Below are 60,948 nucleotides of genomic sequence, written 5' to 3' on the forward strand. Positions count from 1 at the left end.
CAATTCATTAAGATGATTCAAACTCTATACTCTAACCCCTTGGCTAGAGTAACTACAGTGGGAATTATTTCAGACACTTTTTGTATTAAGAGGGGAACAAAACAGGGTTGCCCTCTCTCTCCTCTTTTGTTTAATCTATCAATAGAACCACTGGCTCAATTTATTAGACAATGTAAAAACATTACCCCAATTCAGTTAGGCTCATCTGTCCATTCTATCTCTTTATATGCTGATGACATACTTCTATTTCTATCAGATTTACAAAATTCACTACCCAATGCCCTCACAGCTTTAAATGAATTTGGAAGAATTTCTGGTTTCAAAATAAACTACTCTAAATCAGTTCTGATGCCCCTTAATCCAATTGGCCATAATGTTACTAATAATACTAATATAAAAATATCAACAAAAGTCAAATATTTAGGAATTGAGCTGAGCCCAACCTTACAACTCATACCTAAAATAAACTATATGTCAATTTACAGTAAGGTTGAGGCTGATATCCAGAGATGGATGCGCCTACCCTCATCACCACCCGCCAGAATTTCAACAATAAAAATGAATATCTTGCCCAGAATTAATTTCATAAGCTCCATGCTTCCCCTCCCTCCACCTCCAAACTATTGGAAAAAGTTAGACTCAATTTTAAACAAATTTGTTTGGAATGGAAAACGTCCCCGTGTAAAATGGTCCACTCTCCAAAAAAACAAAACAGAGGGTGGATGGGCCTGCCCTAACTTCAAATTATACCACTGGTCATTTATTCTGCTCTCAGTTGTGAAATGGTTCGAACCTGATATGCAATGTTCTTGGAAAGAAATAGAAAAAGACCTTATTTTTCCAACACGTCTGCAAGACTTTCTGTTCTCAGGCTTTAACCATAGGAAATGTATATTGCGCTATGGACCTATTTTATCCTATACCCTCCAAATTTTTAAAAAGGTAGAAACTTATTTTCCTTCCAGAACCACCTGGCATAATCATTCTCCTCTGTGGCACAATGTGAACCTACTTTCTGGTAGACAACCTTTTAATCAACCATCATGGGCCAATAAAGGTATTCTAACACTAAAAGACATAAATGGAGAAAAATCTATTTTAGATTTTCAAGAGCTGGTTAACAAATTTAATATATCTCCCAACACTCTTTTTATATATTTTAAAATAAGGGCAGCACTAAAGGCTCATAAGACACCATGGGGTAAGGATCTTCATACCCACCCAATTGTGAAATGGATATATAATGCTCCAAGAAAAGGAACTGTTTCCTATCTCTACTGCTGTCTTTCTAATATTAATGCACATAGTTTCTCAAAAGAAAGACTATGGCTATCTGATATGTCTCGACCCAATACAACTATCGATTGGGAAACTGTATGGCATAATACATTCCACGCTTCCACAAACCCTAATCACCAGTTTATTCATTTTAAAACTATCCACAGGGCATATTTAACCACACGTATACGACATATCATAGGTTTATCTCCAGATCCATATTGTAAGTTCTGTGAACCACAGCGTCCAGATACCTTTTTACATATGATGTGGGAATGTCCGGAGGTTCAAAAACTTTGGGATTCGGTACTGGACATTTTATTTAAAGTTACAAAAATTTGTTTCCCCAAAGACCCTATACTGTTACTATTGAATGATAACTCTCAATTTCCCTTAAATGCAAAGGTCCGTAAATTTTGGTTAGCTGCTTCAACTGCTACAAAGAAAATGTTGGTACAAAGGTGGAAACCTCCTCATGATCTCTCAGTTAAGCACTGGCTACATTCATTATTGGAAATACTATATCTGGAACTGTCATCAGCACGGATCAACCATGCCAAAGTGGACATTCTTACGGCATGGAAAATCTACATATGCAACGTCAAAGAAATCTTGGACACTTAACCCTCATCTGATGCTACGGATGACAACTTAATGGAAATTATCTAACAGATTGGTCTAAACTATAGTTATTCTGTGTTTCCTGATGTGCGTATAATGGGGTGGGGGGGTGGGAAATATATATGGGGTTATATCTGTTAAAAGTATTTTGTTATCTGATTGTAAAAATTGTATATTCTCACTATCGGAAATAAAAAAAACTGAATTACAAAAAAAAAAGAAAATAAAATGAATGAATGAATGAATGAATGAATAAATGAATGAATGAATGAATTTAATAAAAGTTAAACTGACCTGTTAACATGTCTGTCAGGAGCTGATCTACCTGATAATAAATTTTTTGCTTAATTTTTTTAACAGGTAAATCAATACATATATATATATATATATTTGTACAAAAAATGGTTCCAGTAGTAACGCTCCTTAAAGTTAAACTACATATTCACATTCCTCATCTGTCTACCGTTACATTATACTAATCACTGTTACATACAGTGGCCGAGAGTGCAAAGAGAGTAATAAAACACAGACAAAGAAGACAGCTTTGTCACTTTTTCTATGCTATTTGTGAGATTGTGTATGTTGTCAAACTGATGAAAATGTTTTCTCAATTTACTTTAACATTTTTGTGTTTATGTTTTTATAACTTGCAGCCGTTGTTAAATTTAAAAGTATTTTAAACATGGATGGACATCTAAATGGATATAGGGCACATATCTCAAAACATTATGAAATATTTACAGATAAATCAATTTTGAATTAAAATGTATATTTATCTTCAGACTTGCATCTCCCTGATCTTTTTAAAAGAACGGCCCCTCGTTTGCTCATCACTGTTTGACAAGTGTCTGGCAGTCAGTCAAAAATATACTTACATATAAAGATGTTCATCAGCTACACAGCACTTAGGTTAAACTTTGACCTCCTTTTCAGTTGATGTGGAAAACAAAAGCAAAAGAAAGAAAAAACAAAACGACTGAATACAAGTTGCATATCATGCCTGTACAAATCAAAATGTATTCATTTAGGGCTTAAATTGACTTGTTTGAGGATGAGTTAAGGTGTAAGGGATGGGTGAACGGTGTAAATATACATGTAATTCATAGCTATGATGTAAAGCTGAATTTTCAGCATCATTACTTAAGTCTTCAGTGTCACTTGATCTTTCAGAAATCTTTTTTAAAGATGTTGATTTAGTGCTTGAGGTTGAACTAATATAATGGTGATTATCAAATGGTGCTGATTTGCTGCTCAAGAAACATTTCTGATTGCTATCAATGCTAAAAACAGATGTGATGACAAATAATTTAGTGTAAACTTTTTTCTAAGATTTAATAAATCAATTAATCATAAAAAAATTAAACAAAATGAAAATAACAAATATTACTTCATTAGCAGCAAATCTGCATATTTATTAAGTTCTGAAGAATCATGTGATGTGAAATGTAATACCACTAACATGTTTCAATGTCAAAACTTTCTTAAAATAACTGCAATAAAGACAAGTAACAGATGCATAATATATAGACATGTAACATTTGCATAATGATGTGCAATGGAAATTCATATGAATTAATCCTCTGCTTAAAGTTACCTGTCTTTTCTGCATCTCTGTGATCAGCTCCCTTCAGAAATTTAGGAATCTTGTGTTATGTTTTCTGTAGCAGGGGGTTATTCTCTCACTCCTGAAACCACAGAACACTTTTTTACTTAACATTTGTTTAAGATAACGTTACTATGAAATATCAAAACACGATTGAACTTTTGATTCACGGTCCTTTACAGTACAATGCGTATTAGACTAACGTTACCTATGGAGTGCATTAAATAAAACATTGACAAAACCTCTCATCTACACATAAAGAATAAATAAAAGCCTAAACTTTAACAAATAAGTTTAACAAGAGCTAACATTAAGTAAGTTAACGTAATATTACCCCGACGCTAACGTTACCAGTGCTAATATGCTAACGGACTTTTACGAAGACTTACCACTCTTATATAACATAATATTCAACTGAATATTCATCAATTGCCAATAATAAAAGTGTGAGGAACAGTTTTATGTAGTATTTGCTTTGTTTTAGGGACTAAACTTACCTGAAAACTGTCAAAACGGCAGCTTGAGAGAAGTCGTGTTGTGTCTTTCAGGTGGTGTCGTGTAGCTTCGTTTCCCATAGCAACATCCCCTCCGCTCCAGTGTTGGAATGAGACGCGCGCGCGCACATCAAAGTCATGCAGTATTACATTTATAAACATGATCACTCCATAGACTATTTAAATAATAACCTTGTATTTTATATATTGAATTAAAAATGTATTTAGTAGTTTTATATACGCTATTATCTTTAAGACGAGCTTTATAGCCTACTAAACTGTTACAAAACAAACACTTATTTGTGCATCAGATTCACTGTCAAAAATAAATAACCAATAAATATAAATGCAAGTATATATAAAACAAAGATGTCACTCTGTAAAAAGGTGTTTATTTTAATTAAACAGCCGAACATGCAGAACATACTTGATTTTTACACTGGGAAAAATGTATTAGAAAAAGCCACAATAAAAAAAGCAAACAGCAGTTAACACCAGAAAAAAAACAACGTTTTCATTATTTAAGCATAACAACAAAACTTTTTATATTTTAATGAATTGAAATCATGTGTTGTAGGCATTTTGGTCAGTTTTACTGCATTAATGTAGACTATTTAAAGCTGGACCGACCGACGCAGTTCACATGATGCATGTCGCGTTTGTCTAATTTATTATGCACGCAAAAAATTACTTGTAAACCAAATATGTTGCCGGATTCCTTCATGGGCATGAGAGATAAAGTGCTTATGAAGTGCTTCGTCGGCCTCTGGTCGTTAACCGATGCAGAGCCGACGTTTGTTGAGCTGGAACAATAGAACACACGACCGAACGATCATGCGTATGTTTGGCCGACCATATACCGATGTTAGAATTAAAGGGGCCGACGTGTTGACCTTCGGCCGACGTCGGCCCAACGTATGTGTGCTGTCTGGGAAGTGTCCAAACACAGAGAAAAACTCCTGCTGAAGCGACTGATCTCCACACTGTTATAAAGATGGTGTTTATTAAAGAGGAGAGTGAAGATGTGAAGATTGAAGAAACATTCACAGTCAAACAGGAAGATCTGCAGGAACAAACAGGTTGGTTGGTTCAACTCAGTCATTTTATCCTCATTCAGATATATTTTAATAATAAGAATACTAAATTAAATCCATCTTGCAGCCCTGAGCACATAAGCACTTATTGAAAGACAGGAACGAGTTTCTTTTGTTACTTGTTCTCAGGTCTTTTGTCATTATTTTATGTATTATTAGTCTCCCATTTTCTCTACCTTCTTAAGGTTGTTGCTTTTTTTGTTCTCCTACTGTTTGTAAGGTGTCCTTGAGCACTAAAAACGTCCTTGAGCACTAATGTCGTTTTAAAATTATTATTGAACGAATCCTTATATTTGCGCGTCACTATACAAATTTATCAGGACTTTGATAAAATGAAAATGGAAAGGATTGGAAGGGAATTTGCTGTGCTCTATCATTGATAGGGAAAAGGAGACTCTTTGCTAGGTTTACTTTGTATCCAGAAACATTTCCAAATTCTGAGATTATTGTAAGAGCTTTTGGAATACATGTATCTGGATTTGACAGAAAAAGAAGATCATCCGCATATTATTATTAATATAGTCAGTCGTCGACTGAGGTGGGCCGGTCTAAGGCTTGAAATTCCAGAGCTAAAAAGGAGTCCCACTCCGGCCCTGTTCCCTGTCTGCTTTACACATTTTAGAAAATATTTTGTTGTAATTATGAATATATACAAATAAAAATTCCATTTACAGCTTTCAAATCTGTCTTATTAATATGACCAAAATTACTTTTATGATCAATTATGTAAGAAAGTCTGAAAACTGGACTGACACGGTTTCAATTTACTATAACTTCTATGTTAAGTGGCTTTGACACAATTTACATTGTAAAAACACTAGATAAAGATTAATTGAATTGAATCTGCTTAAATGTGTACACGTTAATGGACCAAACAAAATATGATCTGATTTATTTTACATTTACCATGCATCAAAATTGCAGTGTGTGTAGCCAATGTTTCCAGTGTCTTTTCACTTTTCAGATTTTGATGAGAGTTTTAAGACTTAATGAAAACATGTTTTATTTATTTCAGACCTAATTGAAAAGAATGAGAGGAAAGAGGAGGAACATCATGTCAAAATTGAGGAAAAAACTCATTTACAGACTGATGGTATTTTGAAAAGGGGAGACAAAAATAGTTTCACCTGCACTCAGTGTGGAAAGAGTTATGGAAGTAAAGACTATCTTAAGATTCACATGAGGATCCACACTGGAGAGAAACTATTCACATGCCCTCAGTGTGGGAAGAGTTTTGGAAGAAAAAGGGAACTTAAGATTCACAGGAGGATCCACACTGGAGAAAAACCATACACATGCACTCGGTGTGGGAAGAGTTTTAGCCAATCATCAAACTTAAATCAACACATGAGGATCCACACTGGAGAGAAACCATTCACATGCACTCAGTGTGGAAAGAGTTTTAACCGATCATCATCCCTTAATGAACACATGATGATTCATACCGGAGAGAAACCTTTCACATGCACTCAGTGTGGGAAGAGTTTTGGAAGAAATTTCGATCTTAAGATTCACATGATGATTCACACTGGAGAGAACCCATTCAGATGCACGCATTGTGGGAAGAGTTTTAGCCAATCATCATACCTTAATCAACACATGAGGATCCACACTAGAGAGAACCCATTCACATGCACTCAGTGTGGGAAGAGTTTCCACCGATCATCATCCCTTAATAATCACAAGACGATCCACACTAGAGAGAAACCCTTTACTTGCACCCAGTGTGGAAAAACCTTTAACAACTCATCACACCTTTATGAACACATGCGGATCCACACTGGAGAGAAACCATTCACATGCACTCAGTGTGGGAAGAATTTCAACCAATCATCAAACCTTAATCGACACATGAGGATCCACACTAGAGAGAAACCATTCACATGCACTCAGTGTGGGAAGAATTTCATCTGCTCATCATCCCTTAATCTACACATTATGAGCCACACTGGAGAGAAACTTGCACTTAAGCAGCGGTCACAATGGACTTTTTTCCCCATGGATTTCCATTCATACGCACGGGAATGTGTCAGACCGGAAACCAAGTTTGTGTGTCAAGTTTCGCAGTTCACTGCATTGCAAAGTTCAAGCTTGGTGAACTCTGACCTGCAAAATCGCATCACTTGACTGTGTGAGACCAATCAAAGATCAAAACATGACCTTTATGGACAGAAATGTAAAATATGGACCAATAGCTCGCTTTTTATGTCTAATAATCTTGTTTAATCCCGCCGCTTTCCACAGCGCCAAACAACAGAATTTTGCATGCTCAAACTCTAGTGTGACCGCAGCTGCGGTGTGGGATGAGTTTCAGCAACTCCTCAGACCTTAATAAAGACCCACGCTGGAGATAAACCATTAAATGCACTCCGTGTGGGAAGTTTCAACCGATTAGCAAACCTTAATGAACACATGAAGATCCACACTGGTGTGAAAGAGTATATGTGCTTGAGTGTGAGAAGACTTTTATTTCAAAATTTAAACTGCACCCGACGTTTCACACTGGAGAGACCGTACAAGTGTTCACACTGTGACAAGAGGTTTAATCAGTAACACATCTGAAAACACAAAAGAGTATTCACACTGGAGAGAAACCATACAGATCTGATGAGTGTCTACAGAATTGGACAAAAGTTGCACACATGACATGAATGCAGCAAAACATTTTCTCTGTGCACAATGTTTGAAAAGGCTGAGTGACAGTATACTGTTTTCCAACACTCCCACATTGCAGTAGGTGGGGTTGTAAATGTGTTGCGCTCCTCGCGTTTACCATAAACACAATGCTCGCGACTGAGAGAAGAACAGTTTCATAAACATCTGACAAACAGCATCTCAGCAGCTTAAAATCTCTCTTTGCAAGTGATTGTACAGGTGCGGATACATCTGTACTCCACTCTCCAGTGTATTCATGTAGCTAGTGTTGTTTTGGATGATGTTCTCTGTCTGTCTCCCTGAATGAGTAGCATCACTGGAAAGACACAAATAAATAAAGATGTATTATGAATATTTTATGATTTAGGCAGAGCGACAGGTATTAAGTTTTACAATATTAATACACTTTGATGATCCCAAGACTCCAGATTGGAGTATGTGGTAAATCCTGATTGGATGCCTGCATTACTCATCAATGGGTATATAAAAGTTGTTGTGCTAGGCTGCTAGCTAATCCAGGACGCTGTGGCTACTCAGGAGTCCTCCTGTCAAGACCTGCCATCTCATTAAATCTTTAACCTTAAAATTTTGTTTTGCATTGCTTGTATCATGTAGCTAAACTGTTGTTGTGATTATATCCTAAGTTCTTTATCTTCATTATTATCCCTAGACATTTGCTGGTTGCTTTGATTGATGGTTTTATGAGTTACATTTTATAATAAATAATTTGCATTCAGGCTATTTTGTTGGCTCATCTCTCTTTTATGCTGCGACTCAAACAAGCAGATCATAACACTTTGTGAAATGTGTCCGGTTGTATTTAAGATCTTGTCCTTTCAGTCATGACCATAGGTGAGAGTAGGAACCTTGATTGAGCGGTAAATTGAAAAAATTGCCTTTCATCTCAGCTCGTTCACCACAACAGACAATCACATCAACTGCATTACTGCTGCCACTGCACTGATCCATCTTTTAATCTCACATTCCATTCCTCATGAAAAAACGCAGATACTTAAGCTACATTTGAGTTAAGGACTTTCCTTCAAATTGGAGATGGCCACCTTTTTCCAGTCGAGCACCATAATCTCTGACATAGAGGTGCTGTTTCTTTCCCTGCCATGTCACACTCAGCAGTAAACAGCAGTGGTGGGAGTAACGAATTACAACTACTCATGTTACTGTAATTAAGTACATTTTTGGGGTAATTGTACTTCCATGGGTAGAATTTTAAGCCTTTACTTTTACTTGTACATGAGTACAAATTAAGCTGAGTAATCTACTTTGTAACTTTTAAAATCACAATTCGTTACAGAGTACTGTAAATAAATTAATATTTCAAGCACGCACTGACCAGCATTTCGGTAGCCAATAAAAAAGTTCATCTTAATGGACCAATGAAAAGCCTGGTATATTATTTGAACCGAAAAACAAGTTCAGGCTACTGCAGATTTACGTGAGCTGACCGTCATCATCATACAGTCACAAAGTTATCAATTGACATATGGAGATTTAAGACAGAAGAAATGAGGAAGAAAAAGCAGAGGATGAATGCCCATGGCCACACCCGGAGGAGCTGTTCACCTACAGGTACATAGGGAAGAAAGGGGACAGCTGTGCTGATGCAGTGTGAATAGCTATGTTATCATCTTAAATGCTAATTAAATGTATGCCCAAAACTAGAATATTGCATAAAAGACTATGCAAATAAAGCAGCGTTTCCATCCAACAAGTCAAAGAGAACAAAATCGCCACCTTCTGATTAACTGGAGACAAACATCAAAAGTAAAAACAGAATATGCATCGGTGGGAGCAGCTGCAGGAATATATTATCTTTATTTAATAAATGACTTGCGCCTCAGAAGGCAATCCTGACACGCAGTGAACGCGCGCTGGTGTTTGAAGTCGCGAGACACGGAGTGCAAACACTCTTGACAATTTTGGAGGTCATTAAAATATTAATATAATAACAATACTGAAATGGTTGAGGCGGTTTAAAATGACCAAAACAACACTTTAGATGTTTTACAATGTGCTTAGCCTGCTGTTTTGTCCATTCACACACATTTTCCAAAAATATGCGCATTATAGAGTTTCCATCAACCGTTTTTATGTGCATATCCAAAAAGCGCAGAAATAAGTGGATCAAACCTGCACTCTGCTGTGCCATCTGGCTTACACAGGGTTTCCGTGGGGTCTTAAAAGGTCTAAAATATAAACATCAAAATTTTAGGCCTTAAAAAGCCTTAAATTCGCTGTTCTAGGTCTTAAATATGTTTGCACAGGTCTTATTTTCCGATGTACATGTAACGCTACTCCTAATGCTCATTTAAATAATTTTTTGTTGTTGCTTGGTTTCGTGGTGGTGTAGTTCTTTATTTCACTAGTCTTAATGTAATTTGCGGTATTAAAACTACAAATAAGACCAGCATGCAATAGCTCAGTGCGCGCGGTATATGTGACGTCATTGCCAAGTTTGCGGAGGTTCACTTTGGAAGCGCGCAACATGATTTTGGGTGAAGAGTTCATGCGGAGCCACGTTTGATTTGAGTTGAATATGAGTCACTTTGAAGGGATTTTGTCTGAAACAGTACGACTGTACAGACATCTTAACGATCCGACCATGCGTGATCACCATTGAGATAACCTGGCCAATAATTCTTGGATAGAAATAGTAACAGCCGTGGAAAGGAAGTGTTTTGTTAAAAAGTTTGGAAAAACCTGGTTTTTGTACTGGTTTTTGTTGTAAAGTTTGTTACAACAAAAAAGAGGCCATGGCAAAAGTGGAGACCCAGGTGGTTTTAATATTACAGAATATGTTTTTCCACCATTTGTAGGTTTTACACTGATGTATATTTTTGAAGTTAAAACAATGTAACAAAAATTAACTAACAAATTAAGTCTTTGATAACTGGAAAAGAATATATGAACCTATCGGCTTACAGTATACTGATGCCCAATTTCTAGGCTTTATTGGTGATGATGGACAGGATTGTTGGACCATTATTGCCTTTTCAGCTCATAAGTAGAGGACAGAAACTAGCCAGACAATAATGTGTCAATTGTTGAGTGGGCAAAATAATTAAAAGTTTCTTTTGCTATTATTCTTGCCAGAATAAAAAATATAATTGTAGAGTAACTCATGTTCTGTTGTCATTGATATTTAACTTTAATAGGTAGAACTGTCTGAGATATAAACAAAAGTGAATGATGCATCAAAGTTTGATTTAAAAAATCTTGAATAGTTATAAAACTTTATAATCATTCATTAATTTTCTTTTTGACTTAGCTCCTTTATTAATTTGGGGTCACCACAGCGGAATGAACCGCCAATTCATCCAGCATATGTTTACACAGCGGATGCCCTTCCAGCTGCAACCTGTTCTCATTTACAACAACAGACAATTTAGCTTACCTAATTCACCTAAAATGCATGTGAGCATGAACATGCAAACTCCATAAAGAAATTCCAACTGACCCAGCCGAGGCTCGAACCAGTGACCTTTTTGCCTCGAGTTGAGAGCGCTTCCTACTGCGCCACCCCGTCACCCAACTTTGTAATCATAATAAATTATAAAAGTAATAAAAAATTATAATTTTAAAAATCTTGAACAATATTAATGATATAGTTCCGGAAACCTTCTACTTCTCTGTTCATCCATCTGACTTTACGGTGGGTTTCTTTTGACTGGCCCCTGATGTTTTAAAGAATATCACAATGACGAACGCGTCAAGTATTAAAGCCTCGTCCATTTCATGAGGTGCGCGCACAGTCAGTGGAGGGGTGCAATGTGGAGCCAGGCGAAAGTATAAATCAGCCTCAAAATGTTTGTTTCTTTGGGGTTTTTTTGTTTCTGCACTTCAATAGTGCATCTAACCTGTCTTCAGTACTGTTCAATGTAAATAATTTTATTTTACCAAAAATTTTGTGTTTTTGCATTTTCTATTGCGTGCTTTTGATATTGCAATATAGGTCTTAAATTTAATACTTTATGGTCTTAAAGAGGTCTTAAATTTGACATTATGATATCTGCAGAAACCCTGCTACAAGACTTCATTCTATAATCTGAAAAAAAAAACACATCATGGTAAGAAGACATATAACTTAATTTGTGTGATATTTAATTTATTAATAATATGTTTAGGCACTAGGCAGTGTTGTTCTGTGGTTTCTGACGGTTCAGTTTGTGAATTAGGTAATTATCAAAGTTTCTCCTTAATTTGCAAGTGTTTTTCTAATTAAATCATCTATTGATCGTACAGACAAGAGGCATCATTTGAAATGATAAAAAGTCGATTTTTATTTGTGCATATATCTGTTGTCTTAATACTCAAAATAGCAAAACATTGTTTTTGTAAAATAATCATGGTGCGCAGTGGGTATCGCTATCGCCTCAAAGCAAGAAGTTTGTTGGTTCAAGCCCCGGCTGAGTCAGTGTTTCTGTGTGGAGTTTGCATGTTCTCCCCATGTTGGCGTGGGTTTCCTCTATAGGTGCTCTATAATTATAATCTATAATTAATTCTGTTTACACGGTTTTAAAAGTGTTTATAGTATCTTTAAATGTGTTATGTAAAATGTGTTTTACTGCCTGGATCTTGTCTGACTCTGCATTTATGGATAATTCCACCAATCTCGCCAGCTAAAAAGTCATTTGTAATTTGAGTAGTTTTCATGAAGAGTAATTTGTACAATTACTTGTGTATTTTTTAACACCAGTACTTTTACTTATAATTGAGTACAATTTCAGCAATGTAACAGTACTTGTAATAGAGTACAATTTTTTTGTACTCTTACCACCTCTTATCTTTTTTCTATCTGTATCCCAAAATAATGGAATGTTCTTTTAAGAACTTGGAATTAATCACACTTTAGTTTTTAGTCCAGATAACTGACCATCGCCCATGTACTAGCAAAACCTTGTATCAGTTTTCTACAGACTAATTCAGAGAATGATTTCCTGTCAGGATCAATTACATGACCAGGGAGCTTTCTCGTGCCACAGACATTAATAAAATGAACTTCCATGCTGCTTGCAAGAGACCATTTGAACTTTGTCTACATTATATTGGTCATGGAATAAACTACTTAACGTTGCAATGACATTAAATAGTTAATAAAACATGACTCACCACACAGTGCAAGGCAACCAGTTAACTTTGAATTCTGCTTTTCCCTACACACACTGTCACAGTTGTGGATCTATCTGCTCCTTTATGATGTGTCTGCGTTGGTGTGACTGTTTATTTTATTTAGCATTATGTGTTACTAGCGTGTGTGGGTTTTGTCTCTGTGTTTGTGTGGGAGTTGCGTGTCTGTCAGTTGTTGTTTGTTTTCATGTCATCAGGTAAGCGGTCACATTATCGCACCGCTCAGCTGATAATCAGCGCCCCACAGGTGCAGCGTATCACTGCGCCTATAAATGTTCAGCGTTCCTGTCTCACCCTGTCAGTTTGTTTTTTTTTTTCCCCACGGTCTTCTGTTTCTGTCAGGCCCTCACATTAAAAACAGTTTTCTTGCATTTGGGATTCCACGTCTTCTGATCGTGACACACACATACACACACACACACACACACACACATACAAAGTAATAATTATTTTTGCTGTTTAAGCAATCACCAGAATAAGTCACTGAGACAAGCAAGAAGCCTAATTAAAGACATTTTGCCTCATTCATTCTTTCCCGTTATTTTATCAAATAGGAAGAACTTCTGCCTACTACATTTTCTGCAACCTAAATGAATAAAAGACAAGGAAACCTTATTAAGCAACAAATATCAAGCTTTGTAGTTGAATCTCCAGTTAATAGCTATCATTTTACTTGTGATGTGAACTGTGGTCCCACTTTGTCCTGGCTTATTGTCAAGCAAACTATACTGTGCTAGGTTTCCAAAAGCCCTCTTAGCCTAAAGGAGTAATTGCATGCCCATTTTCCACATGTTCATATGTTTCTTTATTAGGGTTTTAATTTAAAGTTTATAACATATTTTGGTTAAAAATTCTCAATAGAAGTGTAAAAAAAAAACATCCTGTTACCCAGTCAATATCAGCTCGGCAAAATATCAACTCATTTTACTGCAAGGTCCCTTAAAATGCAAATGAGCTGTGCTTGCCCTGCCCTACTCTGCCTGGTATAATGAGTACCAATGTTTACTTTAGCTGTGTTTGGCCACATTTAGTGATAAAACTTGCCAACGAGCACATTATTAGGAAAGGACGTTTGCAAAGATGCATAAAAAAAATACTAACTTTTGCTGTGGTTGAAGCTGTATCAGGAAGAATTCCCATGAACAGAGTCAGATAATACTTTTAAAGATTGAACAAATACCACTGAGTGGATTTTCTTTTGAAGGGTGGTTGTGTTCACAAACTGCCAACACACACTGATGTTCAAACAACATAAAGTTTGGTTTGCATCTAATGACTACTTTAAAATAGTGATTGACATTAACACTGCTCCTGAACACTGGCCACTTAAACAGTTAAACAAGTTAAGAACAACTTAATGTTTGTTGGCAATGACCTGATAACCCAGATAAATCCAATTTGCCTGAAGTCAAATTCATCTGAGATCAAATTCATTAATAGTGTGGATTAAGGTTTACCACTGAAAAACAAAACTTACCTTTTCTTCTCTTCTTCACACATGGCCCCTCCTGACTCAAAGACTGGGAGATGGTAGAAGCAGCAGGTAGAGGACAAGAAGGTGGAAGGGAAAGATCAGTGGTCATAGGAGATAGAGAAGAGACAGAGGTGGCAGAAGGGGCTGGTGTTGTCCTTTTCTTTTTTTCTGTGTCGCAAAGACTTGGCAAAAGCATGGCAGTGGAGGTGGAGGAGGAGAAGAGTATGAAGGAAGAACAAAAGTAGAGGAGGAAGGAGAGAGAGAAGTTGGAGAGTGTGGGGAAGAGAGGGGAACCAAGTTGAGTGTAAATAAAGTTTCGGACTCCTTTGTGTCTGATTGCTCCATGGTTAAGCTCTCCGGCCACGGAGCGTTGTGGCTCTCTGGCTGCTCCACCGTGTGGCTTTCCGGCTGCTCCACCGTGAGGCACTCCAGCTGCTCCACAGTGTGGCTCTTCGAATGCTCCACAATGGAACAGTTGCTCTGCTCCTGACTGGGCTGTTGTGCTGCTCAGATTTGGGGATGTCATTGTAAATTTATTTAAATAAAAAATATATATATATATTATTTTGGAACAAAAATCTTGCTCTTACCCTTAGTTAGGATAAATTCATAGGCCCTTTGCATCTTCTCCAAAAAATTTTTGTGATAGGATTGGGTTGCAGATGGGTTATGATGTCTGCAACCCACTTATTTGATTTTTTTTTTCTTGTTTGCCTATGAATAAAATGGGCTTGTAACCCACTGCCTCAAGTTTCCGCACCTGAAATGAACAAAAGCAGTTACTACACATTAGTTAAACTCACTGAAATATTAGATCCATAAGTACTGTATTAAGCACTTTTTTAAAGGTAATTTAATGGAGTACAATGTAAGAAAATGAGCCTTAGTCTGTTTTGTAAAGATGATTTGAGAAAAAGCATTACCACAGCTGGTATTTTATACCTTATATATTAAAGCTATAAAAAGGCCACAGGTACTCTTTCAGTTTCTAACATTGCCAACATGACTGACACATTATGTGACAGAGAACACAACTTATTGTTTCTATTTAACACAATTTAAAGATAAAAATAGAGTCTTACTTAAATAAACGTATAAAGGCCACATCACACTGGTACACAGCAAATTCATTGGTGTTAAATTTCAAGTTTTGTGGTAATTCAGAGTAAAGTGTTAAAATTCTAGAGTTAGATAAAGGTAAAATAACCCTCTCGGCGTTAGAAGCTGATTTGCCTCCTTGTCACACAGAGTAACATGTATCTACCTTTGTAGAAAACCCTTGTATTTGAGAAACTAATCAGAGCGTCTGAAATCTCACCACACCCTCATTCACCTGGCCCTTGAATTAGTCAATTAGTTTAGTCCACTAGACAGAGCGAATGACCACAAATAAGTGAATTCAGACACCTGCTGTTGAACACCTGCTGTTAACAAGCTCAATCACTGAAGGAATAAGAAATTGAAGGAAGAAATAAAACTACAGACACAGCCTCACACCAAACCAACTGAATTAAAACAGAGAATTAAACAACTCCATTAAATAATAGCATAAGCAGCTTCACTGATTACAGTTTGACTTCATTTCTGTAAGAATATTTGACAATGAACAGAGGTTTATATTTTTTTTATTAAAAATATTTCATTTGACCTCACCATCATAGAGATCAGAGGCTGCTTATTTGAGCTCTTGAAGCTTTACTCTTATATCCTAATGTTTCTGACTGCTATAGTTGTGTTTCTAAAACTCATTAGCTATAGCAAGAAAGGTCAAGAGAAACTATACTGTTTATGCTTAATTGTTATAGATTTAATTTCCGTTGTTTATTAAGTTGATTCATAAAAATATGCAAATATAGTTGTATTAAATCTGCATGGGACAATACTACTGGTAGTCTGCTGCTCTTCATAGAAAATTCAACAATCAATTAGGATGCAATTAATAATTAACCTGTCATGCACTAAACATTCAAGCTCTTTATGACACACAGGCATCAAGAATCAGGACATGAACCTCAACCGTGGTTGCTAAAAAAAAAAAGCTGCATAGTTCATGCCGCAATGCATGCTGGGTGCCAGCATAGTACAAAGCTCCCAGCATGCATTGCAGCAAGAATAAATTATGCAGCTTTATGTTCTTACAATCTCTTTCTTTTCCTTTATTTTGTGTTGTTTTTGGGAGGTGATATTTCAGTAGTGTTTTTTTTAACTTGATTTTTATTTTTTTGTTTGTGACCATCATTGAGATTCAAAGACTAATTATTGATGTCTGGGTGTTTTTGAGTTCTGCCATAGATCAAACATTCTCATTGTAAATATTGGTTTTGTTTTATTGGAGCTTACAACAAGCAGGAAAGGAAGGCTATGTTATCATTAATAATCTCTTCAGACTGACACTTTAATTTTCTTTCAGCTTTCCATGCTGTATGTATTAGTAGTGTAATTAACACTATATATAGCAGCCAAAATAAAAGACATTTATAGTAAGAAGTTGAAGAGCCTGACTAAAGCAGACTCTGTCCTCCATCATGGTGACTTCAAATGAACAACAGAAATTTCATTAAGAGCTTTTGTTCACATGACAGAAATAAAGTCACAGGTCAGTAATAGGTGAAGCTCCATAAGTTGTTTATTTGATGAGTTTTTTTTTAAAAGATGTTGAAAAATAACATTTTTTATTGTGTAATTTGTTTTATTTTTATTGATTATTATTTTATTTAGAGTTTTTTTTTCTCAGTTGATTTCATCTTTGGTTTTGGCTTGTGTTTTTCTGTCCTTCAGTGATTCTGCTTGTTAACAGTTGTTCATCAACAATTCTCAATCCTCCTTTAATTAGACACTTAATTGTCTCATTAACTTCATCACTGTCTGAGTGTTCAGCCCTCTGTAGTGAGGACACTAGTTAGGATTTTGCTGTGGAATTTAAGGCTTACGTGTGTTCGAATGAAAAATACAGACTATGGGATTTGTTTTTAACAGAAATATTCTGGAAACTGAATTTAGGAATCTAAAATGTTGAAAATAGCAGATTACTGGCAACCACTGCTGCCAGTATTTTGACATACATTTAACAGATATTTTACACAATAGGAGTTTGCTAATTAACACTCTGGGTGTTAAAAAATTTAACACTTTCAAAAATGTTATTTTAACACTTATAGTGGTTCCCATATAAACATTGAGGGAGTGTTAATTTTAACTCTCAGGTAGTTAAATCTACCAAATCTAAAATTTGCAGTGTGAGATCGATAAAAAATACAGACTGTTGAATGTGCTTTTAACAGAAATATTCTGTAAACTGAATTTATGAATGTTAAAAACAGCAGACTACTGGCAACCACAGCTGCTGGTATTTTTCCGTAAAATCTAAAAATGAAAAAAAAGAAAGAAAAACAGCAAAATGGTTTTTGTGTCACCATTGTGGAGGATAATAGTGTCTCTGTTTAAGTCCAAGATGAACTGAGAAAATCTGATGTTATGCTGCATCTTATTTTGTTTAAAGGTAACTGTGTAGTTACTAATGCAGTCAAAATCTGTTTGCTAATTGCAATCACACATGAAAACATTATTGCATCTAAAGACTTTACATTTTTGTGCACTAAGCTATGATTTCGTAAAATAAACAATGTGTTAGTTCATGAAATATGATTAATTTTTGTAAATTTATACAGTTATATAAAACTTCCATGTTTTTCACAGAAAGATTCTGGCAACCACAGCTGCTGGTATTTTTTCGGAAATTTAACAGATATTTTACACAATAAGAGTTTGCTAATTAACACTCTCTTGCTGTTGACAATGTTAACACTTTCAAAAGTGTTATTTTTAACACTTATAGTGGTTCCCATATAAACTCTGAGGGAGTGTTAATTTTAACTCCAAGGTAGTTAAATCTACTATCTAAAATTTGCAGTGTAGACATTCACAAAAGCATATATAAGATACTCTGTGACAAAACCTTTTTTAACACAGTAAAGCAATCACATACTGTCCATTTTTGCTACTTTTGGCCTTAGAAGATAATTGTTTGTACATTAATCACAAATGGATAAGACACACTGTAACTTCAAACTCATTTGTGTTAATTCCAGGTGCTGTGAAATGTTATGTACAAGCTGCAGAGGCAATCAGGTGTGATTACAGTGCCATATATCTGATCCAGTCCTCCAGCATCTTTTTTGCTTCAAATTAAAGTCTTTTACACCAAAATCATTATGAAGTTAGTCTTTTGTTGCTAATAATTGATTTAAAATATCTGAAATATAACTAATTCTATTATATAGCTTTATCTCTTAACCAGGAGAAGGAGGGAAAATGCACTCTCTCACTCAATGCAGTTGAATCAATGCGCAAAAAACACAACATATTTAAGGTTACCAAGACACATATCGCAACAAGAGAGATCTGTTATGGTACAGGCACAAATCATAATTTTAATCAGAAACTTCTACAGCACAGCAGCTTCTAGATGTACCCACTCTGTCTAAGGTAGGCTCATATATATATATATATATATATATATATATATATATATATTAGGGATGTGCGGAGCAGCCGGTATTTGTATTTGTATTTGTTGAGGGGGGAAAAGTATTTGTATTTGTATTCGAGTAAAATTCAAAATGGCGCAAAAATAAATATTTTTTCTATAACACTTCTAATTTACATTATAGTGAAAGTATTGTTTAATTATACCCATTATATAAATTATAGACATGCAAGATTGGCTGTTGTTTTTGAACATGTGACAAGAAATGTCATTGAAAAGAAAATAATATAGAAGCCATTATCTCACCCATGGTTAAACCAACAACTAATAAAATACCATTGTGAATATTATGAACCCCACCACCACCGTTCTTGTTGAAGGACACTGAATAGACAGAATAAAAACAAATAATACTTCAAAAAACTGTTCTTCTTCTGAAAGAACTTCTTTCCAATGCACAGAATTCCAAAAACTAATATTAACTAAATAAATCTAAATAAAACCCTGCCTGGGGGATCTGGCAGAACAAAAGTATTCTATATAATACTAAAAGATACAGCCCTGCTATTGTCATCTGCCTGCCACAAAACAGACACAAAGTATGTTTGTTTTTTTATGTTTGAAACTGACTTGCTGAGGCAGAATATGGCTGTGTTGATGGTTTGGTGCTTGTGGAGGATTTAGCAGAACATAGCTGTGCTGATTGAGGGGATTGATGCTTGTGGGGGGTTCACAGACAGTATCAGGAGAGGATGCTTTTAGTGCATGTGATAATACATTACATAGAAGGTTGCGCAGTGGCACAGTGAGTACCACTGTCGCCTCACAGCAAGAAGGTTGCTGGTTCGAGCCATGACTGGGTTCTCCCCATGTTGGCGTGGGTTTCCTCCGGGTGCTCCGGTTTCCCCCACAGTCCAAACACATGCAATACAGGTGAATTGGGTAAGCTAAATTGTCCCTATTGTGTGTGTGTGAAAGAGAGTGTATGGATGTTTCCCAGTGCTGGGTAGCAGCTGGAAGGGCAGCCACTGCGTAAAACATATGCTGGATAAATTGGTGGTTCATTCCACTGTGGCAACCCCAGATTGATAAAGGGACTTAGCCGAAAAGAAATGAATGATTATGCATAGGAGATGTTGACAGATGTTTAATATCTCTGCCGATTTCACTTTTGCACACATTATAACGTTACAGTATCAGTTTGTTTTATCTGCAGCACCACTGACTGTACAATTCTTCCACAAAGAACATGTTTTTTTTGACTGGTGGAGGACCAAGAAATGGCTCAGAAGCAGTCTCACTCTTTTTCTATTCGGGTGCCCAAATGTATTTGAGGAGTTTCAAGTTAATAAAAAGTGACGGGAAGCTATGCTAAGGTTAACTAGCCTATAGCATATATCTCGCTGTCTGCAAAAGACAGTAATGTAGACGTACCGTATAACTCCCATAAGTGCATACTATTCGACACAACAGCACAAGCATCATTTTAACCTTTATAAACGAACATTAATGTTACTCTGTCAACAGTCTATTGTCTAAATTACCGCGCTAACAGAGCTAACGTTGCGTAAACAGAGCACCCGGTTGCAAACTTCCCGATCCCGATCAAACTCCGCTACAAGTTTATAAACTGCATCTGGAACCCAATTAAGGTACAAAAATCTATTTAACAAAAATAGTGATGCAGATAAGAATTTTTTTCGCTCAGCCGAGCCTTCTCTGTCTGTATCTGTGGAGAAGATTGTGCCAGACACCTCCGCCCCGCCCTCCGACTGAGCGTCTCACTCGCTCGCTCGCTCTCTCTCTCTCTCGCTCGCTCTCTCTCTCTCTCTCTCTCACTCACTCACTCACGCGGGCATGCACTGTGGTCTCATGAGGAAACGCTGCTTTTTGATATAGTGTTTTTCTTGCTCCCGAATACAAATAATTTTTCAAGTATTTGTTCGAAATAAGTATTCGTAAAAACACGCTATTCGTGCCTTTCCGAATACCGTATTCGGGTTCGGCTCCACCCTTAATATATATATATATATATATATATATATATATATATATATATATATATATATATATATATATATATATATATATACATACATATATATAGCAGCTGGGCATAGTTAATCTGAAAGCAAATTGGGCTGCAGTCACACTAGAGTTTGTGCTTGCAAAATTCCTTCGTACAGCGCTGCAAAAAAGGGTGGGATAAAACAATATAATTAGACGATACTAAAAGCGACTGATTGCTCCATATAGCTCATGTTTTGATCTTCTATTGGTCTCTTGCACTCACGTGATGCGATTTCAAGCTTTGGTCTTAGGTCCGTGTATCATCCGTTCATTTGATTATTCCTTTTATTACGGAAAACGAAACATCAGAAAAACGATGAATATTTCGTTTTTCTGTTTATTCTGTAGGCAGAAAAAACGGAAACTCATCTGTTATTCTGCTTATTAACTTAAAACGAAATATTAAAACAAACACAAAACCAAAACGAAATAATGAGTCAAAAAATGGTCCGTGTACGTTTTGTTCATTTGTTTTCCATTTTCAAACGGAATAAAGGAAATGGAGAAAACGGCCGTTTTTCCGTTTTTATTTTGCTCACGAGAAAACGAAAAAACGAGATTTTGGCTGGATTTTCGTTTTTTGGTTTAGGGTAGGAAAACGGATAAAAGACTTTAAAATTCATTTTACACATGTAGGCGGTGCTGAAACGCCCACTTTCCTCTAATTGGTCAACCAAATCTGCGCTCGTGACGTCACCCTCAAAATAAAAGCCTTACACGAAGGCTTTTAATTATTATTATTTAATTATATATATAAACAAAGTTTACATATTCTATCATTTGAACCACACACAGTTAGCAGGCTTACATTCATTGCGTTTGTATAAATTAAATAAAAACGTAAATCAGCAGTATTCTTAGACATTTGTCATTAAAATAAGGTCATAGTTCACTGCCAAACTTCTTGCTGCTGTGCACCTGATGCTGAGCAAAGATAGCCATTTCCGAGGAGCACCTGGTTTACATGATTGTTTCAGAGCTATTGTAGGCCTAAATAATAGCCTACTCTGTATAAAATAATAATTTATTATTATTATTATTATTATTATTATTATTATTAGGCCTATTATTATTAGTATTGTTATTATTATTGTTTACTTAGTTATTCAATGGTTGTAAGAACACATTGGACCCTGCATGGGGCTATAATAAATGGTACCTTTTGTTTCTATTGGATTTTCTCCTATTTTAATTTAATATATGCCTTTAGCCTATTGTAAATATTTATTTGATAATTAATACTTTTTTATTGCAACGTCAAAGTAGGCCTGTCTTATTATTATTATTTTTTGTTATTATTTTGTCGTTGTTGTTGTTATTATTATTGTGGCAGGGACATAGCCACAGGTGTGGCAGAGTGTGCTGGTGCCACCCAAAGTGGCATCTTGCACCTGAAAATAGATGCCTTCGCGCTCAAGCGCGCGCAAAAAAACTTGCACAGGCAAAAGTAATGATGAATGTGTTGAAGGAAAAAAAACATTCTAATTATTTGTTAATAAAATAGTGCAACATTATTCTTAGTCAGTGTAGGCTGAAAAAATTAAGATCGCCAGCATTTCAAGGGTGGTTTTATTTTTAGTTCATTGCTGTGACGCGCTATATTTCACTAAGGCTGCATGAGACTGAAAGCGCCTCTTGCTTATTTTCTCTATTTTACATACAGAACATATACAGTCCAGGTTCTACCGTTCTAGTGAGTGTGGGGCATGGCTGTACGGTGGTAAAGTGGATTATTTCTTGGCAAATTCATAATGATTCACTTTGTTTAGTAATAAATTTCATAGTTATAAAATAACTACATTTCAAGAATATGTTAACACTTTCAACTATTTAGGATTATTTATTGCATCAAAAGTAATTTCAAAGTAACATTAAATGTACGTATAAACTGCTTAATTTGTGTGTAAACACCTAAGATGCAAAAAGCTTATTTAGACCAGAATAGGCCTACTAAATGCAACGGTCAATGTATGTAAACTTATGACCTAAAATGTCTTAAATGACTAAATTTAAGTCTTTTTAAGTTTTTAAATAATTTAAGTTTAACATAAATGATTTAAACTTTAAACTTCAAATTAACAGAGGATGTCAAATAAATTGTTTATTAAATGGAGGTCAGGTGTCTATCTTAATTATAATTATTAAATATTATGACACTACAGTGGTGTATTGGAGAGTACGCACCTTTTAATTAATTAATTTTAAATAAGTGGTTTATCCTAAATAAAATGCAATGGGATCGGTGTGCAATGGATAGTTTGAAAACCCCTGGTTCAGACTAGACGAGCTAGCTGTCTGTGCGCTGCGCTAATAACTTGGCTTTTGCTCTTTTCGGTGCTGCCAGATGCATTTATAGTGCATAAAAAATAAAAAAGGTAATTCGGTAAAGCGCGCGATGCGCGCAGAAATAAGCGCACTATATGCATATGTCGAATTAAGTTCTCTTTTTCTTTAATCAAGACTTTTCCATTCGAGGAATTACAGTTATTAATACCTTAGTCCTTATAAACGATCAGTTTATAAAATACACAATTTACGGATCAAGCCTAATGAAGAATAACAATAATATGCAACGCATTATGATCCTTGAATGATCAGAGCGCATATATAAACTATATATTTTATATAATTCATAAATATTAAAAAACATTATACATTTAAAGTAATGGAACATTATATGTTATAAAATCTAAACTATTATTTAGGCTACAGGCTGTTCAGCGCGTGCGTCAAAGAAAAGACATGACACAATCTCTATAAAAACTAGTTGTTTATTTACAATATCTAAAGGGATATAAAACATCTAACATGCATCTCCATTCTCAACGAGTTTCTGTGTTCTGCATCCTTCACAGACCGAGGTCTCATTCCGAGGTAATCTATAAATATTCTCGTTTGGTTCTGGCACATTCTTGATTAAAAGTGAAACTGACCGGCGCAACTGATGATTTGTCATCTAGAGTGACTACAGTTATAATACAGGTTATGGAACTATTTCACTTTAATTTCATATTATTATTTTATTAAACAAACAAACCAGTTTTTGTTTTGGCTCTGCATGCAGCGTATTGAATCTTTGAAGCATTGCACTTCAAATATTATTCCTTTTTTTTATTATTGTATTTTTAATATTTTTAATTATACAACACAAACTTGGTTCTAAACAGATACATTTTCCCATAGGCTATGATGAAGTGTATATTTTTGTTCACACAGGTCCTATACAAAACTGTGTGGATGGATGATTTGTTTCTCCGTGAAAATCACTCATTTAATAAGCAAAACAGGCCAAAATGTTGTTTAGCTTGCTTGCGTCAAACTGGATGGACAATTTACAAACATATTGAATACAAAGGCTGGTTATTTTATGCAGGAGGGACCTATTACAAATTAAAGAAAATTATTTGCATATTAAAACGAAAATATATAATACAACAACAGATCCTACCTCTTAAGAAATGACTTTAGATAATGTAAATAAGCATCAAGTTTTTTTTTGAGATTCTGTGTCTAATTCAGTAGTGTAGTGTGTTCGCGTGGGTTTCCTCCGGGTGCTCCGGTTTTCCCCACAGTAGACATGCGGTACAGGTGAATTGGGTAGGCTAAATTGTCCTTACTGTATAAGTGTTTGTGTATGTGGATGTTTCCCAGAGATGGGTTGTGGCTGGAAGGGCATCCGCTGCATAAAAACTTGCTAAATAAGTTGGCGGTTCATTCCGCTGTGGCGACCCCAGATTAATAAAGGGACTAAGCTGACAAGAAAATGAATGAATAATGTGCAATACTAATTTAAAATACGTATCACTAACCTTATATGTGAAATAGCAGGGCCCGCTGTAGCACTTTCTCAAGAAGAGCAAATGTCAAATTATTAGCGCAACGCACATGTAGCGAGCTCATCTGTTTGTCGGAACTACTAGACACATTTTTTTATCAACTATAATGTGTTTAATTAGTTAATTTGAAATTTATTTCATTATTCCAGCAATAATTGTTGAGTGAAAGAATGCGCTAGAAATATGCATTGCGGCTCCCTTTATTGTGCAGGCTTATTGCACTTAAACTTTTTTAGGTTCGGCTCTCGAATTAGTAAGGTTATGAGTAAATGTTATTTAAAATATTTAAAGCCTGCCATCTAGCCTACAATAACAGCAAATTTAATAATAAAAAAATAATAAGACAGGCCTACTTTGGCGTTGCAATAAAATAGTATTAATTATCAAATAAATAATTACAATATATAATTAAAATAGGAAGAAATAAATGAAAACAAATGGTACCCTTTGTTTTTATAGCAGGGCCCAAAGTGTTCTTATTCTGGTTCTGGTAACAACTATTAAAAAGAAAAAAAAACACACCAAACAATAAAAACACTAGTAACTGATAATGATAATAATAATAATAATAATAATAATAATTATTATTATTATTATTATTATTATTACTATAAAGCCCTTGCTCTGAAACATTCATGCAAACCAGGTGCTCCTCGGAAATGGCTATCTTTGCTCTGCATCAGGTGCACAGCAGCAAGAAGTTTGGCAGTGAACTATGACCTTATTTTAATGACAAATGTCTAAGAATACTGCTGATTTACGTTTTTATTTAATTTATACATACGCAATGAATGTAAGCCTGCTAACTGTGTGTGGTTCAAATGATAGAATATGTAAACTTTGTTTATATATATAATTAAATAATAATAATTAAAAGCCTTCGTGTAAGGCTTTTATTTTGAGGGTGACGTCACGAGCGCAGATTTGGTTGACCAATTAGAGGAAAGTGGGCGTTTCAGCACCGCCTACATGTGTAAAATGAATTTTAAAGTCTTTTATCCGTTTTCCTACCCTAAACCAAAAAACGAAAATCCAGCCAAAATCTCGTTTTTTCGTTTTCTCGTGAGCAAAATAAAAACGGAAAAACGGCCGTTTTCTCCATTTCCTTTATTCCGTTTGAAAATGGAAAACAAATGAACAAAACGTACACGGACCGTACACGGACCATTTTTTGACTCATTATTTCGTTTTGGTTTTGTGTTTGTTTTAATATTTCGTTTTAAGTTAATAAGCAGAATAACAGATGAGTTTCCGTTTTTTCTGCCTACAGAATAAACAGAAAAACGAAATATTCATCGTTTTTCTGATGTTTCGTTTTCCGTAATAAAAGGAATAATCAAATGAACGGATGATACACGGACCGTCTTACCTTTGTGGAGTCCACTATTAAATCTGTCATGCAGCTATATATTTATAATTAGAAAATAATTACGTCACAAATTAAATTATTGTATAGGCAGTTTATACAGGGTAATTCAATGACAAGAGTTCACTTTATATCTACACAATGCAGAACTTTTCATGTGATTAACCTGCTCCACCTACACCAACTACAGCATTTCTCAGACTTCTGTTTCACTTTGATGTAATTACAGTGGTGAACATCACATACAACAACAACTGCACTTACTCCTGTAACTTGTTTGCAACAATGAAATTTAAATATCTGTGTCACATATTCATTTAAATAAATGGCTCATCATCATGTGCAGTCATCTTTATTAATAGCTGCCTAATAGGTCAGACCATTAACTGAATAGGATCGTTTTACATATATGAAACCTGTTAACAGGTAACCTAACCTAACCAAATTACATGAACAGGACCTGCCTAACATCTCTTAAGACAAATAAGCTAAGGTATCTATAACAATACATGCTTGGTTGCCCAGATCATTACATCTGAATGGTGCCTTTTAGTAAGCATAGTTCTTCACCAATACCAGTTTAATACCTCAAATAATTACACAGATGTGAGGCGTCACAGTGTTGCAGTGGGTAGCACGATCGCCTCACAGCAAGAATGTTGCTGGTTCGAGCCTCAACTGGGTCAGTTGGCATTTCTGTGTGGAGTTGCTGTGGTGACCCCAGATTAATAAAAGGACTAAGCTGTGAAGAAAATGAATGAATATATGAGTAATATCACACGGTTATCAGTTTCTGTATTTCTATTTGTTGTAATGGCCAGTTGTTATTGCAATAAAAAAATTAATAAATAAATTTTAAAAAAGCAGTGCGATGTGCCTCTTGAGCGATTGTCACTCTATCTGTTGTTTCAATCCCCTGAGAACTTTGGCTCCCTCGTCTGTCATAGACAGCAAGAGTCCCGAGATGCTCAAAGGGTTTGACAGTTTTTTCTGGAAAAGGAACCAAAAACATTGTCAAAACCTGTGACGTGACTTTAGTGGTTCAATTGTAATCGAGTTCCAAGAACATTTTGTGTGCCAGAAAATGTTGAAAAAAGCAGCCATGTCCAAAGTAGGAGCTGTTGAACCATATAGTGGCTGCTTTTTGACACTGTAGCCTATTCTCTATATTTGCATTCAGCAGAAGAAACTCAAACAGGTTTGGCTCAAGTAGTGGATAAGTAAATGACAGAAATGTTTTTTTTTTTTTTATGTGAACTACCCCTTTAATGCTTCTGTAAGTAAGGGTAAATGAAATATTATTACTGAAGATATTGCTAAAGAATGGCAGAAAATCGTGGAACACAGCTAATAAGAGACGACAATTCATTTGAAACAATAAGAAACACTATATAGGCCTATGAAGTTGTAAAAATAGAAAAGAAAATAAGGGGTCATAATTACGAGGATGAGATTTGGACTTAGATATTAATAGGAAGTAATGTGTTGTAGACATGCAAGTCCTCATGAACTGGATAAAACAAGTTTCTCAAAATTGTCTTAAAATGTTTAGATTAAAGGTTTTGATCAACTTTAAATACTAAAGTGTGTGTTTGTGAGAGAGATCTAATCTATTTTAATTTTTATTAATATTTTTTATTTTATCAATCTTTTTATTTTTATTTATCTATTTTTATTTTATTTATTTCTGCGTTTTATCTGTATTATATTTTATATCCATATTTTTTTGCACTACTGCTCTTTTTGCACTGTCTTGTTTTTACGCAGTGTCGTTGCACTGCTTTTGCCAATATGAATGTACAGTTATTTGTCACGCCAATAAAACACCTACAATGTGAGGGAGAGAGAGAGAGAGAAAGAGAGAGAGAGCAGAAATAGTATAAAGTGAAAAACATGGGAGAAATGTATTAATAAGTCATGACTGCAACAGTAAGTGGCAAAAAAACTAAACAAAAAAAAACTTTTATTTTGGCGTGGTGTGTGACGTCATCAGGTGGCGCCGCTTCAGCGCTGTGATTCAACTGGAGAAAGGTTTGTGTTTTTAAATGTTTACGGATATAACCCGATTTAATTAAAGTTTCAGGTTTTTTGTCCGATACTAAATTATGTACCTGCTGTTGGAAATATTATTTAAACCCTTTGTACAGCGTAGTACTATTTTATTCTCAGTAACCGAGGGCTTTTGTTTGTGTGTAATGCGAGTTTTAAAGCAGCGTTTCCCAAACTTTTCAGCCCGCAATCCCAAAAATAACAATTTATTTAGCAGTCTCTATATTGTTTACCATGTTCCTGAAAATATTCTGTCAGAATTAGCATGCAAGTATGACTTCTAAACAACATTAGCACTATCTAATTTACTGTAAACAATGCTGTACTTTGGTAATTATTAGCTGCTAATATGATTTCCACATTTAGAGTTTGCAAATAATACTTTTAGGAAATTTTATTATTAAGGGAAATGTCTGAACACCCAAATATAAAACCAACTTTACCTCAATTATCTATAGAAGTAAAGTTGGTTTTATATTCAGACGTTCCCCTTAATAATATAATTTCATAGAAGTGTTATTTGCAAACTCTAAACAGTGAAATCATATTAGCAGCAAATGACTATCAAAGTACAACATTGTTCAGAGTTAAATAAACAGTGTTAATGCTGTTTTCAAGCCACACTTGCATGCTAATTCCAATCAAATATTCAAAGTAACATGGTAAATAATATAGAGACTTCTAAATAAACAAATGTGTGAATATAAAACCAACTTTACCTCTATGACCCATCAGGGGGTCCCGACCCTTACTTTGAGAACCACTGTTTTAAAGAAACGTTTTACCTGATTTCTTTTTGTTAATTACTCTCATTAATAGAAACTGTTGAAGCAAGTGTTAAAGAGAAGTTATTTTGTTTCTCTTCATTGTTTTATTTATTTTAAACAGGACATTTTTATTGTTTTGTTCATTTTAAGCAGGATAAAGTGTCCAAACACAGAGAAAAACTCCTGCTGAAGCGACTGATGTCCACACTGTTATAAAGATGGCGTTTATTAAAGAGGAGAGTGAAGATGTGAAGATTGAAGAAACATTCACAGTCAAACAGGAAGATCTGCAGGAACAAACAGGTTGATTTTCATTCTCAAACACCAACTCAGTCATTTGATCCTCATTCAGATATATTTTAATAATAGAAATACTAAATTAAATCCATCTTGCAAACCTGAGTGTGCTGCCTAGTTCTCCTAAACGCACACGAGCACTCATTGAAAGACCGAAATAAGTTTCTTTTGTCACTTGTTCTCATGTCTTTTGTATTATTAGTCTCCCATTTTCTCTACCTGCTTAAGGTTATAAAGGTAAAGTTGGTTTTATATTGGCACATTTGTTCATTTAGAAGTCTCTATATTGTTTACCATGTTACTTTGAATATTCGATCGAAATTAGCACGCAAGTATGACTTGAAAACAACATTAACACTGTTTATTTGACTGTGAACAATGATGTACTTTGATAGTCTTTTGCTGCTTATATGATTTCACTATTTAAAGTTTGCAAATAATACTTTTAAAATTTTATTACTAAGGGGAAAGTCTGAATGTGTGAATATAAAACCAACTTTACCTCTATCTTAAGGTTATTGCTTTTCTTGTTCTTCTACTGTTTGTAAAGCGTCCTTGAGCACTGGCACTTTATTAAATAAATAAATACAATCAATTTAAAAAGGTTTAACTGAGCTGGTGATATTTCACCTACAGTATTCTCATAGAAGACTCAACATTTTAAGCCTTAAAAAGTCTTAAATTTACTGACATATTGTGTTGTAGGTCTTAAATCTTTTTTAAACAAGTCTTCATTTTCCTTTGTTCATGTTTTGTTACCCAATCTGGCCAAAACCCATACAATCACCAACAATCCACCTAAATAAATCTTTAAACTTTTTATTAAAAAATGTCATTTTCACTCTAATTTATCTGTTTTAATTATTTTCCTTACAATAACATTTGTTTAAATGTGCTCCATGTATTTACTGCTGAGGACATCGACCTGGACAGATTATTGTGCACAGATTTAGTTTATTGTAGTTTTTTAAACTTTTAAAACATTTGTCCATTTTTTTATGATTATGAAGAATGTTTATGTTTGAATACAAGTAGAGCTTGCTTGTTTTTACACAATATTTAATTTTTTTTCAAAGAAATATCTAAAATAATTTAAAAATATTATTAATTTATTATTGTATTATTAAATGTTTTAAATTATAATATTTTTTTGGACGGGCAAATAAAAATCTTTTTTTATCTGAGCCATTTGAAAAGTTATTTAGCCTTTAGACCTTCATGAGCCTAAAATTTCATTCATAATGGTCTTAAAAATGTCATAAAAAGTCTTAAATTTAACTTGGTAAAACCTGCAGAAACACTGGTTTAAAGTATGTCAAAAATTGTGGATACCCCCAGTATTAAATACGCTGAATGAAATGGACACTTAAGTGATTAGTTATAAAACATTGAACAGTCTGAGAATATTGACCATATTCTTTATACACCAGCAGGCGGCGCCATTGGAATCTTTTTGCTTGAGACTTTTTTTAAAGAATTCATTTTTAGATCCTAAAATCAGAGTTATGCTTCTTAGGCATGGGGCGATAACCATGTTCAAGGTTTACTGCAGTTTGGAAAAGTCAAGGTTTTAAAACTGCCAACATTTTCTGCTGTACCTTTTTTTTTGTAAAGTTTTTTAGGACAACAGTATCTCCTGCAGAAAAGATATCCAAAGATGCCGTTTTAAATCGTAAAGAAATCTGTGATTCGTTTGAATGATTTAGCCTGACATGTTTACTGCTCCAAAATATTTTATAAGTTTCTGAGAAGAAAATTTATTTTAGGTTATCATACCGTCAGAATCTTATACTGGCCCATGCCTAATGCTGCTTGATGTTGCAAAGTCATATTTTCTCATTTTATTATTTTTCTTTGTGTGTATACTGATGAACACACCTGTTTGTAGAGCAAGTAGTGTGACTGTTTTCTGCAGGTTATTATTCCTGATCATTTCCCCAATAGAAAACTGAAGTTCTAAAACAAAAGCATGAGATTAGGTCACAACTATGACATGATTGACAATTGTTGCTGTTTGTCATTGTGCTCTGTTAATCCTGAGAGCGGATGCCAAGTATTTTTAGGGCTTTTCACACTTTAAATTGTTAACCCTGGGTCATTTTAACCCTGGATGAAGAGAATCCGGGGTTATCTGTAATCACGTTCCACACTGCTCATGCTATACCAGGGCTCTGTTCCATTTACCAAGCTTAAAGAAAAAGCCAGGCTTATTTTGGATATGTCAGGTTTATTAATGGCTGAATCAGTTTCATAAATCAAATCTACGATAGTTCAAACTCAGTTACTCTGGCAACTCTGCTGGGAAACCTTGTCCAGGGCAGGTTAACTCTCAGGCTAAGTCTTAATTTCATGCTTAATCAAAGTAATGTTGACATTCACCTGCTGTAATTTGATGCCATTTTAATTCACTGTATAGGCACTTAATAGTAAAGGTATATATTAGGGCTGAAACTGACGATTATTTTAATAATCGATTAATCTGTCGATAATTTTTTTGATTAATTGATGAATCGGATATTAAAAAAAAAAAGAAAAGCATTCATTTTCAACCCTTTATTCAAAAAAGCTCACCTTTGAGCTGTTATAATATAATTAATAATAACAATAATAAAAATAAAAACTTACTAGTTTTGTCCTGTTTTCAATCCAAACATGTAAATTTTTAGATAGATTTATACAAGACACATGAAATAGCATAAAAAATTATGTCTTGTTTTCTGAAAAAGAAATTCATCTAAAAATGAAGTGATCATTTGCTTAAAACAAGTTAAATTATTTGCTAATTGTGTAAAAAAATAATCTTAATGAGATATAATCTCAAACAGAAGTTTTAAGCTTTACTTCATTCGCTCATGCCATTTTTCTTGTCTAGTGTTGATTTAGGATTTTTAGATATTCATGACTGGAAACGAGACTAAATGACTAGAAGAAGAGCTTTTTTTGCAATGCAGCTATACAAGACAACAGATGAAACAAATGATCTAAAAAAGGTGAGTGAATAAAAACGTGTCTTTTGTCTTGCAATGCAAAGTAACTATACCATGCTTTACTACTGTTATTCAGGGCTTAAAGTAAAATTAATTACTTTCTGGCCATTGTACACAGCAAATTCATTGGTGTTAAATTTCAAGTGTTGTGGTAATTCAGAGTAAAGTGTTAAAATTCTAGAGTTAGATAAAGGTAAAATAACCCTCTCGGCGTTAGAAGCTGATTTGCCTCCTTGTCATACAGAGTAACATGTATCTACCTTTGTAGAAAACCCTTGTATTTGAGAAACTAATCAGAGTGTCTGAAATCTCACCACACCCTCATTCACCTGGCCCTTAAATTAGTCAATTAGTTTAGTCCACTAGACAAAGGGAATGACCACAAATAAGTGAATTCAGACACCTGCTGTTGAACACCTGCTGTTATCAAGCACAATCACTGAAGGAATAAGAAATTGAAGGAAGAAATAAAACTACAGACACAGCCTCACACCAAACCAACTGAATTAAAACAGAGGATTAAACAACTCCATTAAATAATAGCATTAGCAGCTTCACTGATTACAGTTTGACTTCATTTCTGTAAGAATATTTGACAATGAACAGAGGTTTATTTTTTTTTAATTAAAAATATTTCATTTGACCTCACCATCATAGAGATCAGAGGCTGCTTATTTGAGCTCTTGAAGCTTTACTCTTATATCCTAATGTTTCTGACTGCTATAGTTGTGTTTCTGAAACTCATTAGCTATAGCAAGAAAGGTCAAGAGAAACTATACTGTTTATGCTTAATTGTTATAGATTCAATTTCAGGTGTTTAATAAGTTGATTCATAAAAATATGCAAATATAATTGTATTAAATCTGCATGGGACAATACTACTGGCAGTCTGCTGCTCTTCATAGAAAATTCAACAAACAATTAGGATGCAATTAATAAATAGAGTGTCATGCACTAAACATTCAAGCTCCAGCTTGCTCTTTATGACACACAGACATCAAGAATCAGGACATGAACCTCAACCGTGGTTGCTAAAAAAAAAAGCTGCATGGTTCATGCCGCAATGCATGCTGGGTGCCAGCATAGTACAAAGCTCCCAGCATGCATTGCAGCATGAATAAATTATGCAGCTTTATGTTCTTACAATCTCTTTCTTTTCCTTTATTTTGTGTTATTTTTGGGAGGTGATATTTCAGTAGTGTTTTTTTTAACTTGATTTTTATTTTTTTGTTTGTGACCATCATTGAGATTCAAAGACTAATTATTGATGTCTGAGTGTTTTTGAGATCTGCCATAGATCAAACATTCTCATTGTAAATATTGTTTTTATTTTATTGGAGCTTCAGTTGTTTCATTTATGTATATTATTTATTTCTCACACATAACTAATATGATACTGAAATAGAAAACAAGCAGGAAAGGATGGATATGATATCATTAATAATCTCTTCAGACTGACACTATAATTTTCTTTCAGCTTTCCATGCTATATGTTTAAATAGTGTAATTAACACTAACTATAGCAGCCAAAATAAAAGACATTTATAGCAAGAAGTTGAAGAGCCTGACTAAAGCAGACTCTGTCCTCCATCATGGTGACTTCAATGAACTTTAGAAATTTCATTAAGAGCTTTTGTTCACATGACAGAAATAAAGCCAAAGGTCAGTAATAAGTGAAGCTCCATGATAAGTTGTTTAATGTGATGAGTTGTTTTAAAGATGTTGAAAAATAACATTTTTTATTGTGTAATTTGTTTTATTTTTATTGATTATTATTTTATTTAGAGTTTTTTTTTCTCAGTTGATTTCATCTTTGGTTTTGGCTTGTGTTTTTCTGTCCTTCAGTGATTCTGCTTGTTAACAGTTGTTCGTCAACAATTCTCAATCCTCCTTTAATTAGACACTTAATTGTCTCATTAACTTTATCACTGTCTGAGTGTTCAGCCCTCTGTAGTGAGGACACTAGTGAGGATTTTGCTGTGGAATTTAAGGCTTACGTGTGTTCGAATGAAAAATACAGACTATGGGATTTGTTTTTAACAAAAATATTCTGGAAACTGAATTTACGAATGTAAAATGTTGAAAACAGCAGATTACTGGCAACCACTGCTGCCAGTAATTTGACATACATTTAACAGATATTTTACACAATAGGAGTTTGCTAATTAACACTCTGGGTGTTAAAAAATTTAACACTTTCAAAAATGTTATTTTAACACTTATAGTGGTTCCCATATAAACACTGAGGGAGTGTTAATTTTAACTCTAAGGTAGTTAAATCTACCAAATCTAAAATTTGCAGTGTGAGATCGATAAAAATACAGACTGTTGAATGTGCTTTTAACAGAAATATTCTGTAAACTGAATTTATGAATGTTAAAAACAGCAGATTACTGGCAACCACAGCTGCTGGTATTTTTCCGTAAAATCTAAAAATGTAAAAAAAAAAAAAAAAAAAAAAGAAAAACAGCTAAACAGTTTTTGTGTCACCATTTTGTGGAGGATAATAGCGTCTCTGTTCAAGTCCAAGATGAACTGAGAAAATCTGATGTTATGCTGCATCTTCTTTTGTTTAAAGGTAACTGTGTAGTTACTAATGCAGTCAAAATCTGTTTGCTAATTGCAATCACACATGAAAACATTATTGCATCTAAAGACTTTACATTTTTGTGCACTAAGCTATGATTTCGTAAAATAAACAATGTGTTAGTTCATGAAATATGATTAATTTTCGTAAATTTATACAGTTATATAAAAAAGATTCTGGCAACCACAGCTGCTGGTATTTTTTCGGAAATTTAACAGATATTTTACACAATAAGAGTTTGCTAATTAACACTCTCTTGGTGTTGACAATGTTAACACTTTTAAAAGTGTTATTTTTAACACTTATAATGATTCCCATATAAACTCTGAGGGAGTGTTAATTTTAACTCCAAGGTAGGTTAATCTACTATCTAAAATTTGCAGTGTACCTTGCTTTACTACTGTTATTCAGGGCTTAAAGTATTCCGGCACCATGCCGGATCTCCGGCGTGCGGCCATGAGGGGAAAAAAAAAATTCAGAGCCTGCATATACGGTTTAATTATAGGGATCCTCAAAATAACCGATTAACCGTTAACCGAAAGAGTGCGTTTGTAACCGATTAATGGAATCAGTTAAACGATCAAAAAATATACTTTATATATTTTTAAAGTTTGGCTGCATAAGGGGCGTCTGTTAAATGGTTTACTAACGACCGCGAGTGTTTTGCTGTTGCGTGCTGTGTGCTCGAGCGGGAAAAAGCGTTTTACTTCAGTCTCGTCTTTTTTATTCTTCAATCAAATGAAAACACTGCAGGGTTTCTGTTGAGTGACAGCAGTGTTTGGGTTGTCAAGGCGACTATGGCAAACTTTTAATTATGAAGGAGACTTGTGGTCGCTGTTACATCCAGAGCTGTATTACTTCACAGATCTTGAATATGACAGCAACATGACTCGCGCACACCAGCTGATTCAGTCGTTTTCCAGTGACATAAAAAAGAATGCCGGGCTTCTTTTTTTGTCACAAATGTTGCCAAGGACTACATTTATGAATATAATGTTAAAGGCGATTCAGCGAGTTCAAATTCAGCCATGAAACTTGTTGGAAAACCTGTTACATTGCCAATTTGGGAACATTTTGGATTCGTGCCGAACGAGAAAGGCGAACCAATAATTTAGATGAAGCTATTTGTAGGGCTTGTTTTTTTTATTTAAAAAATTCAATAAATAAATTAATAGATAAATAAATAAATAAATAAATAAAACACCTTACGGATAGGATGCAACAAAGAAAAAGCATGTTTTTAATCATTCTTTATAATCTGATTCATAGCCTACATGTAATAAACCCATATTGTGCCAACAAGAACAAGCTCTAAAAGGTAAAAGTTTAAAGTGAGAGGAGTTATTGATATGTTATTAATATTAGTTGTATTATTAGTCTCCCTTTTCTCTACCTTCTTAAGGTTTTTGCTTTTCTTCTTTTTTTACTGTCTGTAAAGGGTCCTTGAGCACTGGTGCCATATAAAATAAACAAAAACAATAAAAACATTTGTAGCATATTATATTTTTATCTTCATCTTTTCTATCTTTTGTGTGGGGTTTGTAAAAGCTTTGCCCTTGTCTCGTGCAGGTCTTCATCACATTGTCTGTAGTTGCAACTTTCATTTTCTCTGTCTCCTCATAAACTTCTTTACTTTACTTCTTTACTGTAAACATGACATCGTCTTCATTTTGTGTTATGTGGATGGCTAGTGGCTTAAACGAATCCGGTAGTCCTCGGAGAACCATCGCTATGGTTAGTCAATGCTGTGTACATGTTTATTATGCGTGGTTTACTTTTGCCTGAATAAAGCTCTTTCAGTATTTTTAGGGCTCCTGTCATTGGCAGCATTGTGTCTTACTAGTGAAAGGCTTTTATCATCGATCAGTTCAGCATAACAATCAGTGTTTTTCCGCCTGTCCTCATGTAGTTGCTCCGCTTCAGCATCAGTAGGCTGATGCAGTATAGTTTCTTTTAGCTTCAGAGTGTGTAAATATCCTAGAAATCTCGTCTCCCATAGATCAAATTTTTCTTCTGATCCATCGAACATAAACTGCGGCGCTAGATATCCTCCCGCTCTGCTTACCATCTTTCCTAACTTTGCACCTGAATACGTCGCGTTAACTTTGCTTTCTTGAAAACGATCGCTAGTCTCGCTGCCTGGGCCCATAACCTGTTGAGCTTGGAGTGCGTAGCTTAAGCACTAGACAGAACGAATCGTTTCATCCCCGTCTTTTATTACACACTTTCACATGCTCTCTCTGTACAGCATGACCACGAGACGGTAACACTTCTGTTTATCAACAGTATAACGTGGAGACGTTAAGCACGTAAACAACATGACGTCATCACTACAGTAACGTAATGCACTGAAGCATAATTATGAACCCTTCAGTGATTAATATTAATACAATGAGTAAGAGTGCCAGTATTTATATAATATAATCCATAATAGACGTAGTGGAGAAAACTCGCACCAAAGGCACACTCGTGTCTGGATCCAATATTATTGCTTAAACAGATAAGAGGAGAGGAAATTTCAGCACAACAGGTCAAATTTACAAAGTGAGAGAGAGGCAGAGATGAAGTTTTACAGCATTTCTCCGTATAGTGAAATAGTGGCTCGTGTGCTGTGCAGCCTTCAATTGCCCTCGCCTCCATCCTAGTATTGCGACATCGCGCATAGGAGATGAATGACGTCAGTACGTAATAACCAGTTATGATCTATTACTGAACCAATACCGATCATTTTGGCACCCCTAGTAATGAGTAACGATGCAGCAAATTAAAAGTTTATCGGAGTAAAAGTATTAAACTCATCGAAAATATGTACTGAAGTAAAAGTGTAAGTAAGAGAAAAAAACAATACTCCGGTAAAGTACAGATACTGCCTTTTAGTACTTAAGTACAGTACATGACCTTTTTTAATTAAAAAATATTAAATACTCACCATCATCTTGGTTCACAATCCTTTCCAAGCATCACATCTGAACTTCCACAATTTGAAATTTTATTCTCCTCTTTTCAACTCCCTACAACTTCAGAAATTTGTAATCTTATTTCCAAATCTAAAGGCCCATGCACACCGAGATGTTTTTTTCTCGCGTTTTCCGTCGACGTTTAATGCCTCGTGACTAAATAAAGGGCGTCAATGTGATTGTGCACACCAACGCGCAAAACGCCAGGCGCAAAAGTGGCATTTTTTAAAAAACGCCTCATGCTCGTTTTTTTGTTTTGACGCACGGCGTCAAAACCTTCTCCACCAATCAGATCTGCACTTTAGTTCATGTGCACAAGGCTGCTGAAGTTACCATAAACAGCACTTGGAGGCGCTCAAGCACAAAACTGTCAATGCGAGCGCACATTGAAGAAGATGCCCAGAGGCGATATGAACGTGGAGCTGCTTATTGCTCTGTGAACACTAATCATTTCTTCATCACTAGAGCAGGAGCTGCTGCTTGAACCATCCATGCTTGTTCGAGTCACCAGTAAATTTAGCAACAAGCGTGTGAACGTCCGCTCCTCCACTTCTTCTGTGTTATAAACAGGTGTCAGAAGCTTATAGTTGTGTAGCGCCATCTAACGTCAAAAGAGTGATTTAGCATACTCGTCTGCTTGACGCCAGTAAAAAGCGCTTGGGTTTGAACACTAAAAAACGTCTCGTAAAACGCTGACAATAAACGCAAACTAAAAACGTCCCGGTGTGTATGAGCCTTTAGTCATCTTCCTCTCATTTAGATCCTCTCCCCACTGTTCTGGTTATAGCCTGTCTCCCTTCCCTCATCCCTCTCATTTTAGCCATTATTCACTCTTCTCTTTCTACTGGAACTGTTCCTGCTTCCTTTAAAACTGCAGCAATTACTCCAACACTCAAAAAACCGGGTTCAGGCCCATCTAATTTTAATAATTTACGACCTATTTCTAATCTACCATTTATTTCTAAAATCCTTATCTCAGAATAACCTGTATGAACAGTTCCAGTCTGGTTTCCTGATTAAAATCACCAATGACCTTTTTATGGCAGCTGATTCTGGACTAATATCTATTCTCATTCTCCTCGACCTGAGTGCGGCCTTTGACACTATTTGTCACAGCACCCTCATCAATAGACTATCCACTTTAGGCATCATCAATACCCCACTTGACGGGTTTAAATCTTATCTCTGTGGCCACAGCTCATTAAACTCAAATCATTCACTTCTCAGCATTTTACAGTATCTTCGGGTGTTCCCCAGGGCTCAGTCCTGGGGCCCCTACTTTTTATCATCTATCTCCTTCCATTTGGTAATATTCTCTGTAAATATAACATACATTTTCACTGCTATGAGGATGACACCCAGCTCTATCTCTCTGGCAAACCCTCTTCTTGTTTTCCACCTACATCCCTTACAGTCTGCTTAGCAAAAAATCAAGTCCTGGCTCTCTCTTAACTTCCTCAAACTAAATAGTTCAAAAACTGAGGTTTTGCTTCTTGGTACCAAACCAACACTCTCAAAAACGGACAGCTTTTCTCTTTCAATTGAAGATTGTTCCATCTATCCCTCTAAACAAGTTAAGAGTCTGGGTGTCATCCTTGACAGCACCCTATCTTTTGATTCTCACATCAATAACATCACCCGGTCTGCTTACTTCCACCTACGCAACATCAACCGACTCCGCCCTTCTCTTACCCCTCATGCCACTGCTGTTCTCGTTCATAGCCTTGTCACATCTCGTTTAGATAACTGCAACTCTCTCTTCTCTTTGGTCTCACTCATAAATCTCTCCGTAAGCTTCAGTTGGTCCAGAACTCAGCTGCCCGTATCATCACCTTTATGCAGATGCTGTACAGGTATGTCTCATGTCTGAGAGGTAAATATTCAGCTGTTTGTTCGGCTGTTACCTCAGAACTTTTTTTCTGATGCATTTACCAGTCAGGCACAGAATGAACAAGTATTCCCTGTCTGCTTTACAAATTTTAGAAAAACATGTAATTTTGAATACGAATAAAAATGGCCATTTACAGCTTTCAAATGTGTGTCTTATTAATATGACCAAAATGACTTTTATGAGAAACTTGGAAAACTCAACTGACACTGTTTCAATTTACTATAACTTCTATGTTAAGCGGCTTTGACACAATTTACATTGTAAAAGCACTAGATAAATAAAGATGATTTGAATCTGCTTAAATGTGTACACGTTAATGGACCAAACATAATATGATCTGATTTTTTTGACATTTAATGTGCATCAAAGTTACAGTGTGTGTAGCCAATGTTTCCAGTGTCTTTTCACTTTTCAGCTTTTGATGAGTTTTTAAGACTTAATGAAAACTAATGTTTTATTTATTTCAGACATAATTGAAGAGAATCAGGGGAGTAAAGAGGAGAAACATCATGTCAAAATTGAGGAAAAAACTCATTTACAGACTGATGATATTTTTAAAAGGAGAGTCAGAAATCGTTTCACCTGCACTCAGTGTGGGAAGAGTTTTGGAAGAAAAGACATTCTTAAGATTCACATGAGGATCCACACTGGAGAGAAACCATTCACGTGCACTCAGTGTGGGAAGAGTTTCAGTTCCTCATCACACCTTAATGAACACATAAGGACCCACACTGGAGAGAAACCATTCACATGCACTCAGTGTGGGAAGAGTTTCAACCGATCAGAACACCTTAATGAACACATGAGGACCCACACTGGAGAGAAACCATTCACATGCATTCAGTGTGGGAAGATTTTTAGCATATCATCATCCCTTAATCGACACATGAGGATCCACACTGGAGAGAAACCATTCACATGCATTCAGTGTGGGAAGAGTTTCAGCCAATCATCATCTCTTAAGGAACACATGAAAATCCACACTGGAGAGAAACCATTCACATGCACTCAGTGTTGGAAGAGTTTCAGCCAATCATCGTGTATTAAGGAACACATGAGAATCCACACTGGAGAGAAACCATTCACATGCACTCAGTGTGAGAAGAGTTTTACCCGCTCGTCACACCTTAATCGACACATGAGGATTCACACCAGAGAGAAACCATTCACTTGCACATGAGCCGTGGTCACACTGGACTTTTCTCCCCATTGACTTCCTTTCATATGCACGCGAATGTGTCACACTGTTAAAAATTGTCCCGTTAAAAAACAGTAAAATACTGGCAGCTGCAGTTGCCAGCAATGTACTGTTATTTTTACAGTCTATTTCCGTAGTGTAAATTAACAGTATATTACTGTTAAAATACATTTTTACACTGTGTTTTTACCTCTCACACCTTTAACCCTTTAAACCCCAGAGCATATACTTCAGTTTTTATTGAAGTGTCCACACTACTGAGTGTTCAAGAAACATGTAGCAAAGCTGAAGTAAATTAATTAATTAACTGACTAATTAAATGATAATTGAGGATTAACAATGAACAAATGAAGAAATACCGAAGGGAAAAAACAAGAACAAAACATACAAAACTTTAGTCACAGCTTTATAATGAAATAACCTGAAGAACAACAAATGATTAAATCACTTAAATGATCAGCGGATGATTAAACAACTCTACAAACATCATCACCAGCTACACTTATTACTTAATACATGTATTTTTGTATAACATTTACTAAAGTTCTTCTTGAGAAAAAGTTAAAGTTTTACGTCACCATCATGGAGAACAGAGTTTGCTTTAGTTGGGCTCTTAGCCCTGTCATTTTTAACATTTATATATCTTGGCTGCTGCAATTGTTAAGAACTTTATTTAAAAAGCTCCTTTGTTGTGGCAAACCAGCCAAAAACCTAAATAAGATCTGGTGATGTTCATGTTGCTATTAAATGGCAGAGTCTGTTCTCATTTAGTATAATTAAATTTACTGCTCCTATTCAATGTTAAATCTATTGTTTTACATTATATGTCTATATATGGCAATGATTTCTGGAAGTTTTTAAGAATATCTTGGACAATAACACTGCTCTATGGTGTAAATCTCACTCAAAGAGACATCAATAATCAGCACATGAACCTCAATAATGGTGACAACTAACAAAATTAACAGTTTAACTCACAAACAGGCAACTGAAAGTCTAAACATAAACAACAGCAGAATCAAACACAAATAAAGAAAACTGTGAGACCATTATACAACATTTATTTATACCGCAATGCATGCTGGGATATTTGTACCGTGCCACTCCCAGCATGCATTGCAGCATGAAACATTTGAGATGTTACCATTGTTGAGATACAAGTTCAGATTCATGAGGTCTGAGTGTGTATTTGTCATAACTGAACTGTTTTTGTATGTTATTTCTTCACTGTTAAGTAATTACGTGGGTATCTTTTCTGTTTCCACTTCTCATTAATTAAATTAATACCTGCAACTAAGCATAAAATCTATTGCATGAGGCACTTCTTCCAGATTTATAACATAACATTTATCAGAACTAATTTCAGACAAATAGATTTCTCTATTTATTGACTTTCCAACTTGATTACTATAATACAAGTATTTTGTTAACTCTTTATTATAGTAATTGGAGAGTCTGAATTAATAAGTTCAAAGGTGAAGAGCCCAACTAAACCAGCCCCTCACTCCATTACGGTGACACAAAAAACACCTTAATTTCTGTTGGATCTCAATGAGAATAGTATGGAAGTCAAATCAGTCAGTAATAAGTGTGTCTGCTGTTGTTTGTGGAGTTGTTTAATGATCCTCTGCTGAGACTGAAGCTGTTTTATTTTATTTGATTTTATTTAATGTTGTAACTCAAGTCACTGTTTGTGTTTCTTGTTTATTTTCTTCAGTAATTGTAATTATTAACAGCAGGTGTTCATCAGTGTCTGAATTCACTCATTAGTGTTCATTAAAACTGTCAGGTGAACTATTTTAGTTAACTAGTGTATGAAATAGTGAACAAGGACACAAAGTGTGATTTCAAACACAGACTTCAAAACATCGAATCTGAACTCTGTTAGCTCACAGTTTTCTGCAGTTGGTTACTTTCTCGAAAACAAAAATGTTACCCAGAAAGCACTGTTTTTAACAGAATATTACTGTTTTAGTGAAAAAACATTATTTTACCGTAGAATCTGACCGTTTTCTAACAGCAATTTTTTACAGTGCAGACCGGAGACATTTGTGCATTAAGTGTTGCAGTTCACTGCGTTTCAAAGTTCAGGCTTGGTGAACTCTGACCTGCAAAATTACATCACTTGACTGTGTGAGACCAATTAAAGATCAAAACATGACCTCTCTGGACAGAAATTTAAAAAATGTACCAATCGCTCACTTTTTTAAATGTCTAATCATCTTGTTTGTTCCCACTTCTTTTCGCAACACCGTACAACAGAATTTCGCATGCTCAAACTCTAGTGTGACCCTGCTTCGATGTGGGATGAGTTTCAGCAACTCTTCGGACCTTGATAAACACATGAAGACCCACACTGAAGATAAACCATTCACATGCACTCAGTGTGGGAAGAGTTTCAACCGATCAGCAAACCTTAATGAACACATGAAAATCCACACTGGTGTGAAAGAGTATTCGTGCTTGAGTGTGAGAAGACTTTTATTACAGCTCCAAAATTGAAACGGCACCAGACGTTTCACACTGGAGAGACCGTACAAGTGTTCACACTGTGACAAGAGGTTTAATCAGTAACACATCTGAAAACACAAAAGAGAATTCACACTGGAGAGAAACCATACAGTTCTGATCAGTGTTTACAGAATTGGACAAAAAGTTGCACACATGACATGAATGCAGCAAAACATTTTCTCATGTGCACAGGATGTTTCATGTCTGAATAATGTTTGAAAAGGCTGAGTGTCGATAAACTGTTTTCCAACACTCCTACACTGCAGTAGGTGGGGTTGTAAATGTGTTTCGCTCCTCGTGTTTACTGTAAACACATTGACAGCAGCTGAGAGAAGAACAGTTTCATAAACATCTGGCAAACAGCACCTCTGTGGCTTAAAATCTCTCTTTGCAAGTGATTGTACAGGTGCGGATACATCTGTACTCCACTCTCCAGTGTATTCATGTAGCTGGTGTTGTTTTGGATGATGTTCTCTGTCTGACTCCCTGAATGAGAAACATCACTGGAAAGACACCGCACATCAATGAAGGTGGAGCTCCAGGACGGTCAGTTTGCAGTATATCAGGGCCTCAAGTTTAGAAAGCCCATTCAATTGTCCTGTGTTGAATCTTTTATTAGTTAAGTTTCTTTACTTTTAGATTTAAGATTTTTTCTGGCTTACTGCATTTACTTTTTTTGAGTAGAATACAAACTTGATGAATATTAAGTTTTACAGTGTGATGATCCCATGACTCCAGGTTGGAGTATGTTGTAAATCCTGATTGTATGCCTGCATTACTCTATAATGGGTATATAAAAGTTGTTGTGCTAGCTACCCCAGGATGCTGAGGTTACTCACGAGTCCTCATGTTAAGACCTGCCATCTTATTGACTCTCTAACCTTATGTTTTTGTTTTGCATTATTTATATCATGTAGTTAAAGTGTTGATGTGATTATATCCTAGGTTCTTTATCTTCATTAGTATCCCTAGTAATTTGTTGGTTTCTTTGATTGATTGTTCTGTGAGTTACATTTTATAATAAATAATTTGCATTCAGGCTATTTTGTTGGTTCATCTCTCTTTTATGTTGTGACTCAAACAAGCGGGTCATAACACTTTGTAAAATGTGTCCAGTTGTATTCGAGAGCTTGTCCTTTAAGTCATGACTATAGTGTGAGACGGAACCTAGACTAAGCAGTAGATTGAGAACATTGCCATTCGTCTTAGCTCCTTCACCACAACAGACAATCACATCAACTGCATTACTGCTGCCGCTGCACTGATCCATCTTTAAATCTCACATTCTCCATTGCTCGTGTGGTTCTCAATTCTGGTGCTTGTGCAAAAAGGTTAACAACCGTCCCAAATTAATTTGAACTCTTATTACTATATCATAGAATCACACATGAGAAATCCTAAAAGCAGAGATTTGGCTCACCTATAACTGCTAAAGATCAATTTGCACCAGTTCAGCAAGAGACAACATTTGTTTGAGTTTCCTCGCTGACAGGCCTTAACAAAACACGGCGTTCCTAATTGGTTGGTGACTCCACTTCAGTGACGTCCTTGGGATTCACTCGCCGTCTCGGTTGGTTACTGGGGTGACAGACTCTGCTGAGGGTCAGTTTGCAGAAGTTTTTTTGCGGTTTCGACGGTTCCTAAACTTTTGGACGTTGCGTGGAAAGTTCTTTGCCACCAGATTGTGAGGAGGTGCAGTGTCCAATAGCAAGGTGAGAGGGGACAGAGAGCAGCAGCGAGCATAAGTGAGCTAATGCAAAAAGCAAAGTTTTACTGTTGCTGTAGGTTTTTAAGTGATCTGGTTTGGTCTATCCCAATGGCACTGTCTTCCAATGAGCAGTTGCCATTGTTGAAACTCAATGCAAAGGATGTTGCAGATCTCAAAACCAGTTCGAATCAGACTCGGAAACTGGTTGCCAAATTGTCTGTAGTCATTGAACCAGCTTGAGGGCTTAAACCACCACAACAACAAAGCACCAATTGATTTTGGGTTCTTCTGACCCATACTTCTCTGCAGATGTTCTGGTACCCTCCAGTGAAATTAATAAATGGCTTAAACCAAACAAAAGGGGCTTTACAGGATTTTCAGTGGGAACCGCCTCATGAGACTTTTGAATGACTCACGGTCATGCGTTAGTAATAGGGTACAATTTCATAGACACAAAGAGAAACCAAACTGCACGAACTTCCGCAAACCGACTCTCAGCAGTCCATCACCTCGGTAACCCAGGACAACAGCCATTCATGAGCATGTGAATCCTAAAGACGTCATAGAAGCGAACCACCACCCAATCAGGAGCACCGTGTTTCCCCAAGACCAGCCGGCGAGGGAAACTTGACTTCAGCATTTAAAACAAACTAATGTTGTCTCTTGCTGATTGGTGCAGATTGATCGTAAGCAGTTAAAGATAAGACAAATCTCTGCTTTTACCCTTTACCGGAGGTCGTTTGCCACTGCTCCCTATACCACGCTGCTAATGCTAACGCCGGCATTGTTGACTATCGATGGGACGCCACCAACGCAGCTGTTTAAAGGGGACTGCCTGTGTTAATTCCTAGTGTGCCGCTTTGTGCTCCACTTCATTCTTTCGTTTGTTTATTTGTTTTGGATGTATTGATTTGTGTTAACATTAGTAGTGCTCTGCTTTTGTTTTGTCTTCAATTTATGCAGAGCATTGACTTTGTTTTGTTATTAAGATGTTATTTTTTGTGTGTGTTTATTATTATCATTATTTTGATTAAGTGTCAATTGAAGTCTGGATTTAGTGTAGGTCAAATATTGTAATCAAAGCTGTAGCTGTCTCCCAACCAAATCATATGAAGTAGGTGTGTTAACCTGATTAACCCACTTATTGATGTGTTTTTTGGGTTATTTTCATTTTGATTTATTTCAGGAACTGAGGTTTCTCCCAGTGGATGACGGGTATTTTTCCAATTGGTGGTTGTGCTTCGTTATTGTGCTGTGGGACATTGAGTGCTTGATAGCGTGATTTGAGTGCACTGTGGTGTGTGCGTGTGCTGGTATAAAGTCAGTCTACTTGTATTTAGTCAGTGGGAACCTCCAATCCTGTGTTTTGATTGTTTTATTTAATATGAAGTGGGAGTTTCTGCTGTGCTTTTAAGACGAGTAATATTTTACAGTTTTATCCTAAATAAATATCTTTGTACTTTTGCAATTACCCACGTATCTGTGCCTTTTTGAGGGGAAACGAACCTGTGTCCTTTTTTCCTAATAGTTATTTCCCTGGGTAACTGCCAGGCTGGCGTAGTCGGTTATTTTTATTCAAAGATATTTCTAACTCTTCTCTATACCCTCGTCACACATACGTTCAAACAGACATTCTATAAAGACTCTACTTGCTAAAATTGTGTTTTAGCACAAGCTAAAGCTAGAAGTCTCTACAAACACAAATGCATTACTCAGACGGCATTAAAAGCAACCCTTCGTAATGTTTCTTCATCTATTCAACCTTTTTAAAGGCTTCCAATTCATAACGTTTTATAATGAAAAGTGTTTACAACTGTTCTGTAACAAACATTCAAACAGACACTGTTATACACATTGTATATGAACCCAGTCTGCTAAAATGGTGACTTAATCCAAACTTTTTGGTTATGCAACTTATGAGAAAGTGTATATGAAGTGTAATGCGAGACGAAGAAAAAATCACTTACATTGAAGTTGGTTATTGACCAGATTTTCTCCTTTTCATTAAAAGCAAGCAACAAGTTAAATTTGATTGAGATTTGCACTGTAGTCCTTAAAGTTGAATGAACAACCTGTCATAATATCAGTAAGTCTGAGCATGAGAGAGATAATCCTCTAAACACTATAGAGTTTGTTTTTCAGCTAGTAAACTTTTGCAGAGCATGCTTCGCCACCAATTTTTCACTTTTTGAAGGATTCAAAATCACTTTTTGAAGGATTTCAAATGTATATTTGACCTCCTTGGGATAAGCGATATTCAGGGCGTAAACCCAAACCATCAAGAACAACTTCTTCCTCCAACACAGCCACATCCATTACTTCCTTTGGCAGAAGAGTCGATGTGTTCTCATCTGTGACTATCAATAGTCCAACATTTATTCCTATTACTGCATCTTCCTCACCAGTTGTCTAACAGAAAAAAATAACAACTATGAATTAGAAAAATTTACAAAGCAGTTAAAAATGTATACATTTTAAACAGACGTGTGCCCACATGAGAATACATGTATGTGAATAACTCAGAATAATTAATGGTAAATGTCTTTTAAAGTGGCAGTTCACCCCAAAATTAAAGTTGACATTTACTCGTCCTCCACTTGTTTTCCCGCTTTTGTATGGTAATTTTCATGTTCTATACTGATATATTCAGTAGTAAATGCCTGAATTCAGGATCATCTCCTAGAATATACATCAAAAGAGGAATCCATCAAGGATATCCCATCTCACCTTTACTTTTAAATATAGCTGTTGAACATATGTCATTATATAAAAAAGTTTTAGAGTACACTATAAGTATTTATATAGTTGATAGGACTTTTACTTTAAGTCAGTTTGCAGATGACACTCTATTCTTTCTTAAAAATAAGGAGGTCCTCCCTTTAAAAAACCTTTAAAAAAAAAAGACTTTTATTTTGGCGTGGCGTGTGACGTCATAAGTCTGTGCCGGTCCCGCGCTGTGATTCAACTGGAGAAAGGTTTGTTTAAAAGCGTTTACACTTTTAAACCGATTGATTAAAGTTTCAGTGCTAACTTATGTGCGTGCTGTTTACAATATTATTTAACCCTTTATACAACACATAACCCTATACTCACAGTAAGGTCTATTGTTTGAATAAAGATAGGATAAACTTTTTGTCCCAGAGAGGAAATTTGTCTTGTGCAAAAAAAGTGCTACACGTTGCTCTAAGCAGACAAAGTAAATAAAACAAACAAAACAATTAAGAACAAACCTGAATAACATTTGAAAAAAGTTACAGAGATATGTGTACTAAGTGTTCTAATAAAGGTTTAATTTATTAAATAGCATAATGTTATTGCATTCTAAGTATACATCACTATATATAAGAATGGAGTACTAGTTTTTATCAGGTCATTTGTGGCTATTGTTTCTTGCTCGGACTTATCTGATTTCTCTTTTTTAACTGTCATATTAGGAAACTGTTGAACCAAGTGAGAAGTTATTTTGTTTCTGTTCATTGTTTTGTTCATTTTAAACAGGATAAAGTGTCCAAACACAGAGAAAATCTCCTGCTGAAGCGACTGATCTCCACACTGTTATAAAGATGGCGTTTATTAAAGAGGAGAGTGAAGATGTGAAGATTGAAGAAACATTCACAGTCAAACAGGAAAATCTGCAGGAACAAACAGGTTGGTTTTCATTCTCAAAGACCAACTCAGTCATTTGATCCTCATTCAGATATATTTTAATAATAAGAATACTAAATTAAATCCATCTTGCAGCCCTGAGTGTGCTGCCTAGTTCTCCTAAATGCACATAAGCACTCATTGAAAGACAGAATGAGTTTCTTTCTTGTTACTTGTTTTCATGTTTTTTGTCATTATTTTATGTATTATTAGTCTCCCATTTTCTCTGCCTTCTTAAGGTTATTGCAAATTATAGTGGAACAATAACGTTTAGCATTGCACTGACTACAATTGGCCAACAAACTAGTCTAAAAATGACTTTTGCTGCTTAAGAAATGGATTACAGCATGCTGATGATGTGCAACCAAGTTTATCAGTATTGATCACCATATATATATATATATATATATATATATATATATATATATATATATATATATATATATATTTGAATAATTTATTTTTTAAGTATCTCCCCAATGATGTTTACAGTTTTTTTTTTTTTTTTTACAATGGCTACGGCAGTTTTTTCAATACATTTAACAAGTTTGCTAAACTCTTAACGCAGCAACACACCTATAACACACAATTGGCAAAACAGTTAATTTCATGCTCAAAATCACACATTGTAAACTAAACCTCCAAACTAATGTTCAAAATACAATAATAAACGAACACACTACACCATGTCTAACAAAACACTTCAAACGTGTTTCAAAACACAAACGCATGTTCTCTTCCAACAGAAACATTCAGTCAATCAGAACACACTGACAATATAAACACTATCATCAGCTAAAATTACAGAAACTGCATTAGTTTATGTGTCAGGTCTGCCCTTATAATTGAAGCCTCTCTGCAGTTTTGTTTTGTTGGGTTTAGTGAATGCAGGCATTTTCTTTCTTTAACTGCAAAAATTCTATACAAAAATAAAGAAAAAAAATGCTTTTTAAAATGTACAGTTTATGTAAAAAAAAATACAGACACATAATTGCTGCAGTACAGACTTTATTTGCAAAAAGGATTTCACTGCAAGATATACAAACAGAAAAAGCACCGCAATTATAATTTAAAAAAAAACAGTAATCTTCTATTCTGCCTAATTAACCTAGTTAAGCCTTTAAATGTCACTTTAGGCTGTATAGAAGTGTCTTGAAAAATATCTAGTAAAATAATCTGCCACATGTTCTCATCCACATTACACTTGATATCTTCTATGGCCCGGCATGGTAACTGTTGCCCTTTGGCCTATTATGTTTCTCCCACAGCGACATCCCCTGCCTTGTCAACAGATAATTTCATGTGGTACTTGAATTATATATACATATATAAATATAACCGCAATAAACTGTTTCTCATTGGCAATCAAATAAAATATAGGGAATATATTTGTGTTTCAATTCACAATTAGAACAGCTGTTCACTTTGGCTTTATCCTATATAAGTTCTGTTAGAACATGATGTTATCTGTTCTGACATACTGTGTTAAAGCATTTGTAAATTTGACAGTAATGTTACATTGTTTTGGTCGTGGTTGTGCGTGTGTGTAAAAGAAGCAACAAGAAATGTTTTAATTGTATAGCCCACAAAGACGGATGTTGTGCTTACCGTATTTAGAGTTTAGGAAACTTGTTAAATGTATTGATAAAAGTGTCATAGCAATTGTAAAAAACTGAAACAGAGCAAGGACATTTTCACAGTATGCCTGATAAAATTTTTTCTTCTAAAGAAAGTCTTATTTGTTTTATTTCGTCTAGAATAAATGCAGTTTAAAATTTTTAAACATCATTTTAAGGTCAAAATTATTAGCCCCTTTAAGCTATATTTTTCCTGGTTTGTTTCCTGTCAGAACAAACCATAATTATACAATAACTTGCCTAATTACCCTATCCTGCCTAGTTAACCTAACTAACCTAGTTAAGCCTTTAAATGTCACTTTAAGCTGTATAGTAGTGTCTTGAAAAATATCTAGTAAAATATTATTGATTGTCATTATGGCAAAGATAAAAGAAACCCGTTATTAGAGATAAGTTATTAAAACTTTTATGATCAGAAATGTGTTAAAAAATATCTGCTCTCCGTTAAACAGAAATTAGGGAAAAAATAAACAGGGGGCTAATAATTCAGGGGGTCTAATAATTCAGATTTCAACTGTATTCATATATGTATGTATATATATATATATATATATATATATATATATATATATATATATATAGGATTTGCTATAGCCCCTGGGCCCAATAGCCGCGTTTCCTATATCGCGCCTAAAGCGAGCGAGCCAGGGTGAGCCAAGGTCAGTCGCGTTTCCACAGTCACTTCCAAGGCCTTATCGGGCCAAATCGGGGCTTTCTTGGGGCCAGCAGCCGGCCTTTTTCAGCCCGCCAAATACCTTGGGCCAAGGAGGGCCAGCTGGGGCTTCAGAGCAGTGTGAAAGGAGAGTCGGGCAGTTTTCTGATCGCACATGAGTACATGTGCCAAACAAATAAAGAAATAAGGGAAAGAAAACATCTAGCCTTATAGTCTGGGGTCTTTTTGCGTATGATCACTCTAATGTTTCCCTTTTAAATGTAAGGCTGCTGCATAAAATAATAAAGTAGTTTTATTTTATAATGACATTCTTTGCTGCGTCTTCCTTGATGTTTCAATAAAGCATAATAATCTTTACACCATATTAAAGACACAGCAGACAGTAAAGGTTTCCGAGAGTTTGTCAAGTTTTAAAGGTGTGTTTGTGCACGTTTAAATGCCTGTATGTGCGTGTGAGACCGAGAAAAAGAGCACTCCCTTCACAGCTCTGTTGATGCCGCAGGCAGCTTTTTTCTTTTTTTTTCTTTTTATTTTGGAGATGATACACAATATAAATACAACAGAAAGACATAAAACTTTATGAATTACGTGCCCACTTTCGTAGACTTTAAACAATATAGTGTCATTTCTTGATAAAATAGCCTAAGCTATATTGAAATATAATTTAAAGAATTACAAATATCGGATATAATAAAATCGCATTAAATAAATAAACCAATATAAAATAAACAAAAGCTAGCTATAACAATGTAGGTAGCCTATATACAATACATAAATCAAACCGTTTTAAGGCCTCATATAACTTTCATTTTACAAAGACCTGTCTGAAAAAAAAAAGATTTTAGATATTTTCTAAAAACAATAAATATCGTAGAAGGTTTGAAATATTATTTATAAAGTATTTGGATACAATGATATTAATCACACCATGCAAACAGGGCATTTTTGGTTGAGTGAAAGCAGAATCTAGACTACTTTTTTTTTGTCACTCAGTCCTGTGCTGCGCCAGTTTAAACTCATCGGGGAAAGTCCAAGCACAAAATGTGTTCTATATCCTCAAACAACTGTTTATGTTTTTATATAACGTGGTCAAATTTATAAATGAAACTTTAAATGAAGAGCTTTAGTGAATTGCTGCAGAGCGCAACAAATATGGCTGTATTTTATTAGGCTACTTGCTCTTATGTGCTGAAACACTTAACACGTCGTTTATCAAACCAAGGATGTTATAAAATACATTTCATACCGAGTTATAACGGAGAATTTCTGTGGCTTTATATTATGGATGTGTGCGCTCTCTATGTTGGGTCACTTCGTTAGTGGCAAAGCACTCGATGTTCAATGCCAACAGTCGGTCGGTGAGTAAACAAATGTAATAAATGGAAATTCACAAGTCTATGCGTATAGACATATAATGTACTGCTGTACAGAAACGTGTCATTTGTCTTCATTTTAATGGTTTCGTTTCGTGATGATTCCTTGGTGTGTTTTATCTGCCTGATTCCCGCTAAAGTGGGCGGGTTGTGTGACGTTTGATTCGGGGGACGTTCTGGGGGCGATGTTTGCATGACGCGCTGCAAGCTACTTGCCCGACAGTGGAAACGCGACATGACTTTGGCCTCATTACTCAACCTGACGGACGATTGGCCCGGCCTGATAAAAGCCCTGGCTTGCACTGGCCCGATAGTGGAGATGGGGCTAATGTGTTCTTAATCTGGCCCTGATTTGAGTGTAAAGTTCGTCAGTATTAAACATGTTCTTCACGTACCAGCAGGTGGCGCCATTGAAATCTTTTTGCTTGAGACTTTTTTTAGAGAATGTATTTTTAAATCCTAAAAACAGTGTTATTTTGCTTAGGCATTGTTAGGGCTGTGATGGTCACCGTGACCACAGCGTCACCGCGGTGGTCAGTTGCCACAGCGGTTGTCCATTGCCCCCGGTGGTAGCACGTGACATCACGCACCTTTAAACATAAATTGCCGTTATGTTACCTTTATGTTAAGTATTAAATTTCTGTTAGAATATAATATTAGACGCGATACAGCAAGTTCAAGTTCAACCCTGATTCTTGTTGGAAAACCCAGTCTTACATCTGGGAACATTCTGGATTTTTACCGACCGAGAAATGTGAACCAATTAATTTGAATTAAGCTTTTTGTAGTTTTTTTGAATGTTAAAAAGTGTTTTAATATTCACCGCGGAGAGTCCAAACACTGAAGAGCAAATACATCAATGTGCAGCTCCACAGGTCCCGAACCATGCAAACCAGTGGCGATTGATGGCGGCGAGAGAAAAAAAGCCACGTAGGCTATAATCAACTCCTTTTTTTTAAACGCAAAAAGCCCAGCTAGTCAGCCAGGTATGGTAGCGGCATTTCCAAAAAATGGCCAGATACATGAAAGACATTGACGAGAAATGGAGCAACATAATTAGTAGTTAAGAATGCCCCGCTCCGCAGTGTAGAGATCTGCTAAATAAAATAACTTGCGAAAAGGATGCAATAAAAAATGCAAGCTCTTAATCATTCTTCATAATCTGATTCGTACTTGCAATAAACCTATATTGTGCAGAAAAGAACAAGCCCTAAAACAAAGTCTAGAGAGAGAAGAGTAAATATTATGCAATTAATATTAGTGAATATTAATGATCATAAATCATTAATTTATGACACTGTAAACTTGACTTGGCTGGCTGATCATCTTTATACCCAAAAAGGCATTTTTAAGTGTCCTAACTTAAGACTGCTGCTGCATAAGGGGATGTTTCTTATTACAACTTTTAGCAATGTCAAAATGAAAGCAAACTTTAAAAAGGGTTTTGTTTTATTAATTGTATAGCTTATTAGTTTTAAATATAATGTATATATATTTAATATATATATAATGACTATAATAAATAATAATAATAATAATAGTAGTGTAGACTACTGTGCAGTGTCCAACAAAACATTTTATTAGGTTACTCTAATAGACCTAATCCCTAACTGAAAAACGAATGTGAAAATGAAAGGCAGTTGCGTCTGTGCTAAAATGAATTTAAGCCCCACACCCCTAAATAAATTAAATAAACACCACAACCGCCACACCGGCGGTTGTTGATGACTTACCACCGCGGTAGTAAAAAATTGCGTTTTCAAGGTATACCGCAGTTTGGAAAAGTCAAGGTTTTAAAACTGCCAATATTTTCTGCTGTACTGTCCCTACGGTATATGCAAGGGTTTTTATTTTATGTTATCAATTTTTCAGGACAACAGTATCTCCAGCACATTGACACCTTTACTGATATGAAAATGCTTTTTGATGCGAAATTAATTTATACAGTTATTCCTTAGGCAGATTAAAAAAAAAAAAAATGAGTAGACCTAGACTACTATAATTAAGCAAATATTCTCTAAATGTAGACCTCAATACATTGATATGCATTGAAATACATGATGAATACTCTTGACGCATGAAAAAGTAAAGCCTGCAGCTCACAACAAATGTGGAAGGTTATTGCGTGTCATATTTAACAAACTGTTTACTGCTAATGTTATGTAATTTAGTTGACATGAATAATTGAATATTAATCAGATGATGTCATTACACTGCTGTGCTGTCAGCCAATCGTTACATTGCTGATCATGATTTAGAGGATCGATAGATCTGTCCTTCACAACACACAAAGATCTCAGATCAGTTCATCCAGACATTTTAATCTGATTCTTGAACTTGTTTGAAGAACCAAATTAGCCAGAGATCAGTTATCAAGATTAAAAGATCCAGGATCTGCCAAATCATCTTAGATCTTTTAAACGAGGCACGAAGAACGGACCCCAGGTCACTGCTACGAATGACAATTTTTGTATGTCGCTGTTTGTTGTTGTACTCCTGTTATCCTGAGAGCTGATGCTGAGTTTTCTTAGGCATTTTCATACTTGAAACTGTTAATCCTGGGTCATTCTAACCCTAGTTAAACATTCCTGGGTTGTCTGTAGTTACCATCCACACTGCTCATGCTATACCTGGTTGTTAATTACCAGACGTTTCACATTCGCAAATCCCCGGGTTAACATTATTATTTGTATATTTCCGTTGTCACTGTCCCTGATTGGACAAATAGCAGGTAACCTTTTTAGATGGCATTTCTGCATCTTGTCGGGTATATAAAATGTCATAACGTAGGTCTTCATCTAAGCATCAGAACATGCACAAAGCCAAGAAAACAAAGACAAGTACAAGTGAAGTTTGTTTATAAACTTATTTTGAGAGAATCACATGCTTAGGATTGCTTGCGGCTGGTCTCGCACTATTTAATTTAGGATTCACCAATCAGACGATTCCTAAACCACTATAAATACCCTGAGTTCCATATCACAGCCATCTTCGTTTCAAAGAATCCCACCTTCCACCCCTACTTCTTCTCCTTTCCTAGATCGGTGGCACAAAAGCCCTGAGGTTAGCACTGTTGCCTCATAGCAAGAAGGTTACTAGTCCTTACCAAGCCAGCTGACGTTTCTGTGCAGAGTTTACACATTCTCCTGGTGCTCACGTGGGTTTCTTCCAGGTTCCCTGGTTTCCTTCCACTGTCCAAAAACATGCAACTTAAGTTACTTGACTAATCCAAATCGGCACCTTAGACATGCTCTTAGTAAGTAGTTATCTCTTAAGAGCAATCACTTTCTGTTTATTAGCTACTAGAGCAGATTAGTTCTCAAGATCTACCCGAGCTTAAACTTCCCTTTCGCATTGCAAATGGCAGGGAGCCTCAGGCTTGAGGATTGTTAAGTGTAAACACTTGGGGCCCTATCATACACCAGGCACAATGTGGCGCAAGGTGCGACACAATTGTTATTTGCTACTTTCAGCTCGGCGCAAGGGTCATTTTGAGGTGTTTAAATAGCAAATGCATTTGCGCTCAAATGTGTGCCCACAGGCATTCTGGTCTAAAAAAACAGGCGTGTTTTGGTGCGTTGCTATTTTGAGAAACTGTAAATAGTCTGATCTTTAGACCAGAACAAAGTCTGTCTATTGTCTGGCGAAAAGTGCGCCTGGCTTACACACTACACACAAGATGTAGAGCAATACGCATATATCTTTACATATGAAAAAGATATAATATATTAAGGATTTATATAATAAGGATATATATAGGATATAAATATAAATGATTAAAATATTACAAAACATATTAATTTCTAGCCTATATGAATTTAAAAACCACTGCCTTCATACTTTCTTCATCTCGGGAGGCTTTTCCAGTTCATTCAATTTGCTTTTGTATAATGTTATTAATATTAGCTGTATTATTTATTATATCCATATTTATATTTGTTTTATTAAAAACAAGCTTAGATTTGTCCACCTGTCAGGTTTTAGACCATATGTGGCACAGCATGTGTATTTGGAAATAACTTAGTATTTTGAGCACACTTAATTTTTATTGTTCATTTATTCGTTTGCTGGAATTTAGAACTGAATTTAGAAATAGTTTTGAAACAAATCTTTGCGCTTAACAAACGTAATTAATTATTTATAGGCTAATTGATGTCTGTGCGTTAAGGGTTCCCTATCCAAAAGAGCAAAAGCGAAAGTGAACTTACTTTACGTCATGTAAATATCAAATGCTCTGATGGCGCGTTGCAACTGGCTCTTAAAGGTAATGGGAGATGAGACTCTGATTGGTTTATTCTCAAAACACACCTATAACTCATTAAGAAAATAAACTCAACCCTTTCAGACCATGTGCCATGGCGCAAAGCGGATTTTCCCGTCCTTATATTAGAAAATTTAAATTATGACACACCCTAAATGCATTAGTGCCCTGCACTTTCCGTTTTGCGCATAGACCGTCAAAATAGAGCTCTTTAAATGAATGAAAACAAGTAGCAAAGTATGTCATCTTGCCATCTCCTCATCACTACAGTTTACAGCAAACATGACATTTAAGCATTTGCATATGTTCATTCATTAATTTTCCTTCAGCTTAGTCCCTTTATTCATTAGGGGTCACCACAGCGGAATGAACAACCAACTTATCCAGCATTTATTTTAAACAGTGGATGCCCTTCCAGCTGCAACCCAGTACTGGGAAACATTTGTTATATAACACAAGTTAAATACAAGAATGCAAACTCACAAAAATAAGCGTAAGTTATGCATACTTGCCATGAACATGCAGGAATTGTCTCACTCGGGTCTTCCAAGCAAGTTGCAAATGTTTAAATCCAGTGGAAAATGCACATGAGGAAACACAACATGAGTAATCTAGAGCAAGTGCATTTGATCATTTACATTTAAAGCCACAGGCACAAAAACAGCTTGGTTTTCCTCTGACCCCAAAATTAAATATTCTTTATTTTGTATAAGGTATATGATCTGATTTTGAGCTGAAACCTCAGACACATTCTGGCAATACCAGACTTATTTTATATCTTGTAAAAAAAGGTTCATAATAGGAACTTTAGAGGGATAGTTGACGCAGAAATAAAAATAGCCTCACTATTTACTTTCCCCTCATGTGGTTTTAAATCTTTACAAGTTTCTTGATCTTGTTAAGCACAAAAGAAGATCTTGTGGAAAAAACGCTGGCTTTCTTTGTGTTCCAGAAGAAAGGAAATGTTTAAAACCACATGACAGAGAGTAAATGGTAAAGTCATTTTCATTTGTGGGTGAAACATCCATTTCATGCTTATCGCTTTGGGCCTTCATACTAAAGTTCACTTTTTTTTTTTTTTAAGATCTGATGGTGCAGAAAGAAGAGACTCAATGGAATGAAATGGAAGAGAAACATCAAGACATAACGACTGATGAAAAACCCACACTCACTAAAAAGACTTCATTACGCAGAAGACCTCGGAAATCCAAATCTTTTTTCAGCAGTAAACAGTGTAGAAAAAGTTTCAGTCAAAAGCCAAAGCTTGATGTTCACATGAGGGTTCACACAGGGGAGAAACCTTACACCTGCGAACAGTGTGGAAAGAGTTTTCCTAAAATCCATGGCTTTAAGGCCCACATGAGAATTCACATTGGAGAGAAGCCGTACAAATGCCAACAGTGTGGAAAGAGTTTTAAGCAAAATAGCAACCTTGAAGTTCACATGAGAACTCACAATGAAGGAAGAATTTTTACTTGCACACAGTGTGGAAAAAGTTTTGCTAAAAAACACAACCTTAACATCCACATGAGGATTCACACTGGAGAGAAACCTTACACATGCACAGAATGTGGTCAAAGTTTTCCATATAAAACCACATTCAGTATCCACAGGAGAATTCACACTGGAGAGAAACCTTACAGATGCACAGAGTGTGGTAAAAGTTTCACACATAAAACCACACTCAATAACCATAAGAGAACTCACACTGGAGAGAAACCTTACAGATGCACTGAGTGTGGTCAACGTTTCCCATATAAAACCACACTCAATAACCACATGAGAACTCACACTGGAGAGAAGCCGTTTGCATGTGCTCAGTGTGGAAAGAGCTTCAGAGCCAAAGCTAGCCTCATGAATCACACGAATCTTCACACTGGAACCATAGTGTTCACATGTGATCAGTGTGGAAAGAGTCTCACACACAAAGACTCCATTAAGAACCATATGAAGACTCACTCAGGAGAGCGTTTTAGATGCAGTGAGTGTGGAAAGGCCTTTAAACATAAAAGAAGCCTCAGTGCTCACATGAAGCTTCACAATGGAGAGCAGAGTCCTCAACATTGAGGCCTTGTCCACACAAACACGGGTATATTCAAAACGGCAGCTTTTTCATGTAGTTTGGCTGTTCATTCATGTGAGAAATGACGAAATCCTTTCGAGAGGATCACATGCTTATGATTGTCCACGGCTGGTCCTGCATTAGCTAACGCATGATTCACCAATCAGATGAATCCTGATTCAATATAAATAACTATGGTTTCTTACTTCAGTTATCTTCATCTTGAGGAATCCCCCCACTCCCCCTCCTTTCTAGATTGGGCAACACGGTGGCACAGTGGTTAGCACTGTTGCCTTAAAGCAAGAACGTCACACGTTAAAGTCCCCACTGAACCAGTTAACATTTGTGTGGAGTTTTGTTCATTCACCCGATGCTCGCGTGGGTTTCCCCTGGGTTCCTTTCACAGTCCAAAATCACATGACCTAGGTAAACTGAACATTCTAAATTGGCACCATAGTCGAGCTCTTAGTAAGTCTTATATCTCCCTTTAGCATTCTCTATATCTGTCATTAGAACAGAAACAAGTCGTTCAAACTCCCCTCTCGCCCTGTTTACGGAAAGGAGCCCAGGGCTCGAGGATCCAATGAGCTTAGAGCTCTCTCGCGGAACAAGTGTGAACTCTTGAACACATATCCAGTTACTGAAAATGAAACCCTTTGAATACCTGAAGATTTAAACTCAACAACTGAAAAGGGGTGAAGATTTTACTGTTTTATAGTGTAGATCAGGGGTCAGATCAGATTGTAGTGTGCATCTGAGTTGCTGCCGCACTGCAAGAATGCAAAATAACTCTATATGTTGATAGATTTTGTGGCTTGTTTCATATGCAAACAAGTATCTGCATCTGAGAAGGTCTGAACCAAATGGTCTACATGAACTCAAGAATTGTGACCCAACCAAAGTAGTTGGGTTATCTCAGAAGGGTTACATCCTTTGTTATAAAGTAGTCTCTCACAGACTGTACTTTGGATTAAGTTACTTGAAGACAGACAAGTTAACATCACTGCTGAGAAACTGCACTATTCTTTGTCTTCAATAAAGTCTTCTCCCCGTAAGAACTTTGGTCAGCTTACTTATTTTATGTATTAGAGTCATCTAATACATTGACGAGCCACCCAAGAATGGTTCAGCCAAATACAGCAAAATCTGACAATGTGTTTCAACTGTATTATGAACCGATATCTATAATTGTGCAAAATACACACATTGTGAAACTGCAGGGGTCAACACAATTCTTTCATGTTGTCGCAACACAAATTAAATTAACTTAACACTTTTAACAAATTTATGTAAATTGATCATAAAAAATTAAGTTGTCCCAATGAAATCTCAAGAATTGTTTAATCAAAAATAAAATAAAAATTGATTAATAAAACATTTTAATTAATTAGTTTAAACAAGTAAAAATGTGTGTGTGTGTATATATGTATATATATATATATATATATATATATATATATATATATATATATATATATATATTAGTGCTGTCAATCGATTAAAAAAATTAACTAATTAATCGCACCTTTATGAAAATTAATCTCGATTAATCAAATTTAAAAGACAGAAATTTGTCATTTCCGCTATTCAAATGTAAAATATATGTAAACGCAAGACAAAAACTATTTAAATTCAAAATATAATTTTTTATTAGAATTTTTGTTTAACTTGTTACACAGATTTCATGTAAACAACATATCTATAATAAACCATCAAGATCCTGGCATGACAGGCATATTTATTACAGAAATTAAAACACAGTCATGTTAGTGCCATATGAATTTCAAATCAATCAATGTATTGAATAATAGGAACCATTTTTATTTTTTTTTTGTCTCTTTTCTTTTAATCAAACAATTATTTGTATTGGTCATGTAAGGGTCATATATTAACTGAACTTCTAATGTTGTGGGTGAGTGCTGTGCATACTAATTAGCATTTTTGCAGAAGTAGATAGATGCGGGTCCAAAATTAAATTCAGCTCTGCAGAAACTTCCTGTCTGAAGAGAGGTGTTAAAACTGAACACAGAACACAGAAAGATGTATACTTTGTTGTTGGGCAGAGAATTCGTAGTAAAAGAGGAAGTATGTCGAAGGGGCGGCCAATGGAGGACTGAACAATGACTGACAAGTGACGTTACACCAAAACTCCTCCTGTTAAGATCGGTTGTGTATATATGCTGAAGTCAGGAAATGTATGTTAGTTGCGAACCTCTTGAATGT

General features: G+C 35.5%; 3 protein-coding genes and 1 pseudogene across 10 annotated transcripts in view; 2 read left to right on the forward strand and 2 right to left on the reverse strand.

The window, feature by feature from the left end:
- LOC101884655 (uncharacterized) overlaps window positions 1–4,060 on the reverse strand; it is a 110,085-nt gene extending 106,025 nt beyond the window's left edge. For 3 of the 4 annotated variants that reach the window (XR_015942668.1, XR_015942667.1, XM_087250538.2), the window contains exons 1-3: window positions 4,000–4,060; window positions 3,494–3,584; window positions 2,775–2,824 (exon numbers count right to left, since the gene is read on the reverse strand). The gene's annotated coding sequence lies outside the window, so the exon portion shown is untranslated. Of the gene's footprint in view, window positions 2,825–3,493; window positions 3,585–3,999 lie in introns of all 4 variants that reach the window. The other variant, XR_015942666.1, reaches the window with a different exon arrangement.
- A 5-nt stretch (window positions 4,061–4,065) lies between these two features.
- LOC103910729 (uncharacterized) lies at window positions 4,066–8,486 on the forward strand. The gene is made up of 2 exons (XM_087250230.2): window positions 4,066–5,075; window positions 6,106–8,486. Exons 1-2 carry the CDS (start codon window positions 4,991–4,993, stop codon window positions 7,215–7,217), a joined length of 1,197 nt encoding a protein of 398 aa, XP_087106356.1. The 5' UTR covers window positions 4,066–4,990; the 3' UTR covers window positions 7,218–8,486.
- A 4,879-nt stretch (window positions 8,487–13,365) lies between these two features.
- LOC147845124 (uncharacterized) lies at window positions 13,366–15,523 on the reverse strand (annotated as a pseudogene). The gene is made up of 4 exons (XR_015484250.2): window positions 14,937–15,523; window positions 14,676–14,899; window positions 14,368–14,579; window positions 13,366–13,476 (listed from the first exon to the last, which is right to left on the reverse strand). The product of XR_015484250.2 is annotated as an uncharacterized LOC147845124, transcript variant X1 (transcript).
- Window positions 15,524–28,113: 12,590 nt separating this feature from the next.
- On the forward strand, window positions 28,114–59,780 carry LOC137491074 (uncharacterized). 4 transcript variants are annotated; one of them, XM_087250559.2, is made up of 5 exons: window positions 28,114–28,153; window positions 29,089–29,241; window positions 40,125–48,049; window positions 48,573–48,722; window positions 57,748–59,780. In XM_087250559.2, the coding sequence occupies exons 2-3, from the start codon at window positions 29,157–29,159 to the stop codon at window positions 40,835–40,837; spliced, it is 798 nt and encodes a 265-aa protein (XP_087106685.1). In that variant the 5' UTR covers window positions 28,114–28,153; window positions 29,089–29,156; the 3' UTR covers window positions 40,838–48,049; window positions 48,573–48,722; window positions 57,748–59,780. The 4 variants fall into 4 exon arrangements, with proteins under 4 accessions (XP_087106685.1, XP_088506746.1, XP_088506745.1 ...); XM_088650620.1 differs by lacking the exon at window positions 40,125–48,049; XM_088650619.1 differs by lacking the exon at window positions 40,125–48,049 and having other exon boundaries at window positions 29,092–29,241.
- Window positions 59,781–60,948: the final 1,168 nt, after the last annotated feature.

Source organism: Danio rerio, chromosome 4, assembly GCF_052040795.2.
Source record: "Danio rerio strain M-AB ecotype USA chromosome 4, GRCz13ab, whole genome shotgun sequence".
Lineage (NCBI taxonomy): Eukaryota > Metazoa > Chordata > Actinopteri > Cypriniformes > Danionidae > Danio > Danio rerio.

Excerpts from the sequence above, each read along its gene's own strand:
- LOC137491074 (XM_088650620.1), top strand. The coding sequence starts at position 48,638 with ATGGCGTTTATTAAAGAGGAGAGTGAAGATGTGAAGATTGAAGAAACA. Across the intron at positions 48,723-57,747 it reads AAATCTGCAGGAACAAACAG|ATCTGATGGTGCAGAAAGAA; the intron begins GTTGGTTTTCAT and ends TTTTTTTTTAAG.
- LOC103910729 (XM_087250230.2), top strand. The coding sequence starts at position 4,991 with ATGGTGTTTATTAAAGAGGAGAGTGAAGATGTGAAGATTGAAGAAACA. Across the intron at positions 5,076-6,105 it reads AGATCTGCAGGAACAAACAG|ACCTAATTGAAAAGAATGAG; the intron begins GTTGGTTGGTTC and ends TATTTATTTCAG.